The sequence below is a fragment of the Uloborus diversus genome, unplaced genomic scaffold (genome assembly GCF_026930045.1).
Source record: "Uloborus diversus isolate 005 unplaced genomic scaffold, Udiv.v.3.1 scaffold_178, whole genome shotgun sequence".
Taxonomy (NCBI): domain Eukaryota; kingdom Metazoa; phylum Arthropoda; class Arachnida; order Araneae; family Uloboridae; genus Uloborus; species Uloborus diversus.
In genome coordinates this window covers 85,275-157,363 of record NW_026558327.1, presented here as the reverse complement: position 1 = coordinate 157,363, position 72,089 = coordinate 85,275, and the positions used below count along the sequence as shown (strand labels likewise).

Here is a 72,089-nt window from a genome sequence, read left to right as displayed (position 1 = left end):
CATATACAAATACAACGAACTTAGAGAAAATATGAACTCAATGACAACTTAAACAATATACTTTAATGAACTGTTGCCCGAATGGGAGGTTTGAAATTTTTTCGTTCTGAATGGGAGGTCTTAAAGGGTTAAACCCGTTCCATTGGAGCAATAATTAAACAAACAAATATAGCTTTACTTTAATTTAGATTGAAATAAGTTACACCGTATCATGAGCGCCCATATGCAAAGTTGCAAGGGGGGGGGGGGCTCAAATATTTTCCCCGTGGAAACTGATTTCAGGACAAATTAGAGTCGTTAAAATTTGACATTTTTTATAACTTATTCACTAATGGGTGGAGAAGAAATGTTTTTACATTTTTGCAAATAAAAAAGTACTAAAAGCAAGGAAGTTCTAATTTCAAAGGGGGGGTCCAGCCCCCTTGCCCTCCTATATGGGCGCACCTGCTACATGTTTCTGAAATATATCTTACCCCTTTGTAGCTGAATAAAATTAAGCTGTAGAAATTCAATAGTGAAAGATCAGTTGAATCAATCTGGCAAAACTAATCTAGAGTACTATTTGTATTTCTTTTATGTAAAATATTACCACCTGAATTAAGAGTAAATAGCTTTACTTTTAATTTAGGTGGTAAATAAGCAGTTGCTGCGCGTTTTCTGAACAATTTCTTCACAGCTAAATAAAATTTTAGCTAGAGAAGTTCAATGTTGAAAGACTGGTTGAAGATCATATTGATCTAGCAAAGCAAAACATCTTACTTTTTTTTTCTCGTGTAAGGAGGTTTTCGATGAATTTTGCCTTATTGCTACACTGTAGTAGTAAAATGTAGCGAGAATAAAGGCCGAGAAAAGTATTCAGGACCATCATTTAGGGGGGAAGGGAGCTCAGGAGAGGGCAATAGCCTAGCCCGTCACCCATGATTTTGAAAAAAAAATGATGTATATTTACATATAAGTAGGCATGATTTTTGTGATTTCTCGATAAATTTGTATTATATATGCATTCTTTGACATCCCTGGAAAATTCAAAATTTCAGGCCTATGACTTCATTTTTAAGGAATTCCCGTATATTCAATTGAGTGTGATTTTTATTGAATAAACATTACTGCAATACACAAAACGATGTTTGTTCACTTCTTTCAAAATGCTAAATTGTGCAGAAAATAAAAAGCTTTGCTAAAGGAAGTCATCTGCGATATTAGTGCATGTTTTCGTCGTCAATGTTTTATCAAACATTTTTTAAATTTATTTTTGTTTCATTTCTTTATTAATGCTCATTTATTCATTTATTTTTTTTTAAAATACAATTTTTAGTTTTTTTACATTATCACCAGGGTTGGAAATTTCTTTAGAACTTATTCTTTGGAATTTTCTAAGGAATCCTAGTTTTGGGTCTGATTGCAAAAAAGGAAAGTAGAAATGATGTTTTTTTAAAAATTGTTATTACGTAATTGTCTAAAAACTGAGTACACATTTTAAAATAGAAATAATGTCGTGACCCACAGGTTGGGAACTGCTGTTTTAATTCAAGCTACGTATCTTTATATTCTTTAATTTTACCAAAACTTTTTTGCAGAAACAGGATTAATTTTCATTTCTATTCTCATTAGCGAACGCATTGCTTCCTAGGCACCGTACCGCCATGCTGTTTATAAAATCAAGTACTCCATAAGGAGGATAGAAGGTACTCCATTGCTTGAACAAGATACAAAACACATTTTTGTAGTCAGATTTCAATGAAATATTTTTATTATATAAGTATGAAGAAATAAAATGTCCTTACTCTAAAATTAAACCCTGGTTATTTTTATTCATTAATGTTATAAACACATCAAAATCTATTGATGGAATTTGTTATTAATAGTGAAATAAACCCGTTAGATTTTGTCGTTTTTTCTTCTCCATTTGCAAAAAAATGAGCAAGTTTGGGGGTGGGAACATAGCAGTTTCTTGTTAAGGACACTCAAGCCATGTCAAATACAAAAAAATTGCATAGTTACAGGATATGGTAAACGATTTGACATCATACAGGTTTCGTCCCGCGGTCTACTATGCAAATGGATATTTCATTACTCTTTGTTTACGTATGCAAAGGAAAAACATTTTTTGCGCTGGCATTGGAAACAAAAAAAAAATGATGCCAATGGATAAAAATCGCCAATTATTCAATTTCCGAAATCTTTTTCGAAATCCTGTTTGAAATGAAGCATCAAAACTCAGTTTATATGTAAAACTTCTGTGTGAACAATATTACTTATAAAACTTCTACCATTACTGAGTAAGTTGCTTCTTCGTCAGTAGAAATATAAATTTTCCAAGTATCAAATGGACGAACTCCACTCGTGGCAATATATAACGCAATAGTACAATTTAATAAAAAAGATCGTCTTTGAGATTTGTTTATGGTTAAGGGCGGTGCATAACTGATGTCACACTTTTCAACCCTCTCCCCCCTTTGCCACAATGTTTTGCACTTCACCATACCCCCTCCTCTTTTTGTCACATGTCATGCTGTTTTTCATAAACGTTCCTATCAGAAAAAGGGCATGTTGTCACATTCTCCCCATTGTATGTCCCTCTTATTTCTCTCCTCTTCCTTGTCACAATTTGTTACCATTTCGTGAACCGCAACTTAAAGCGGGACTCCATTCGTGGACAGCTCCTGTTTTGTGGTAACCGTATGCAAATATACATGTATATTGACCTACTACATTATTGACCGTTAGTCCTAGATGCATAATTCTAATTGCAAAAATGTTCAAAATCAGATTCGGAGTACAGATATTGAAAGTTTTAAGCAAAAACAAAAATGAGTCAGAAAATAAAAGATATAACTTTTTATATGGAATCCCAGAACCACTAACTTATATTTAGAAAAATAATATCTATTAAAAACTATTACTGAGACAAAAAAACGTGACATTTGTGCGACTAAAATTCAAGGAGAACGACAAATTTGGTGATTTAAAAAAATTTTTTTTTTCTTTAAATCTGGTTTCAATTAGGCCACTGTTGGCGATATTCAGAGAGTAATCTATTGAAACATATTAAAACTTCCAATAATGAGAAAATGACATTAAATTGGAGTAAAAGGAAGTCATGCGATGCACACATCAGCTCGTTTTACTTTTGTAGAGAGGTTTCTGCGATTTTTGAGTAATTTTTTTTTTAAGTAATAAAAACTTTTGTTTAAAAAAGGAGAATTTCTTTCATCCCTGCTCCCTTTCCCCCCAAACCCGATGCACAAAATGCAGGAACTTTTTACCCCTTCTTGTTGGAAGGGTAAGGAGTAATTTGCAACAGATTCAAACTTTTTTTTGTTGTTGAATGTTTGGGTTTTGCGTTTTTTCGCTAAGTTTTATGGAGGGGGGGGGGGGATACAAACAGAGACAGCTTCTTCTTTATCTGTAAGGTTGTTTAATCAATAGAGTAAAAGGAAATCTGTGTAAAATAAACAACCTTACAGGCACAAGAGCCGTTTTTTTTTAAAAAAACTGTAAGTTGATGTTGAATAGTTTTAACTTAGAAGTAAAAAAAAAAGCACAGATAATCGGCGTATCAACAATTTTGCACTTTCATAACAGAATCTGTGGATAAGGTGCAGGAAATTACTGTAGTCTCGGTAAAAAGGCAGAAGCAAGATTATGCATTGCAATAAAATAGGAATAAATTGGAAAAAACAGGAAAATTTTCAAAATTAAAAAAAAAAAAGGAAACTAGAAAAAAATATGAGGTCCGCGGACCCTGCTTCTGTATAAACAATATTCTTTGTAAAAGTAGGCATGATCTTTGCTGTTAAATATATAATTTCCAACTGTCATATGAATGAACTCTACTTGTGGGAACATATATTTGTCCATGCAAAAGCATTGGATGTCGTAATGATACGCCAATTTTAATACAAGTTTCACCTTAAGATTTGTTGCTGGCAATAGCAAATGCAGGTATTATTGTGAGAAGAAGGTAATTATATCGAAACGGAAAGTGAGGGAGGAAAGTCCTCCCTCACTCCATAAAACAATTTTTTCACATGTTAAAATCAGGAAAACGTAATCAAAATACTTTGCATGCCCGTAGTTACCCAAAAAGCCTCAATAATGAAAAGAAACGTAAGAATTTCATTTCTTTACTCATGCGGGAAATGGCAACTCATAATATTATCCAGAAATTATTTCACGCTATGTCACGTGAGAAAGCAAATTTTACTAGTCAATTTAGTGGGTTTAAATTTTCCCATTCCAAAACGTCTTTCAAAGTATTCTTTGCGAGCTTTCCAACCATACCAAGCTTAAAGCATTAAAATGCATTTTTCGTGTAGAAAGAGAGGTTTAAAAGAATCAATTAAAACTTAATGTTTCATGCTTCCAACAATGAAAGAGTCAAAATTAATATTTTTGAGTCTCGCTGGATTTAGGTTATTGGACCTTGAGTACTCTGATAATAATTTCGTTTGGAGTATTTTTTAAAAACCTTTCCAACCATATCAAAATCGAAAAAATTGGACCATCCATTCGCGTAGAAAGAGCCATTTAGGACGAAAATGCGTTTTTAAATAAGATCTCCATTAATTAATGTCCGATTAAAAAAAAATTTATTGATGACACTAAAACTCGACAATAGCTACTGAACAAAATAAGAACAAAGAAAATCGGTTCCCAAACAGAGGAGAAAATTGTACTGAAATAGCCTGACAAAAACATGTTCAAATTTTAAGCTGTTGTTCAGTAATAAATGTCAAAAATTTTGTGTCGGACAAATACGTCAATCCATCAGTTTTTAACCTCCTTTTCCGTACTAAACTATTAGAGCTATATATGGATACACATGAAGCAAAGAGATAAGTTTGGAGTGAAATACGTTTGAAAATAACGTCCTAGGCAAGCTTCCATTAAAATTTTTTCCTAAATCATGCCGTATAACAGCATCTGCCACGGCTACCAGTACTAAATATTAAATGAAACACAAAATATTGCAAAAATGAAATTTATTCAAAATACAGAACTGGAACATTTTATAATATTTTATTTAATCATTAAACTAAGATAGATGAATGAAATATCTCAAACTGATAAGGATATGTACACATAACAACTTCAGACAATACAAAGGTAGAAAAACATTAAACTAAGATAGATGAATGAAAATGAAATATCTCAAACTGATAAAACTATGTACACATAACTTCAAACACAAAGGAAGAAAAAATAAGTTCATGAATAATTTTTTTGAACATTTTAAAGATATTACTGTTAATTTTAACTTACAGCAATAAAGGAAAAATTTCACATCTATAAGAGAGAGACCCCACCCCCCTTTACAGTTTTAAATTAAGACCCATTCATTAAAATAATTATTTGTCCTTACGCTTATATAAATATTCTTATGCCTTCTGTAAATTATCTTACAGTATCAAAATGAAATTTGAAAGAAGTCTGAAGAAAATGTATGTTGCTTTCTGATATTTGGGTGTCAATATTTAGATAGCCATGACCAGAGCCCAAACAAGCTATAGTGGGGCCCATGGCCCAGAGTTCAAGGCCCTCTCCACTAACTGCACCACATACCATCATTCCCATAATAGATAGTACATCATCATAGTATTTTAAGAAGTTCTTGTGCTTTAGTATGCATAATTACACAAACCCATAAACACCAATTCACATCAATACTCAACTTGGATTTTTCAAATTGCACTTTATTTGCATTCATACCAATTTTTGAGCAGTAGATTAATTTTTAAAGGTTAAAATTGAAAACTCTAAATATTTAAATATTAGTGGTATGAATACATTTAAAAGGGCTTCTTGTTTAGATGCAGTATTTACTATACTTGTACAAACTACACCATAATGTCAGTGTAATATCATAAGAAGATTTGTCAAGGAAATATATAAAATGTTTGATTTAAACCAGAAATAATAGAATTATCAAAGAAAAATACTTATTAAGGAAAAATATTTTCACACATATTTTGGTTTAGTTTAAATTGAAAGCCTAATAAATGCAAATTTTATTACTTATGATATAACTTGGAAAAAAAAAACCCCATAATCCTTAGGGGTCCAGTTGGCTAATGCATTAATCAGGGCCTGGCCATGACACAATTCCAGAGCAGATTTTAAAAAGAAAATAAATGATAAGATGAAGATAAAACACACTATTCCATTGATACATCTTCTCCAGCATGGTTTTCAAACATGCCAACAAATTTTGCCATTAAATCTATAAACATATCTCCCTGTTTTTCAAAAGTAGAGTGCATTGCTTCGAGCAGTCGATTTCCTTCCTCCACAGCATTGACAAATCTTTCATCCAGTTCATCCCTTTTACTACTCCTGTTTGATTGATGCCCAGTAAAATTATCACCATCTGATGCATGACCGTTTGCAACTGAAAACTGTACATTCGTAATCTCATCTCCATTTCCTGACGATAATATAAATGGATCTTCATAAGTTTCGAGTTTACTGACAACTGATTGCATTTGATTGTAATGAGGCCAGCCAAGCTCTTCATTGCATGTTCCATCAGATAATTTACGTTCCACTTCCTGTGTGCAAAAGAAGAGAGCACTTTACATATATATACATATATATATATATATATACGGTATACTCCCGATTATCCGTGTGCGGATTACCCATGCATCATTTCGGAATCACACTTTTCTAAAGCTTCGATGATGTTATCGATAATATCGATAACATCATTGAGGAAGTTAAAGAAATCTAAGGTTTCGAATCAGTTGACGCTGAAAATGTCGAAGAGTGATTTAAAAGCGACGAATGTGAATCAGGATTTTAATGTCTAACTGACGAAAATATAAATGAACTTGTTACTGAATCAAACGTAAGTGATGATACTGAAAACGAAGATGAAGAACATGAAGAAAATACAATTTCACATTCTACTGCTTTACAATCTGTGGAACATTTATTGGATTACATGAATGAAAGAAGTTACGATTAAGGAGAAATAATTGCAGTAAGAAAAATTCGTAGGGACATACGCAACAATTTAAACAAACAAAGAAAATAAAAATGTATCACCGATTTTTTTTAAGCAATACATTTCGAAGAAAAGTTCCTGGTTTGTGTGAGTATATATAGTTTTTTCTAATTTCCCCTTAAATAGTTACCCTGCATATTCCTTAAATGATTTTTTGGATTATTCGTGTTTTTCGATTATCCGTGCTACGCCCGGTGATTAGCACGAATAATCGGAAGTATACTGTATATATATATATATATATATATATATATATATATATATATATATATATATAAACATACTGTACATGGGAAAAAACGTTTTTCATCGTATCTTTCGCAGCACACCCCTAAAGTTTGTAAATGGACTAAAAAATGTGATTTGCAAAGTTTTAAGTCATTTTAATAACATTAACTTGTGCCTCAAATAGGTTTAAGTTACGGAAAAAAGTCATTTCTAGCAAAACATTGTAGTTTTCATATTTAAAACCCAAACTATTCATTCCAGAAACTTTGTTTTGGTCTCATTTTATAGCAAATTTTTTTCTCTTTAAGTCTACTTCATCTAAATATTTGTAAAAAATTATTGAGCTTTATTTAGAATTTTTCAAGTCCGGTAGTAGCGAATATCCAGAAAATTGCATTAAAAGAAGAAATCATTATAATGTAAATTGTATTTGTTGTTCTAGTTAATGGTTGAAATCCCCTTATTGGTGCAAAAACAGCAATATTATCAGGAATATACAGTGCTGCATAATAAGTAATGCGACTCATTTTTTCCTAACGCGACTACTTCTCAAGTGTGCACTAACTGGTTAGGTCTGCGGTGGGGGTTACCGGTGGGACATACCCTGGTCCGCAGTCGTCTGGGAGTCTTTGTTCGGGCAGCATCGTCGTTATAGTGTACCCCTGTTCCGATCGTTGGTTCCAGCTCCAAAACGCATAACATATGAGTAGCGTTACAAGATTAAGTTTTGTGTGGAACTTAGTAAATCAGCCTCAGAGACTTTAAAGATGTGTAAGCAAGTGTTCGGAGATAATTGTCTGTTAAAGGCGCATGTGTTTTGGTGGTAAAATTGTTCCAAAGATGACTGGGAGAGCTTTGAGAATGGATCTCAAATGTGTGTCAACCAGCAGAATGTACGCTAATGTGGAACGTGTGCGTGTTGGGCCAAATTTGAACCGCCAGTTAAGTGTGAGAATGATTGCAGGTGAAGTTGGACTTGATAAAATGACAGTATCTCTACGCTTCCCCAACCTGCCTACAGCCACCATTTAGCTTCAGCAGACTTCTTTCTATTTCTGAAGATGAAAAAAACACTAAAAGGGCATCACCATGAAACTCTGGATGCCGTGAAAGCGCTAGTAGAAGACTTTTGAAGGACATTCTGGAAGCAGACTACAAAGCAGCCTTTGAAGCTTAGAAGATTCGCTGGGATAAGTGTATGCTAGGTCAAGGGTTTTATTTTGAAGAATTTTAGGCGTGAGTATTAATATCTGCAATAAATTCTTAGAACGCAGCTTAGTCTCATTACTTTTTATACAGACCCTGTATACTGTACCTGTCTTTAAAACTCAAAGCAAAAACAAATAACTGTGTGTAAAACTTTAGAATGTTGCTACCACATTTTAAAAGTTGTTTTTATTTGCGAAATGGGTATGTCCACTAGTCCTTCACCAGATATGTTTCAAAAATTTCCGGCTGAATGGTCTCAGATAGATAAGAAGCATTATGATTGAAAATTATGCAGATGAAAATTTTAGAAATACAAAGAGCTCTCCTGATGAAATTTCAAGCCTTTTTTTTACCAGCAATTAAAAAAGCGGTAGTCTAATAATAACTGCAAATAATTCATTCAACTTTGCTTTAATTGAGGAGTGTTTCTCCAAACAACGTTTCTTTTGGGCCATTCCATGTAAGGAAATGGGGCATTTGTAGTAGCTTTACCACTAGATTTTGTTCCATTAATGCAAATAATTCAAGCTAGAAATTTTCTTTTTGATAGAAACAAAATGCTTTGCCATAAGAATTCCGTAGACAGTCATTAAACTAAATTTGCCTCATCGAAGAGTTTGTCTCAGTTAAAATTCGGCTTTTAGAAAAAAAAAAATTTCATTAAGTTAGAAGGGAATAAATATTCACTTCGGCTAATCAACATGTGTTATATACTGCAGACTTTCTTTTAAACAATTCAAAGTGTAATAGTTAGGAAGCATATGCATTGCAGATAATAGTTAGGAAAGCATGGTAAGAAGACTAATTAGGGCTAATACAAAATATCCTTACCTTGAATTTTGCTACAAGATAAGACCATTGTTCACTGCATTCATCAGCTGTTATTTGATTCTCCAAATGTAAATCAAGGACTATTTTCCTAAATTGAATTAAAATATTATCATTTTTATATTTGATCAATAAAAATTAAAAAACTAAAAAAAAGAAAAAGAAAAAAATGTTGGAGATAAAAATATACAAACATTATGCTGTTCTATAACTAAAATGTCTATATTAACTTCTACTTATATACTAGAAATAATTTTTATAAAAACAAGCAAGAATGTTAAATTCCAATTCAAGATATATGATGTTATAGATATCGAACTGCAACATAATCTCATAAAATTGGAATATGAATTTACTGTGGCAAGCCTTTGCAAAAACAGTAAGTCAGTTTATTAGTCTCCAAAGAAGATCAATGGCCCTCTTAAAGTTACCCACCCTTTTGCACATTACCACATCTTCCGGTAAGCTATTCCAAGTGCTCAAAACTAATGTAGTAATTTTTCCTAATTTTCAGGATAGTCTGAGATATAAATATCTAAAAACAATGACCCTTGTCGTGCTTTCCCAGCAAAAATTTAACCCATTAATATCTTTCATTTAGATAAATAAATAACTTGCAATGAAAATAGTTCTAAGAGAAAGCACACTTGGGAACTTTCTGACATGGGCACCAGTAAAACTTTTACGCACACCTCTATCTCAACTGATTGGAAGTTCTCAAATTAAATTAGGAGACCACAAAAATGAGAATGATGTATTTAAAGACAAATGAAAAGAAGTTAATAATGTCTAATATTAACTTCATTCAGTCAACTAATATACCGTCCCTTTAAGTTCAAGTAAGTTTTTAAAATATTGAAATAAAAAACCTGAATTAAGAGAAACCTGGGGGGGAAAAAAAGAGTCATTTTTGTTGAGCAATTTCATTTTCAAATATTTAACATTTTGGGTTTGATAAAGATTTTAGAACAACTTAGACATGTGAAAATTTCAGAAAATGAATAAAATGGTAAAAATTAACTCAAATTTTTATAAAAGTAGTATTCTACTGAATTAACTTAGATGCTACTAGATTGAAATTTACAAGTGGTTTCAGCAAAACGACTAGCGTGCTAGTCCTTTATCACAGAATATAAAATTTATGATGACTTAGTTAGAAATAAATATGAAATATTTGTTATACAGTGAAACCTGTGTATAACGATACTGTCTATAACAATAAACCCGTCTATAAAGATATTTTCTTTGGTCCCAGCAAAATGTCAGCATGAATAATCAAACCCTCTATAATGATAACCTGTCTATTAGGATACTTTTTTTAGGTCCCAACAGTACCGTTATAGACAGGTTTTACTGTATAAGAGTTAAAATGGTAAATATGAAAAAAGTGATGTCCAAGAACTAAAATCACACAGTAAATAAAAAATTAGCGAGTTTAAGGGATGGATGAGTAAAAGCATACAAACTGTCAAAAACGAGCACATTTTGCACCTATTATATAACAGTTGGCAAGTATGGCGAAGAAATTTTTAATTGTCATTGGGCATGCTACTTTTAGCTACTAAAGCGTGAAATAAAATTAACAAAATGTACTTACAACCAGGCATCCTTTGATCTTCTGCCAGCTGTTCTGAAATCTTCCCGTCTCTCATACCTCAGCTGAATCAATTTTGAAATAGCTTCATCAGTCCCTTAAAAAATGAATTCAGATTATTTGTAAGATAACAGAAATGTAATAGCTATTTTAAAGATACAAATGCATAAACCAGATTGTTTCAGTAAAAATCTTCAATTCTTCAATTCAATTCCAAAAAAAGCTTGCAAAATTTAAATATATTACTAGTAAAAAAAAAAGCACATCTATTGAAAAATTATAATTTCTACATTTGAAAACAAAATATACTTTGGACAGGCTATCGCATACCAATCAGGGAACACTATATGAAAGTAACATTACTATTTTTCATGTCAGAACTCACACAAAATTCATTAGAATATCCTTTGCTAAAATTAAATACCAGCAACAAAAACAACACAATTCAAAATTTAAGAAAAATGTTCTAGCTACTGATTCTAAATCTAAATTTAATGCTCTGTCTTAGAACAATATTAAAAATATATACTGAAACATAATTAAATGTTCATAATTTAGAAGAAATATTTTCGAACCTTAAGTAGATGCATTAGTAATTTAGACAGGAAAAACTAACCAGTAAACATCACATCATAATTTTTTTACGCGCATCGTGATATTTGAGATGAAATCATTAAAATCTAGTATTGTGTAAAATGATTTTGAAAGTTCTTTTAAGGAGTAACTGAAATTTGGGCCAGTGGTGCCCAACTAGAAAGGTTCATAGCGCAGACTGCGGCATTAACATTTTCAGTTTTTTTTTTTTTTTTTGAGTCTATATTTTCTTTTATTTTGAAGGGGCTCTATCTTAGGGCGTTTTGGTGTCATTTAAGGGGGGGGGGGACCCTGCCCCCTTTAAGTTAACATTCAATGGACCCTTTTGTTTCTTAGAAGGCAAAAAACTTCCATCACCAGCAGCAGTTGATTCAGATGTAAATCGTGTTTGCTTTGCAGCTCCTTCACAAAATTTCATATTTTAAAATTAGACCTTTTAAAAAATTTCATTTAGAAAAACTATTCTTTCATCACTTTTATGCTCAATCAATTTGTTTGCAAAACAAGTGAAAAAAACTACAGCTTCCAAAACATTCCCAGTAAAGTTCTTTAGACCAAAGGGATTTGTAATAGCGTAACATGCTGTATGCGACGTGGAAGGATTTTTTTCCAAAAAAATATACAAAAGAAAAATTACCAAAAAATTTTTTTTTAATCAATAAAATTATTTTTTAATTCACAAAAATCTTTTTTTTTCAAAATGTGGACCTAAAAATAACGACCTGGATCCACCCCCGATCACGAAAGCAAACTTTTTTTTCCCAAAGGAACAGATTTGCACAAGCCTACCCTTGAAACATCACTCCCCTCGTTTCAATTCTTTGCCACTATAATCTGATTAGAATATAAACCTGAATGTTGTTATCATTATTTTAAAAACTACACATAAAAAAACTCTTAATCACTCAAAAAATAATCATTGTTGAAAAATACTTGGATTTTGTATGTTTCTAGTATCGAAAAATAAAAAAAGCAAACCTTTTCTATTATGTACAAAATTTCCACTAAAACGTGCCCTCTTAATTGAATTAAAGTACTCTACTCTATTTTGGTCTCGGGGAATGAGAAACACAACTTACAATGGCAAGCAAAAGCGAACCAACGGAAAAATAAAACAAGGCTGAAAAAGATTCATTCTCAGTTAGTTTATAAATACAAATGTGAGGACCAGCAACAGGCTCTGGGCCCAGCTAGGCTGGTCCTAGTCAATTAATTAGTCCCCAATGAAGATCAATGGCCCTCTTAAAGCTATCCACCCCCTTGCTCATTACCGCCTCTTCCGGTAAGCTATTCCAAGTGCCCACAACCCTGCTAAAGTAGTAGTTTTTCCTATTTTCCGAGTTAGCCTGAGATTTAAATAGCTTAAAACAATGACCCCTGGTTCGGCTTTCCCCGCAAAAATTTAATCCATTTACATCTTTCATTTTGATAAATTTAAATAACTGAATCATGTCCCCTCTGATTCTCCTTTGCTCCAGGCTATACATGTTAAGCCTATTAAGTCTGGTATCATAATCTAAATCTGAGAGTCCCCTTACTAATTTTGTTACCTTTCTTTGAACCCTTTCCAATACAAAAATATCTTTCTTCAGATAAGATGACCAAAACTGAACAGCATACTCCAAATGAGGTCTTACTAAACTCCTATATAAAGGCAGAAGAACCTTCTTTGATTTGTTTGAAATAGATCTATTTAAAAACCCAAGCATTTTGTTGGCTTTGTTACTAGCAATACTGCACTGTTGACTAAACTTGAAGTCCTGATTTATTAAGCTACCCATACGGTAGAGTAAGCATATGCACAAAGCATAGAAATTGTCTTGGGGTAGAAAAAGCTCGAAAACTCGAGTTAAAATTCAGCGATTTCAGAAGAAAAGTATGAAAGACAATGAAACACAAGAATGATGAATCTCAGATTTTATAGTTTCTACGATTACACACAGTTTAGGCCGAGTCATTTCTCAAGTGATAAAATGTACTGTTCTTTTTTAATTATTTTCTTCTTTTTGCACTTAACTGTAATAAATTTCATTTTGTTATGCAAAACTACAGTAGAACCTCAAACTGTCTAAATGCCTTTATACTGAGTTCCAGCTTAATCAAGACATTTTTTTGAATTTTATGTTGCCTGTTTTTCTATTTCTTTTACATAGAGTTAGAAATATTAAACTTTTTTGCAAAATAATAACGGTGCTGTTCACCCTATTCCGTTTTCTATGCAACCGTTTGTAAATCCTGTTCAATTTCTAAAAATATCTCTTATTTATTCGAGTTTTGAGGCATGTGTTGGTTTGCAGAAAATAATTCACACGAAAGCTTTTTGACTAGAGACGTACCGAGTAGCACTTTGCCCTTTCACTACTCGGCCAAGTACTGAATTACCGAGTACTCGGCCTTTCACTACTCGGCAGAGTTACCAAGTACCAATTATGTAACCTTGAACACACATGTGATGAATTTTGAGCTTTTTGGAATAGTAGTATAGACCTCCTTGTCCATATAATAGTTTTTAAAACTAAATTCCTGCTGAAATTCAATTGCGCGTTACATAAACAATTTTGTTTGTGTCAAAAATTTTGCAAAAAAATTATTTTTAAAATTAAAAATAAATAAATTAAAGGTATGATTAATCACGTTGGAATTAAAACAAATTACAGTAAAATCCCTCAAATGGAGACACTAACAGGACAATTTTTTTGTCCGCAATAGCGAGGTGTTCGCAGGATAGTGGTTTAATAATGTTATTTGTATTGGAACTGGGGATTTAAAATTTGTCCGCATAAGAGGGGTGTCCGTCAGGAGGGGTTTCACTGTATACCAATCAATTATAGTTTTAGTCCGCCAAACAAAAATAATTTTTTAAATACAACAAATGTGCAGGAACACTGCAGACACGTGTTTCTGCCCCCCCCCCCCCCGTTACAAGGAACATTTTTTTCAGTACATAACATGAGCTACAGAATGTAAAGACATTCGAAAAAAAATCAGACTTTTGTCGGATGCCTTTAAATCCACGAGCTCCCATTTTGTGCATTGAAAAAGGAATTCTTTGTAACGCCAAAACACATGTCTGCAGTGTTCCTGCACTGTACTTTTAACGTTGTTTTATTTCCTTTTATTTTTCTCGCCAAAGTGTATTTATGCAATAGTATCGCAATCTTTCAACATCTGTTTTGGGAAACCGTTTTTCTCATAATTTCCTATATTGTACACAGTACATAGCCCATTAAGATGAAATTACGATGATATTTTTCGTACTTCTTAGATTTTTAGCTCCCCCTCCCCAAAAAACGAAACCTGTTAAAAATAATACTAGATGACCTTTACACGTTTCAAACTAAAATTTCACTCGTTCTACTTCTCTTTTACAAAAATTAGCATGCCTCTAAAATTAAAAAAAAAAAAAAAAATGCTGATAAGAAAAACTTTTACAAAAATAGAATGATGCAATACTTTCACAAAAATAGGTAGCGAGAAAAAAATCCTGGATTGGCCCCTGGCAGTTAAATTTGACTAAAATTATAGTTTACAATGCAAGTTAAAATTGTAAAGTATTTAAACTAATTAATTTTATTAAAACTTCTTAGAAATTTTAAAAACCCAAAAGTGGGTAAATTATGGGTTTCGTTTTTTAAACAGGCGTTTTCAAAAAAACCCGCTCGGTCCAATTCGGACAACCCCCTTTAGCCTGTGATTCGCAATTCTTTTTCTTCAATTACTATTCAACTTATGATTCTTTATTTTACAACTTCTTTAATCATCAGCTTGACTTAGCGGGGGCACTGCCGTGACCCCCAGATAGTGTTCAAAGTGCACTGAAGATTTGCTTTGTTTCATTCTTGATTTTACGCTGAAAGTCATTTTTATGCATTTTAGATTGTAAAAAATCATATTTTATAGCTTTTCCTGTAAAAAAATTTATTCAATCAACTTTTTTTTTTTAAATTAAGAAATAAATTTCTTTTTACATATGTAATGCACATGATTTTGGATACTAGCATAAAACTTGATCATTTTTTTAGTAGTTTCTCTAACGGTAACAAAAGTGCTTTGTTTCGATTTAGTTTAGTGAAACATTTTTGAAACTGCACCAAGTGATTCACGTTATGATAATTCCCCCAAATAAATGATGAAGATTATAATCAGAGTATTTTAAAAACAATCTTGGATGATGAGAAAGAATGAAATAACTTTGCTGTACCAAATCAGAAATCATTGGTTTTTGATGGAATGAAGAATGGAAAAACTACCAAGAGTTCTTGCTACGGTTATTGAAGAATAACAACTGTATACTAAATAACATAACCCCCCCCCCCTCCAAAAAAAAAAAAAAATGTATGAAAAAGAGATGAACGTAAACATGCTTTCAGTACTTTCAGTTAACCCAATCAGAGATCGCGATGGGTAACTGAGGTACCCCAATCAGTTTTATCGAATTTTTTTTGTAAATCATCATTTTCTATCTTTTCAGAATCTGCAAATTTAGGTTTTCACGCCAGTATTCAGAGCGCAAAGCAATATAAATGCAAAAAGAGGGATAGAGAACACAAAACTATGCTGCTATTAGAATGGGAAATTTAGAAGCTATAACAGTTGCGTGGGGAGTGAGTTATCCCATTAACACGTGAATTCCAAGAAATGATTGCTTCACGCGCAGAAAGAAAAGTAAAAATGTCACTTCACCTATACCAAGGAGACTGTTAGACAGGAGGATACTGAAAGGGTGATTGACTACAAATAAAAATTTACCCTGCGACAGGTGTTTGGATAAGAATGGGTTGACTGTGTGCCCCGAGTGATTTCTCTCGGGTTTAAGAGCTAAAAATTCATCATTAAAAATTACATTTGTAGCAAGCTTGATCCAATGATTCACTCATTTGGAGCTGTTTATATTGAACAACCAATATTTTCACCAACAAATTAGAAGTTCACAAAGAAATTCTTTAGTATACAATTTAAATGCAATTAAATTTACAAGCTTTGCGGACGGGACGGAGCATAAACCATAACCGAAATTCAAGTTTCTATTTCTATTTCTATTCAAGAGTCACAACTGACTTCAACTGTATTTTATATCGAGGGCTGCATACTAGTGCCTTGCCTCCATTATTTTATATACCGATAGATGGCAGCACCATCACCGGATCGAACAGTTAATGAGAATTTAGAACTAGTCCAAGAGCTAATAGCTACCTGGTACTAGCACCCCCAGAGGTATCGTTTCACTTGGAGGACATTGAGACCACGAGCATATTTAACGTCGCCCAGTCCCCTTTAATGACGACGGTGGGTCTTCGACCAGCGGGGATCGAACCCGAGCCCCTCCGGCCCGAAATTCAAGTTCTTCGTTCTATTCAAATTCGGAAAAACGGTTACAGTTGCTGTGGTTCTAATTAATTTTTATTCATTCATTAAATACACAAATATCAGTGAAAGAAATATGAATATAAAAAGACATTTGAGACAAAAAAGCATTCCAGCTTCATTATTCCCTGCTTATTTAAGTTAATTTTTTTGGTCGCAGAAGTATGGACCTTGATCTATTGATTTGAAGTGAAGTAAATTTCCTATCCAAAAACGCGAAAAAATTTTTGCACTAAAGCAGATTTTGAACTAAAGTTTCTCCGTAAGTTAACCGCTATTCATTTTAAATTATTATTTTTATTCAAAACGATTAAAAAATCTAATCATCTAACTATTTTCTACCAACATTTAGTAAACAGTGTAGAAACTGGAGTTCAAGTAAAATCCGAGAAAAATATGGACAACGGCAAGTGGCAAGACTCAATGGAAAAAGATCAACGAGACAGACGGTAAGTTCATTGTGACAAGAAGTAAATTTATCTGAATGAGATTTTTTAAAGACCTAGTAACTGTTTTCTAAGTAAACGTAATCTAGCAACAGTAATATTATAGAGGTTAATCTTTTAAGTATTTGCCTGGTAAAAATGGCAAAAGTAGAGATGTTAGAACATATTGGATGTCAGTTCATTACAAATGATCATTTAACTAAAGCTCATTACTATGAAAAATTATCATTGATTCTAGAAATGCTGCAATTTTTTCGAGGTGTTTTAAAAATGTTTTTCACTGAACATCAAGTTAGAAGTAATTGTTTTTATAATTCAGTATTTATTTTACTGATATACTAGCCGCCTGCGGCAACCAGGGGATTCGCCTTTCTATGCCAGCAGCCACCTGCAGCAGCTGTATGGCTAACTCATCATCAATCTTTTTACTTCAAGTTTGTCTCCTTTGGCGGCTGTATAATAAATTTGCTAGCGGTATTAATCAATCCATTTCCATATTTTTCAATATTAATTTGAATCAAATGTTTTCTATATCTATAGTTGCGTTTTGTGCCATTTACTACCTTTTTACGCCAAGAGAGATTGCCGCCTTCAGCGACTTTTTTCTATACGATCAATCTCTTATTTATTTTACTAGAGACGTACCGAGTAGCACTTTGGCCGAGTACCGAGTTACCGAGTACTCGGCCGAGTTCCAAGTACCAATTATGTTTTAAGAAGAACCACCGACACACATGTGATGAATTTTGAACTTATTGGAATAGTAGTATAAACCTCCTTGTCCATATAATTGTTTTTAAAACTAAATTCCTGCTGAAATTTAATTACGCATTATATATATATACAATTTTGTTTGTGGGCAGTTCTCAAAAGGTGGGAACAAAAAAGTTAACTTTGAGCAATTTCAAAAATTTTAAAATTTGACATCAATTTTGATCTTATTCTATAGTATGCATACCTAGAACACAATATATGAACATGAAAAGACAGCAGGTATTTGTAAAAATTGTTAATTAGCAAATTAAATCAGCAATCTGTAGGTAACAGATTTTGGACATTGCTTTCCTGTAGGTAACGGATTTTGGACATCATCATAACGTAAGTTTCATCATTTTTGACAATTGTTAATCTGATTTTTAACTTTTCCAATGAAAATTTTATTTTTTACTTTTTAAATTTTGCAATTTAATAATAAAGAGGATATTAATGAAATACTTGAATGGCTATACATGCTGCTCCTTACATTTAATAAAGTTTTGGAATGATTTTGAAGAAATTGATGCAAAGTTTAAAAAAAGCTTCAAATTAAAAATAATACAATTGTAAAAAGTGACATCAGTTTTAATAATGAATATTTTTTCTAATGTCATAAGAATTAAAATGATGTCTAAAAAAATTATTGAAGAAAGAAATTCGTATTTCTATTTGGAGATCGTTAAATTATGTTTCCAAAAGAAAGAAGAGAAAAAAAATTCTAAAATAATAAAAGCGGAAAAAAAAAAAAAAATTGCTAGCGCAGGTGATAAATTCGCCAAAAGTGGTACAGCTGACGATAAACTACATTTGTCAGACTGGAATTCCCCTCTGGTAACCTTTAGCGTATCGTATACTGTGTTGTCGCCAATGTCGCTAGCGGAAGTTTGCTTGGCGATGTTAGCGCAAAATGGCTTTCGTTCGATCATAGAAAGCCATGTTACTACTGTAATTTATGCATTGTTCAATGTGTAACGTATTAATTATGCAAAATACCAATGGATTAAAAAAGATAACATTATAATAACCTTTTTTATTGAGGTTAGAAGACAGTGGATCATCAAAAATTATGAATAAACGGACAGAATTATCGGCATCAAGATCGTAACGCCATTTGGACATCTCACATACGTATGTTTAAGAAAAATCATTTTTCTTCTAAGATACTGCATAAAAGCTTATGAAAACACTTTTAAACAATTAAAAATTGATTCTGAGGATCGATAAATACCTTTAAAACAAAAACATCATATACTTAGTTCTCAAATAATAGCATTTTAAAGATCGCAACTTTTGGACATACATCAAATTTCAAAGTTACGTTTTTTTTAAATCGTTTACAAAGTAAATAATCTATCTTTATTTTTGTTATCTGTGTAAAATATTAACAAAAAGTTATTCAGTGTAAGATTCATACCTTTAATTTTTTTTGAAACGTATGGAAATAATTAAAAAAAATTTTTTTTTAATGGTACATTTGCTCAGTTAACGTTTTGGTATGTCCAAAATTGTGCCTTTTAGCAAAGAAAATATTTTTCTAAGGGCATTTGAAGAGCATTTTTTCCATAATTTATGTCAATTCTTGTCTCTATACAGTATTATAGTTTAACTCAAAAATTTTTGAGTTAATTAAAATGAAAGTTATTTGGTGTTGAAGCTTCAAAGTTGAGGTCTGTGTTTGTTCCCACCTTTTGAGAACTGCCCTTGTGTCAAAATTTTTACAAAAGAATAATTTTTTAAATTAAAAATAAATAAATAAAAGGTATGATTAATCAAGTTGGAATTAAAACAAATTACAGTAAAATCCCTCTAATGCGGACACTAACAGGACAAATTTTTTTTCTGCAATATAGAGGTGTCCGCAGGACAGGGGTTTAATAATGTTATTTACATTGGAACTGGGGAATTAAAAATTGTCTGCATAAGAGGGGTGTCCGTTATGAGGGGTTTCACTGTATACCAATCAATTATAGTTCTAATCTGCCAAACATAAATGATTTTTAAAAGCAGATAAAACAAATGTGCAGGAACACTCCAGACACGTGTTTCTGCCTCCCCCCCCCCCCCGTTACAAGGAACGTCTTTTTCAGTGCATAACATGTGAGCTAAAGAATGTAAAGACATTCAACAAAAAAATACGACTTTTGTCGGATGCCTTTAAATCTAAGAGCCCCCATTTTGTGCATTGAAAAAGGAATTCCTTGTAATGCCAAAACACGTTTCTGCAGAGTTTCTGCACTGTACTTTTAAGGTTGTTTTATTTTTTAAGCAAAGGTATTTTTACATTTTTTATAACTAATTTTTGTTTGTAGCAAAAATCCATTTTTAATATAAAAATTCCATATTTTCTATATTTACATTTTTTGCGTAATTTTTAATAAATAAGTTTTATTAACTTTGGGGACATTAAAATAAAGATTTATTCCATTGAAGCATTACAAACTTCATTATTCTCAAAATTTAAATTTGACTTATAAATTTTAATTGTAAATGATTGCAGAATATTATGCTTGCTCTTTTTTTAATAAATTTTAGTATCTGTCTTGGACAATATTCAATTTTTTGCAACTGCTCGGTATTGGCCGAGTACCGAGTACTCGGCAAATTGGCCGAGTAGGCCGAGTACCGAGTAGTTACCGAGTACTCGGTACGTCTCTAATTTTAACCTTCCGCCCATTCCCTAATGAAAACAAAGATCACTCAGAAAACCAATTTTTTATTTTAGTAGCACAAAAAAAAAAAAAAAAAAAAACCTAGTGTGCAAAAAGTACCGTTTGCAACAGGGTTGGCAAGGTTTTGGACACTAGGGTAAAAACCCTGGTTTTTACCGTCCTGTCCAAAACCCCTGTGTCCAAAACTGTCCGAAAGTGTCCAAAACTATATTTTTTGAAAAATTGTGTTCTGTGAGAAAACATCAAAAACAGAATAAAATGTATCAAAGTAATGTTTTATATTGAACATTTATTCAATGGAGAACATTCAACTTTTTTATGCAGCTGATTTTAATCTGGTCACATACAAGTTGAATTCTTGATTAAAATTTCAATTTGTATGCATTAGTTTAGTATTATTATTATTATTTTTTTATTTTTTTTTATAATAGTAACCAAATTTCCCTATGTTTATGCATGTGTGAAAATGAAAGCAGGGTTGGCAAGGTTTTTACCATTCTGTTCAAAACCCTTAAGTCCAAAAGTGTCCAAAACTATTTTTTGAGAAACTATATTTTGTAGAAAACAATCAAAAACAGAACAAAATATGTAAAAATTATTATTTTTTTATTTTATTTATTTTTTTTGACTATTTAATATTTATTCAATGTGAACATTCAAGTATAAATATATATGTAACTTATTTATGCAGCGGATTTTAATCTAGTTACATAGAAATTAAATAGTTATTGCCAATTTTTTAAATAAAAATATTTTTTAATGACAAATATTAGAGAAAAATATAATCAAATACTCATCCTCAATAATGGCAGTATTTATGCATTACAAGCATTGCAGTAAATACGAATTGATTAGATTACACCCTTTTAGCTCTAGCCTAGTTTTGGACAGTTTCCCACAGTTTTGGACGGTAAAAACCACCTGTCCTGTCCTAAACCAGTTTTGGACAGTCCAAAACCCAACCCTGGTTTGCAAAAGAGAAAAAAAAAACTGTTTTTATTAAATTACATGCGCACAACTATAAATGTAATGTAATATAGACACAGCAAAAGTTCCGGGGGGGGGGGAATTGGAGAAAGAAATAAATGCAATACCTAAATAAAATAAAAAAAAAAGGAAAGAAAAAAAGCAAGCTCTGCCAGAAGAACACATGGTGATGACGTCATAAAATATAGAAGTAAGCAATAGTAAAAAAAATATATATGATTCAATATCAAATCGAAATAAAGGGCGTGATGTCACCAGATAAGAGAAGGTTTTTTTCGACCGATGCGTGTAGGTATGCAATGATGTTGCTCTGCACGTCTGCATTAAAAAAATTATTTTAAAAGCATTTTTGAAAAATTTTTTCCTGAAGAGGGTAAAACATTTTTACTGTTACATGCTTAAATTTTAGAAAGGAATCTTTTTTACTTTTTGTGGGATGAGTTTAGAAAAAAATTAAACCCAGAAAAAAAATGCAAAATAAAAGTTTTTCCAAAAATTCATAAAGAATGTAAAAATTAGGCTATCTTAAATGTTTTCGGTCATCACATTTAAAATTTTCTACACTGTAGTACAAAAATTTTTTCTTGCCCAAATCGTTTGGGGTTTATGAGGTAAAAACTGCTAAAAATCGCAAACATTAAATCACTTTCTTTCTAATAAAAATATCAAAAATCAAAACCCAAGGTGAACGCCATCGGCAAAAATTACACTTGTATACCAAATTTCATCTCTCTAGGCCTTACCGGTTTCTCGGGATACGTACCACAAACACACACAAACATCTTCTTTTATTATATGTATAGATAGATAGCCTATTTAAGAAGGAAAAAATATCCCATACGAACAGTTGTCTATTCACATGTGTAAAATGTCACTAGTGCAATAAAAATTGTTTGCAATTATATTTATTCTTCACACTGAAATTGCTCATGTAGGTCCCTAATGTAAATTTTGTGGTTGGGGGGTGATTATGTAGTGTGTTACAGGTAAACATTTAAAATACGAAAATGTGGTTATAAGATCTACAAACATTTGTGTACGGTCAGATGGGGTAAAATGGGTATAAAATAGCCTACTTTTGGATTTTGACTTGAATATTTTTGTCAAAATATTTTGTTTCTAATTTTTTTTTGTTTTATGTATACATTACATATGTTGAGAATGAGAGTAGAATTACATGATTTTCACACATAATTTGATACAAATTTATTTTTGAGAGGAGTGTTTATGATTATATGTTTTCTATACCCATTTTATCCCAATGGGTAGCCTGTGGGTTAAAATGGGTGTTGAAGTCTAAGAAGTGATAAAAAAGTATACTATTTGGGAATTGATGTGATATACCCCTCCCTTGGCGACTTTTTCCTGTTGGCGCCAAGAAAGAATCGTCAAGAAAACGATGTATGACGACATATGTCATACATCGTTCTTAGAGATGCTTTTTTAGCGCCAACAGGAAAAAAATCAGATAAAAAAACATGATCAAAGCACTTCAGAACACAATATATATATAAAAACAACATAAAACCACAACAAAAAACATCACGAATATAAGCTTCAAAAATACCAGAAACTAGAAAGTTTTTGTACACAAAGAACAATTACTAGAAAGTATTTAAAATGCTTAAATTAACCAATTACTATAACAGCTCACCAATGAAATATGTACCAATAGAAATAAAAGCTATTTTCCAACATGCATTTCATCCAACAAAAACTTTTCTCATGCTCTGCTAAAAAAGAGCAAAGCGATTCAAATTGCGATGTTTAAAGCCGAAAACATGCCCAAAATCAATAACTATTTTGGCCAAAAAGCGCTTAGTTACTCAAATTACGATGTATGAAAAGTAGAAATGTCTCAACAGAACATCCTAAACATAAACAATACAGAAATACCATACATTTATTTGCTATCCCAGACATGCTTTTAAAATACCTATTATATTTTACATAAAAAAACACCTTTATATATTTATGAAATGCTGGAGTAAACTTATTTTCAGAAATTCAGTACCTAAAAGAGGCACGTTAATAGAATGTCTAAATAATTCGTGGCATCGATAAGAATTAACTTTTAGAACAAAATAACCGTACTGTTTTTGTAAAATTAATTTACATACAGTAAAAATAAAGTTAAAAACTACAAGAACCCCTAAAGGATTTGTAAAAACAAAGATTTTCGGAAGTGAGATTTTTTTTTTGAATTCTAAAATAAAGAACTTACCTTTTTATATGGTATAAACAGAGTTGGGCAAATTTTAATTGCATGGACAATTAAAGATTAACAATTGATCAATTGTAATTGTGAAAAATTACAATTAACAATTGATCAATTGTAATTATGAAAAATTACAATTAACAATTAGAGACGTACCGAGTACTCGGTAACTACTCGGTACTCGGCCTATTTGCTGAGTACTCGGTACTCGGCCAAATTCTGATCAGATACTCGGCCAATACCGAGTAGTTGCAAAAAATTGAATATTGTCCAAGACATATACTAAAATTTATTTAAAAAAAAAGAGCAAGCATAATATTCTGCAATCATTTACAATTAAAATTTATAAGTCAAATTTAAATTTTGAGAATAATGAAGTTTGTAATGCTTCAATGGAATAAATCTTTATTTTAATGTCCCCAAAGTTAATAAAACTTATTTATTAAAAATTACGCAAAAAAGGTAAGTCTAGAAAATATGGAATTTTTATATTAAAAATGGATTTTTGCTACAAACAAAAATTAGTTATAAAAAATGTAAAAATACCTTTGCTTAAAAAATAAAAGGAAATAAAGCAACATTTAAAGTACAGTGCAGAAACTCTGCAGACACATGTTTTGGCGTTACAAGGAATTCCTCTTTCAATGCACAAAATGGGAGCTCGTAGATTTAAAGGCATCCAACAAAAGTCAGCATTTTTTGTTGAATGTCTTTACATTCTTTAGCTCACATGTTATGCACTGAAAAAGACATTCCTTGTAACTGGGGGGGGGGGGGGGGGCAGAAACACGTGTCTGCAGTGTTCCTGCACATTTGTTTTATCTGCTTTTAAAAATTATTTATGTTTGGCGGACGAGAACTATAATTGATTGGTAGACAGTGAAACCCCTCCTAACGGACACCCCTCTTATGCGGACAATTTTTAATTCCTCAGTTCCAATGCAAATAACATTATTAAACCCCTGTCCTGCGGACACCTCTATATTGCGGACAAAAAAATTTGTCCCGTTAGTGTCCGCATTAGAGGGATTTTACTGTAATTTGTTTTAATTCCAACTTGATTAATCATACCTTTTATTTTATTTATTTTTAATTTTAAAAATAATTTTTTGTAAATTTTTTGACACAAACAAAGTTGTATACATAATGCGCAATTAAATTTCTGCAGGAATTTAGTTTTAAAAACTATTATAAGGACAAGGAGGCAGGGCCGTCGACAGGATTTATGGGCCCCTATGCAACTTTCTTCAGGGCCCCTAACTTTTTACTTGAATGTCCTCCTTCTTCACTCTGCTTTTACATAAATATTGTCAATGGGTCTAGGTTTAATAAAAAGGTTTTTTTGTTCTTTTTTTTAACTGAAAGTTATTTTTTTCTCAATTAAAATTGCTTTGCTGTGCTTCTTCGTAATCAAACTTTGTAATGTTATTAAAAAGAGATTCTTGTATACAGCTGGATTTTGACTTAGTGGGCCCTAGGCTAGTTTAAGTATGGGGGACCTTTTTCGTAGCATGGACAACATTATATTAGTAGCAAAACAGGCTATTTTTTAAGTTTTTTTCCCAACTATGTGTCTTTTCCTCTGGCACATATAGCGATATAGCCGTGAATGTGTTTTTAAAAAATGTTTTGTTATACTGTCTTTTTATTTATTTATTTATTTTTTTTACCTTGGACGAGGAGGGTTTTCAGGACAGTTATACAGGGACCTCCTTTGAGTTGAAGGTAGAACACCTCAAATTTGAGGGGGTCCGGTCGTTTCTCCCCCGTAAATGTTTTTGAAAAATGCATTAAAAATTTCTGCATTTTGAGGTTTTTTAAGAGGTAATTCGAACTACAAAAACATCAGCAAAAACAAGAGAACAAAATACAGAAATGTTTTAAACTTATGCACTCTTTTGCAAATTAAGGCAATACAAAAGAAAAATTGCCCTTGGTTCAACAAATCAATGATATTTATTGACAGAGAGGAAAAGCGAGAGAGAAGAAACGATATGACACAAAGTCTATCACTTGCTCACATCGACTTTTGGTTACATATTTTATTTTTCGACCCCGTTAGTTTTGATTATCCCTTTTACCCACCGACAAACACAACACTGAATCAATTGAAAAATTATCTAGATTAAACAATGCATAAAATTCTTTAAAAGAAATGGTGGAAATATTTAAAAAATAGATACTAATGAGAAAGTAACACCTCTTACCATTCAGAAAGTTCACCTAAAGCTATAGCTTGTTTAGCTTATTGGTAAATTCAACACTGATTCTAATTAATACAGTGACACAGGGGAGCCCCCCCCCCCAAGAGAAAAGGCACCCCCTCCCCAAAAGAAATTTAATGGCCCTGCTCCCCCCCCCCTAGGTGGGCACCCTTGAGTGACATAACAGTGCCCCTTTCCTTTTTAGACATTTGATGAGAAGTGCTTCGTCCAAAATGTTTTCCCAAATTAGGCAACCGTTTTTACTTTTGAAACAACGCTAGAATTAGTTTCATTTTGTATCACTGAATTTAAAACTCAAATCAATACATATTTTAAAATATTTCATCAAACTGAGTTGTTTGCCAATGTTTTGAGTCTCGAAAGCTAAAAATGCAAGCGCTTTTTTTTTTTCATTTTTTACTCCTTGTCTATTTCAGTACAATCCTGGTAATCTTTCAGAAATAAGCGTTTTTTTTTTTTTTTTTTTTTTTTTTTTTTTTAGCCTTGTAATTTACACAAAAGAAAAAAAATCATATTTATTTTTGGTTGATAGAGTCGATAGTGGGCTCTGAAGGTAAGGACAAAAAAAAAAATTCTCACTTCGAACTTGCAAGCTTGAAAACTTGTAATCTCTAGGAGAAAGAGTTTCTTCAAACTAAAAAGCTTTTTCTTTTCTTTTCTTTTTTAAAGAAAGGAAAAAGTGGTGGGAGGGATTTTTTCTTTTTCAAAGGCCCGCTTCGCGGGCCCCCAAATCTCTCACGGGCCCCTATGCAATGCATAGGCTTGCCCCCCCTTCTCGACGGCCCTGCAAGGAGGTCTATACTACTATTCCAATAAGTTCAAAATTCATCACATGTGTGTCGGTGGTTCTTCTCAAAGCATAATTGGTACTTGATAACTCTGCCGAGTAGTGAAAGGCCGAGTACTCGGTAACTCGGTACTCGGCCGAGTAGTGAAAGACCGAGTACTCGGCTACTCGGCCAAAGTGCTACTCGGTACGTCTCTATTAACAATTAATTAATTGTTAATTGTAATTGTAGTTTACTACAATTTTCATTTTTTTGTGAATTTTAATTAAAACTAACTTTTAAAAAAATTACTGGTTTTGTATCATATATATATATATATATTCTTTTTCTTTTGTGACCTTGAACACCTCCCTTGCTTATCAGCATCTTTTTGTAAGAGCTTCTAGTGTAAATTTCAATTGCATTCTTTAGGCTGTGAGACCTCACCTCCCCATTCAGTGCTACAATTTCCGGCAGTGGTAAACATGGCTTTTAACGTTGGGATGCGGAATAGATGCAAAATGTTCTAGATAAGGTTGAGAGTTGTTCGAAAAGTTTGCACAAAAGTTACGCAATGAATGTTCTAAGGACATTTAGGCCGAATGTTTTCCGGAATTACGACGCTATACACTACAAGTTAAGATGCTGTCAAAATTTTCCCTTAATGTGATATAATCAATTGTTGTTGCCGTGAGCCAGTTAAGTTGGCAATTTTGGATGCGCTGCTTCACTTTTTCAAAGTCCGACTTCCAGTATACACATGCAGGGCCTAATTACGTAAAAGAAATTTTCAGAGGCCCTAACATGACTGAAAATATATGCTTAACAATACCAGCTTCTGCGTTTTTAACAGCAGTATTAAAGAGATTGCTAACATCAGAGCTTGCCAAATAAAAATCTTTGGAAGAATGATATAATTAAAAAAGATATATATTTAATTTCATACATTTAAAGACACATTTAATAAAATGTGGCCACAAGTTAAATTTTCAAATGTGGAATTTGGTTCAACTCTGTTTCAATGTATATTTATGCCACTTAGTTTCTTTTGTGAAGTGTTAAATTTGATTCAATTTCTTACTGCCCTTATTCGGCGAGAATTGCAGTACAACAACTGGGGGGGGGGGGGGCGAAATGAGACCGACTCCTAATTTCAAAGGTTAACCGAGCCCTGCATACATGCCATAACGACCCGTTTAGAGGGTAGGCAACCATTTACAGAACAGAAACACATTCACACAAAGAAAGGACAAGAGAGAGAAAGTACATCCATGCCCAAGCCGAGATTCAAACCCGGGGCTTTCCAGTCGCAGTCAGACTCCTTTGACCACTAGACAGGACAGGCGACGGTAATATCAGTTTTCTAGAATTAAAATGTTCTGTATACATTAAATACCTAAAATAAAATAGTTAATATACAATAGGTTCGGCTTTATTACGAGAAATAAATTATTTACTGCAGCATATGACTTTTCTGAAAAAATCTTATGGCTCCAGCAAAATTTCCTCAGAAAAGGTATAATTCAATTAAAAATTAAAAAAAAAATTTCCGTACTAATAAAACGCCAAAGAACATCTGACAGAAGTTACAGAAATGTATTTTAATTACATGATTTTTAAAAAAATGTAAAACAAAGCGGTCTCTGTGACCTCACGTCCCATGATATGTCCTTCTTTCTCACCTCTTCTGATACAGGTTAAACTAAAACAACGATTTTTACAAACTTAAAACATTTAATTAAAACACTAACATTTACGTGTGGAAAAAGCTTGCCAAGACGAGACTAGTTCACGCGGCGAGCGAGCAATCAGCACTGAACAAAAATATGAAATTGAATAATACTTGGGATTCTGTACGCTGCGCTGCACTGTACTTATTGATACATAAAGTTAATTGTTAGTTTTAATTGTTTCATAAAACAATTAAAAAAAACCAATTGCAATTATTTTAATTGTGAAAAACGATTAACGTACATTAATTCAATTAAATTAATTGCAAAGTGCACTTAATAGTTTAATTGCAATTAAATGAATTGCAATTAATTTAATTGCAATTACTTTTTAATCAATTAAATAGGCAATTGAAAAAATAATTGATTAATGCCTAACACTGGGTATAAATCCTCACACTCAGTCTAAAACACTACATCATATGACAATGGCACGTTAACACACCACGTTGGAGTTAACTTTTAATTAACGTTCCAGTTTGAAGAAAGTGGCATTTTCTAATGTTTTTACTTCAAAACACTATTACTGATTTTAAACTAACAACAAAATAAGCTTTCCTGTAAGGTATATTGCACAAAACAACAAGTATCTCTCCTGCGTGAAACCGAGTAAACAACCCAAGTAAACAAGTTTGAACAGATTTTAAGATTGCCAAACACAGGTTAGTTTCGCAAGGGATGCCATGCTTAAAAAATTATCGCCTCATTGGCGAGAAAAATATTTCAATTTTGTGCAAAAAATGGGATGTCGTCAATGGGGGGGGGGGGGGGGGTATATCACATCTGTACCACTATTTGTTCAATGCAGTGTGATAATATAGACTTAAGAGTCAGTTAACAAAATTTAACTATTTAATTAAAAACAAAGTGCAAACAGTAAATTTGACAAAATATTAATAAGGTTTCTTTCAATGCATGATATCCATACTTGTCATTATTAAAAAAAAAAAGGTAATGGACTCGATTGTTAAATTGTGGCTCATTAATTTTTTTTATTATTTGATGTTTTTCAATAAACATCGTCTAATCAAGAAAAATATAAAAAATCCCCCATCTTGGATTTTTTAAAAATATTTCATCCCATAATATTTTCCTCAACAGCCATATATTTGCCAATTATTTCTTGCTTGTTCCCTCTAAGTATATTTATACCCAGTGCACCTGTGGTAAAACTGCTTCAGAAGCATATATTTAGCAGTTTCTATTCCAGATACTTCCTCTGAATGAAAACTTTCTTTTTCCACTATTTTTTATTTTCTTGTTTTTTAATTCATTAATTTTTTCACTTTAAACTCTTAGCCTTTCTAAAAACATCTTTGTCAATAATTTCTGTATTTGCCAGCACACATTTTCGTTGTTTTAAATAACTCATGCAAGTAGTCTGAAGTTCTTGTTGAAATTGCAGAGAATATTGCAGTTTTCAAATCTTTATAAGGTGACGAAATCGTGCTTTGTGACATATATTTTTTGGATTAAAACGAGGACGTGTTCTGGGAATTTAAAGGTACATTAGAGAAATTGATAGCATTTGCAATCAAAGACAAATGTGACGACGACCAGGAACAGGCTGGGCCCAGCATATTCTGAGGAAATTGTTATTTTGTGCGCAAGTGCACACGAACTCTAGAATAAGTATACCGCTGGCTTCTTATTATTTATTATGATAGAGCGAAGTTTATTTTATAAAGTCATGGCATTGGCATACTTTTATGTTTCAATCATTTTAAATTAACCACAAACGAATTAATATTCTTTTAAAGGAAAATATACTGTATCTTTTAAAACAACTTGTTGGAATGATAAGCCTAACCATATACCCATTTTACCCCATTTTCAAAATATGAGATTACAAATAGAAAAAAATCTTATTTTTTTTCCCTGTAAGTTGAAGCAGTAACAAAAATGTCCAACTAAAGATATTATGACATAGTAATAATATTTTTTTTTAAAATTAGGAGCTGGAGATAGAAGTTTAAGCAGACAACATGTGGCTTGAATTTATCTACTTCAATTTAAAGTGTTTCCTCTCACTAAAAAATAATCTATTGAAAAAATATATTTTGTTAGAATTCAGATTAGCCAAGTATAATGTTCTGCTCAAAAAAATGCAAATTTAATTTAAAATAATTTGTTTTTAAAACATATATTTTGACTACCCATTCTACCCCACCTGACCCTATATACTGTGGCCTGCCAACTTTCTGGATTTAGCCCGCTACGCGGGGTTTTTGCCGTATCTTCCGGGTATCTAGATTGTTGTGATTTTTTTCCCCGAATCCCACTCATTGAAAGAACATGGACAGGTTTGGATTTGCTTCCATAATGGACCGCAATCTACCTTTACTTATCATGAGTCAGCAATTTGTTAGTCCTTTGAAAGATTGCTATTCAACATGATGCCATAGATTGCTCTGTGGCAGCTCCAAATGCAATGCTTTTCCCTGTTGGCGACTCCAAATCTTTGAGCAGGTTGATTTGAGAAATTCGTTGTAGGCGAGGGCAAAATTCTACATTCACTAAGCTGTCTGGCATCATGCCGAGTAATGTGTTCGCTCAAGCTTACATTAGCTATCGCAGAAGCAATGGATATTCAGAATTTTGTTTGGTGCATATATGAGCAAGTGTGATATGCGTTTGATTAAATTTTTTGAATGTGTATGCTTTTGTCGTAAGTTTTTTTATTTCATTACAACAAGAATTTGGTTTTTCCTTAATGTTCCATGCAATTTTGTTGTAATATATGTTGGTTAGAATTTTTTAGTATTCAGAGTTAGATATTATTGCGATTTTGATAAGTTGAAAAAATAGTTGCAGGATTTTCTCATACAAACTGCAGGATTTTTCATTTTTCTAGGTTGGCAGGTCTGTATACTTAAATTTGATTCAATTCTGTAATGTATAAGTAGGCAACATTACTTTTGAAAGTATGGTAGCCCCTTGTTATTTCCACTTGTTGGGAGACTATAAAAAGGAGCTATATACACACCCCGATAATATTAGCCAGGCTGAACTGCAAAGATCCCACGAGGCAGAATTCCGGTCACTGATCACCTGGCTGGCCGCAGTTTAAAAAAGTTGAACAATAACCTCTTACCTCTTATACAATAACAACGGGGTTGTTTCCAAAATTTTAAAAGCATTTTTTCTGAAAGAGCATGCTTAAAAACATATGATCTGACCACTTTTTAAATAATTTGACTAAGTTTAATATTTTTAAAAAATTACTTTAATCGATGCGCTTTCATTGTTTAATGCTTCTGCCGATGACATCACAAACGATAAAATGCCATTCACTGTTGCCATTCAGAAGAGCACAATATTTAATTCACATCTTTACTCACGTGTATTCGCAACAATATGGTTGATAGCAAGCATAGAGCGCAATATTTGATTCGCTTGTTGATTATCATAATGTGGAACGTGGTAGAAAGATGTGCTAAAAGCCATCATTTGTGACAAAAAAAAAAAAAATAACTGTTGGGAAAATGAAAATATTTTCTGGGTCTATGTTATTTTTTTTGCTCATTCTATCAATTTCAAAGACTAAAAGTAGTACTTTTGACTGAAGGAAACAGCCTCTTTAATAGTGGAAACAATTTACTTACATTTTAATTGGAAAACTGAGGCCGATCCACCTTCTTTACTAGGACAGGAATTTCAACATCAATGTTTGTCGTTGCCAGCCGAAGAAGGTCTAACCATGAACTGTTGGAGAGAGAGATCTCCTGTGATGATTCTTGATCAAGTTCATTGCCGAAAAAGCACTTTTGCATAAATCTGTGCTCCTGAACATGGAAGATATTTCTAGTCCAAAGTAACGCAGATTTGGAAACCGTTCGATTGGAAGCAACTTTAAGAACTCGGGCCCCCTCTCTGTTGTTGTTTGAAAGGATGGGCCTCTCTTCCCTCCCTGTCTCCCCCCGCCAACACAAGACAATACTATTTCTTGGAATTCATTTGAACACCAGCGTGCAGGGTAGGACCGCTTGACCTTTGTCTCTCAATACAATAAAAGGAGTAAAGAACGATCAAAAGGAAATTTCAGGGATCCCGGCTTGACCAAGAATGGTAGTCTCGGATGCTTCTTGATACCATAAAATGTCGAAAAAAGAAATATGCTGAATAATAAGTTGGCGGGCCGCCAGTTGGACAGCCCTGATATAGACGAACATAAGAACGCCGTTCACAGAAAATTTTCAATGTTTGCAGAAAACTTTGATATTTTTTAAATAAATATCTGAAATATTACTTTTTTTTTGATGAGTAACAAATATTGATTGCCAATTTTTAGGTGTCCCCAATTAATATTATTAAGAAAGGAGTAAATAAAATTGAAGAAACATTCTAGTAACTTAGAAGTACTCATTCTCAACTTTAAATTTTTTCTCTTGATTGCAGTATAAGACTCAGGAGGAGTACCATATTTTTTGACAGAAAATTTTAAAGAACTCATTTGAGTTTGCAGACAGTTTTAAATTTTATCTAGGCCTGATGATCAATCCGAAAATAAGATATAACCTAGGTCATAACCGAGGACACAAATGATTGAACTTGCATTCAAGCTACTGATATGTGAGTCTGCAATAAATATAGCATGCTTGCCAACTCTACTGTTTTTAACGAGAGACTCCCGTTTTTTGCTTCCATCTCCCGATTTCCCGTTTTTGCAATTTTTTTTCAGTCAATCATCAAAAAGTTTCACTTCTTTCTCAATAGATGGCGCCCTTTTCTAGTCTACCTACTAATGTCAGGGAATAAGATTTTTTCCAATTAATAGCTCATTTAGTAAAAAGTAATTTTTTGGAAGCTTTCCACATTGCATGTTCAACAAAGCACACGCTTCGCTAAAAATTGAGCAGATTTCAATCTTTTTGCATCTTGAAAATATTTCAATTATTTTGAAAGTTTGATGTTATTTAAACATGTGCTACTTGATACCTACATATTTAATATTTTTTTTTCATTGTATATTGATTTTTTTCCCGGATTTTAGTAGTTAAATTTTTGTAGCTACTTTTTTGGTAGAGACTGGAGAATCTACAAAACTTTAAGCCAATTCATACCTTATTATTTAGTTTTTCCCTTGCTGTATATTTTTCTTGCTGCCACCAATTTGCTTACATCTGCAAAAAATTCCCATTTCACTCTATATTTAGTATTCATGTTATTTAAAAGCATAATTGAATAATTCTGTTGTGAATATATGTTGCTGATGAATCACCTCTATATCTCTAGTGGAATCTCCTGTTTTTTTTCCTTCAAAGGTCGGCATGTATGATATAGTTAATGTTCTTATATTAGGACGAACTTTTGAATAAAAGCAACAAAAGCAAAAAAAAAAAAGCTTACTATTTGCTTTTTTTTAATAGTATCAGAAATAAATTGAATATTCCAATGTTTTTTCGGTAAAAGATTTAAAATCATTACAAAAGGTGTATGTAAGTCAAAAAAGAAGTGTGTCCCCATTCTATTTGTAAGCTATGAATAAAATGTAAAGAATTTTCCTGGGAAATTTTTTTCTGGTTTTATACTGTACATTCAGTGGCGTAGCTAGGGAGGGGCGGAGAGGGCGGTCCGCCCCAAGCAACACTTTTTGGGGGCGGCAATTTCACACATTTGATGCGAAAAATTCAATGTATTTTTGCAATAAGGAAATCACTTTTATCTATTACCAGAGGCAAAAAAAAAAAGTCTGAATTATAAAATTTTGGTACGACTATGATAATGAAATTTCTCTAATACAAAACGTATGTTTTTCTTGTGGACTTCTCAGCACGATTCTTTGTCTCCCCCCCCCCCCTTCGTCTTGCTCTACAGACTGAGGGAAGCTGCAGTGTAAACTCAAGGAACCTAAGGTTTTTTTCTTTATCGTTAAGGTTTACTATAGGGAAGGAAACAGTAAATTTCATAACCTTTCGTTTTTGAGGAATCTACCATTTAATTTTAAGAAAGTTCCTTAGAAATTACCATATTAAAAAAAAAACCACTAATTTTTTTTAAAATGGATAGTGACAACAAGAGTAAGAGAAGAAAAGTCTCAAATGGAGGGCAATTTATTGCTCAACTTCGGGATAACATTATCTATTTCAACAATTGCTTTCATAGGTCCTTGATTACAAAATTTTCATTAAGACAGAATTAATTTTATGTACACTTATTCACAACTCAAATACCAATATTTACTGTTAATATTTATTCCTTTAAACAATGAGTTTCACATTTAGTCATTCATTATAATGAACACCGTTTGATCAAGAAAATGTCTAGACAAAGCCTTTTACATTTATATCAAAAGTAATGAAACTGATTTTCGATGCACAGCTTTTCCTTCTGATGAATCACAGTATGGTTAATCAAACGCAAAGGGTCTCTTTATCTTATCAGGGGTCTGTCCAGGATTTTTCACAGGGTCCGTTTTTTGTGAAAAATCAAATAATTTTGTGAAAAATGAAATTTTGTAAATAATCAAAAAAAAAAAAAAAAAAATTTGTCAAAACAAAATTTTAGAATTTAGAGATGGTACAAACGGCATCAATTAAACTTAAAGTTGAGTGTTTTCCTCTTCTACGTCGAGAAAATCATTCTGGATTTTTTTCTGATATTTGGCGGGGGGGGGGGGGGCATCGCTCTTTCAAGTATCAATATTTATCTACCATTCTACATTATGTTAAATTATACTAGATATATTTCTGTACAGTACTTAAAATAATTGTAACAAAAATATAAATAAATAAAATTCAGAATAGGGTTCAGCATTCAACTTTTTGTCCCAAGACACTCTCTAAACGCACAGAATTTCGTTTAAAACTTATAAATTCCGTGATTTTAACAAAAATAAAAAGATATTTCAATTGTTTACCTCTTAACAAAGCGTAATAATCATCAAAATTTCGTAAAATCGGATTCCCATAGCGGATGCAAAGAGATAGCAATTCTCCAAGTGAAGGCATCAAAAGTATAAAAACGGCTTGTAAAAGAAATGTTTTTGATAAAATTATTTTAAAATTGCATTTTAGAGTCCTATGATAAACATACCATTAATATCTGTTGACACAGTTGACCCAAAAAGTAAAATAAAATAAACTATCTATTCAGCAATTTAATTTTTGACTCATAACAGAAAATTGAATTTTGCTTTAAAAACTTGAAATGAGAGTTCTAACAGAAATAAAGAGACTTTTCATTTATTTGAATCCTAATAAAGCGAAGTTAGCTTGAAAAAGGAACAAAATATGATTCTCATATCGGAACGGAGACGGTAATTAAAAGAGTTAATTTAAAATTAATCATCCTTGCGTGTTAGCATCGAAAAATCAAAAACCATATAATTTTCTCCCAAATTAACAATTAAACATCGCACTGCACCGTAAAAACGAAAATATTAACAAGCCGGCAAAATGAGGAGAATATTTTCTAATGAAGTTATTATAAAGGTTCAACGCCAGACGCTACGCGGTGATAATTTTGAAATTGGTAACCCTATCTGAAGCGATCATATTTTTTCTGCATCCTTACTATTCCTTTGCAGTTCTAAGTTCATTTCGCAGATATATATTATTATTGTTTATTAAATCATGAGCGGAGAAAAGTGCTTACCAATGCCTTTTCGGAAAAGTTTACAACAGCGCCGCTGATTAGCTGTGATAAAACAAACAACCATTATATTTATTTGGCAGTAGCAATTATTTATCGCTTGCAGGAGCATCGCAAGAGTGCCGATTTTTTTTTTTTTTTTCAAAATTAGCCGATTTTGTATAAGCTGATTCCTCTAATTTGACTTAAAAAAAGGTTCCAAAAATTATCGGTTTATACACAGAAATATGCGTTATTTTACTTTCAGATTTGCTCTTTCAATAAACAATTTGTGACAGATCCGATCTTGTTTATCAGAATTTTGTGAAGGGTCCGTTTTGTTTGATCGGGATTTTGTGAAAGGTCCGTTTTGGTTGATAGGATTTTTGTGAAGGGTCCGTTAACGGACCCAAATATCCTCTGGCCAGACCCCTGCTTATTGTCCTCTATCAGTAAGAGAATCATCCAAACTTGGTAAGCAGTACCGGACCTTAGTAAGTATTGCTCGTAACCTAGACGGCAACTTTTGAGTTTTTCAACATTAAGTGATTCGCTCAAGCACGGATTCAAAAAGAAGTCATAACTCCCTTTGAGAAATCAGACCCTAAAATTGTGTCTCTAAATCTTCAAATTATTAAAATTTCCATGGAGGAACCATGACTTTAATGTTCCTTCCAACTGTTATAAAGCTTCAAAAGCATTTTCCAAGATTTCAGTTTTGAAAATTTCTGGAGGAGACCCACTTATTTGCCCTTTTTCTCTTAACTTGGCCAAATATACCCTAAAACAGCATTTTTAAGGGCTCTATTTTCTAACCCTCCCACCCCTTGTCCCAAAGATAGTTTTAAAATGTGCTCCCAGCTCAAAATTGCGTTGTTTAAGCCTCAATAAATGTCACATTTTCCGGGAAGAGAGCAACCAAACTCTCCTATTTCTTAACGTTACCAAACAGCTCAAAAATGTAGTTTTAGGTCTTCTATCTCAAAACATCCGTTTAAAACTTCAATATCAACAAATTCCTCAAGGCAGTCGAATTCTGACCGACCTTACCCTTCCTGTAACGTGATTAAAGGTAGTGAAAAATGTGTGTTTAGGACATATAACCTTTAAACTTTAAAACCCCCTTTTCCTCTAATGTCTTCAAAAAGCGCATCAAGATGGGTATTTGAAACTTCAACTTCAGAAAAATTCTAAGGAAGAGGCTCCAAATGTCCACGTAGTCACCTAACATCACAAGCTGGCTCAATATTTCGTTTTCAGAAATTTCTGAAGGAAGTCAGCAAAACCTTTTTTTCCCTCAATGATTGACTGAAATGAACAATTATTTCCAGAACGATTTCGGGTGGGAAACCCCCATCCGACCTCTCTCTCTCATAACGTTGTGTGTCAAACAAGGTTAAAATCGCGTTTTTAAGACGTCATTTTCAAAACATTACCAGGGGAAATGGAAGAGTCATTTGATTTTCCCAACATTTCTAGAAACATTCAGCCACTCCCACCAAAGATACGATTGCATTTTTGAAACTTCGGCTTCGAAAAATTTCCAGAGAGCTCTTCGAAAGTTCTGTACTCTCTTTAGCGTCATCAAAGATAGCGAAAAATAGATTTTAATATGGAAAATATTTCGGGGGGAAAATCCAGTGGGAAACTCTTATACCACTAAATACAGCCAACGCATTTGTGTTTTTCAGTCTAGTCAAAACACTTTCCTGGCAGCGTTCCGGAACCGTCCTCAATCTCTTCACGCATCCAAAGATATCCTAAATTGCTTTTTTAACACTTCAGCTTCAGAAAATTTCCTTGAAAAATCCCCCCCCCCCCCCTGCGTTACTAAAATTGCAAATTTTTACTTAACTTTTGGAAAGTTTTAGTGGGGCACTAAATTTTTTTTCTCCTGCAAAAAAAAAAAAAAAAAAAAAAATCCTTTTCTTTTTTTAATTAAGTTCTTATATTGTACTTTAAATACTTTTGACTCTTTAATGTATTAGCAAAATTTCTCAGCAAAAGGGCAGCAAATTGAGGAATCGCCCCGAGTGCAGAAAGTGTAGCTACGCCGCTGTGTACATTCCATTACAATAAACTATAATGCTCTTGACAAGTAACTTATTTAAGTGCTTTTGCTTTAATTTTTTCGGTAAAAATTTAAAATCCGAGTCATTTTAACAATACTTTTCTTTGATGAATATTCTTTTTATGCAGGGTCTGCAAAAACCCGGATTTTTTTAAAAAACCCATGGACCCAGGGTTTTTTGGGTTTTTTTTAAATAAAACCAAAAAAAAACCAACTAAAGCTGGGTTTTTTAAAAGAAATGAGGGTTTTCTTGTCTTTTTTTAGGGAAAATGTGGAGTACTTGTAACATATTGTAGCATAAGTATATGGACAAAATGCAAAAATTGTCTTGGGGTAAAAAAAGCTGGAAAACTAGTTAAAATTCAGAGTTTTTTGAAGAAAAGTAAAAGACGACAAAACTCAAGAATGGTAAAGTTTCAGATTTTTTAGTCTCCATGATTACCAACAGTTAAGTCAAAGTTACTTCTCGCGTGATAAAATCTATTGTTCGTTTTTAATTACTACAATATTTTTTTTTTTTGCATTTTACTTTATTCTATTTCATTTTGTTATGCAAAACTACTGTAGAACCTCAAGTAGTTTAAAAATCCCTTTTTAGTGAATTCCAGCTTAATCAAGACATTTCTTTGAACTTTATGTTGCCTATTTTTCTATTTCTGTGTAGAGTAAGAAATATTAAACTTTTTCGTAAGATAATGAAAATACTGTACATCCTATTTTGTTTTCTGTCTGACCGTTTGAGAAACCTGTTGATTTCTAAAAAATATACCTTGTTTATTTGAGATTTGTGACGTGTTGGTTTGCAAAAAATAATTCACATGAAAGCCTTTTAGCTAGAGTAGTTTCCTCTGTACAATCTACAAATATTGAAAAAATCAGACAGGACAGGACTCAATCAAGATAATTTGAGTTATTTATTGTCCAGTTAAAGAAAAAAGTTTAATATATTTATTTAAAATCTTTGAAGTATTTTTTTTTAATGCCGTCATGAGTTAAGAAATACTATTAAAGTTCAAAATTCATTTTTTATGTACATTGCCTGTGGTAAAGAACAACGAAAAAATAAGATTAAATTGTGAAAGTATTTAAATTAATAAATTTTTTAAAAAATTTCTCAGAAAATTTAAAAAACCCAAAAGTGGGTAAAATAATGGGTTTTTTTAAATGGGTTTTTTCAAAAAAAAACATCGGGTCCAATCCGGCCAACCCTGTTTTTATGGGATGTAATTTTTCAAGTACATCTTTTTCATTATTATTTAATTTTGTTCATTAAATGAATTTTTTTCATTATATTAGAAATGAAGGAATATTTGAAAATTTTTATTTTAACTCTGATCATTTATTATTTGTTTTAGGTCTAGATCTAGGTCACCTCTAGAGAAAAATAACAAATCAAATAGAAGTAGAGAATCAAGTACAAATAGAAATTCTCGACAATCTAAGGGAAACAGAGATCGCTCACCAAGAGGAAGACGCACAAGAGCTCCTACAAATAGACGCATATATGTTGCAAATATACCATATGATTGCAAGTGGACTATAATAAAGGACCTATTTAGAGAAAAAGGTACAGTTCAATTCAAAATAATATGCATCTACGAGGGTCAATCCAAAAGTTAAGTTCCCAACAATTTTACAAATATCCAGCAACATTCTTGACAACTCGACTGTTTTTAACAGGAGACTCCCGTTTTTTGCATCCATCTCCCGATTTCCCGTTTTTTACCATTTTCTCCCGTTTTTGCAGTTTTTCCCACCATTTATCAAATAGTTTAACTTTTTTGTCAATGGATGGTGCCCATTTCTAGTCATCCACTAATGCCAAATGCCAGGGGAATGTAGAACTGAATTGTAGTGCATAAGAATTTGAACTATAACCAACTTTCTTTCCAGGGATAGGAATTTTATAAATTTAGGCTAGAGAGCTTCAAAATAAGTTTCCTGCACCAACTAGCAACAAAGCTACATTCATGGGCTAGTCAAACACAGTTTTTTCCTTAGCAAGAAAAGTAGGTATGGGTATGTTACGAAAGAGTAGCTGCTAATCATACCAGTTTCCCACCTACTTTATTTGTGTGCTGCAAAAATTCAATTTTCCCCCCTGAAAAATGGGACTGTTTCCGCTGTTTTTTTCCTTGTTTCAAATTGGCGTCAAATTCAGTCTGCTGAAGGAATAGATTTGTTCTTGAGTTCTACTGTAAAAAAAAAGTTTCAGTTAATAACTCATTTAGTTATTTGCAGCTTTCATCATTGCTTGTTCAACCAAGCATGTGCTTTGGCAAAAATGCAGTTTTCAATCCTTTTGCGTCTTGAAAATATTTCATTATTTTGAAAGTTGGAAGTTGTTTCAACATATGCTATCTTACACCTACTTATTTTGTACTTTATGTCAATAATTTATTTACATTTTTTTTCGGATTTTAAAAATTTAATTTTTGTACCTACTGTTTTGGTGGAGATTGAGGAAACGAAATTTTAAGAGATTGCACTCCATATTGTTTGATTTTTCATTTGCAGTATTTTGCATTTTCTTGCTGCTACCAATTAGCTAACATCTGAAAAAATCCCTATTTCCTTTTAAATTAATATTCATGGCATTTAATGGTGTTATATAATAGTTTTGATGTGAAGTTTGTTGCTAGTGAATCTCCTGTTTTTTTCCTTTGCGGGTTGGCAGTTTATCGTAATCATTTTTTTGAAATTCTGGAAACATGTAAAAGAACTGTCGGAGACTTATTGGAGAAAAAGAAAAAATGTTTATGAATCGAAAAACTGTTACATAATCCATTTGCTATTGTTATTGAAAGTTCATTTTGAAAGGAAAATTCATGCTTTCAAATGTATTTTCATATAAACTTGAATTTATGAAGGATTGTTGAAGGTCAGAGATGGTGATTAGGACTAGGGCGGGGGGGGGGGGGGGGAGAGCAAAAAAAAAAGGAAAAACTAAAACCCATAGAATTTTTAGGGTCAGCAAAAAAGAGAGAAATTTTGCTAGGGCTGATTTTGAGAGCAGATGAGTGGTAATTAACGTAAATCTAACAACTTAACTCTAGTTTTTATTAAGATTTTGCAGAATTTTGTGCACAATAACTTTGTCTGAAGAAACACTTATTCATTTATTAGAATTACATTGTTTATCCAGGGATGTCCCCCCCCCCCCCCGTAAAAACAAGGGTGCCCCGCCTAAATATCGCAAAGACCCCCTCAAAGGCAAGAGCTCCTCCCCCCAAAAAAATTAAATACCCCTCAAATCAACTCTTCCCCTTAAAAATTTTAATTGCTGTCGTTTGTCCCACAAGCCCCCCTAGGTGGGCACCTCTGATTTACCCCAAAGTATTTTGAGATGTCACAACACTGGGTAATAATTTCATTGAACAAGTATGACTAGTTTAAGGAAAACAATTACAATTTACTAATGTCTAAACAGTGAATACATAAACTAAAAGTTGTGCTAAATATTTTTTTGTAAACAAATATACAAAGGAAAACAAATAATTATGTTATTTGCTGAAAATTTTGACATTTCTGCTTTTTTATAAAAGCCCCTGCCCCCGAATCTCGAATTGCTGCCACTGATGAAGGTAAGACCTCATTCAACCACCACCATCAACTCTGCCTGTCTCTCAGGATGGCAGTTTAACAAGGTACGAATGTTATAGTTTGAGACAGATTTTTTTGACAGCTGTGTAAAAAAGGGGCTTTGACCTAATGGTAAAAACCGGATAAAACCACCAACTGTCAAAAACTTGCCAACCCTGGGTATTCGGTATTCAGTCCGAATTTCAATGAAGCATCTAGTATTTGCCAAAATGTGGTGTTCCTTGCATCCTTAGAGTTAATTAAATTTGATAAAGGACCTAAACAAGAAATATTTCAAAACATATAAAATGTTAGCATTTATTAGCAATATAAAATTTTTCGACTCAAATAGTAATCATAGCGATACTCCAACTGTTCATTATGGTGCTCAGAAACTTGTTAGGAATCATCAGTCTGTAACAGCTATAACAAAGTTGAAGGTAGTGAAACTCTTAAAAGGTGAGACTACCATCACTCTGGTAGCTAAATTTAAATTTATCATACTAGCAAGGCGGCTCCATCTAGGAAAGTAAAGGAGTGTAATTGTGAGCAACTTACACTCCTTTACTTTCACTCCTTTAATTGTGAGCATACAATGAAACAGTTATCAAGCAGCTTTTTACGGCATTCACTCTTGGTTGGGGATCATCTATCTTGAATGGCCATCACACAACTTGAGGTAGGTAATTTCTCATAAGCTGCATTCACATAGTATTTTTGTAACCTGTTCATGGAGCGGCTATTCTTTGCATTTCTGTACCTGTAGAAATGTACCTGTGATTACAGATCTATTTACCTCCTACTTGAGACTGGAGTTTTTGCTGTTTTTTTTTAAAAACTCAGAATGCAATTCAGGAACTTGTTTCTGTTGCTAGGTAAAACCACTTTCCAGGTACAGCCTTTTTTCACATGAGGACTTTTTCTTTCTTGCAAATTCTTTTTCCCATAGCTAATGGGGGGATTAGCAAGACATAAAAGTGCCTTCTAAATGGGGCTATTGAAGCTGAAATAACCTTCAGACTGATAGCTAAATGAAAAACGGCAGAAAGCTGTAAGTGATCTGGAATTGTTTTGAATTATAAAAAATATCATTGATGTGAAAATTATGAGCAAGTAGTAGCTGGATCTTGTTTGAAATATTGCTTATTAGTTTATTACTTTTTCCTTGTTTTTGAAAACACTAAAACTGAAAATATTTTTTTTTTAGTTGGTGATGTATCCTATGTTGAACTTTTTGAGGATGAGAGTGGAAAATTCAGAGGTTGTGGGTAAGATATTTTTTATGCATTTGAAAATTTCGAATATTATTATTAAAATAAAATAAATTGGTTGAAAAATTAAGCTTTGTTATTATACACAAAGCTGCCAACTGCTACAAAAAAAATCATAGTTTCTACGAAATAGAGCTTTAAACTATGATGCAATGAAAGTGTCCAAAACTTAAGATTTTCTGTTTTTTTTAAACTGTAATCCCAAGAAAAAAACTGAATGCACCCCCCCCCCCTCCCATAAACTGCATGCAAACTAGACCATTAAGTTCAAAAAATAACTTCTACACATGCGTTGACAATCTCTGCGCATTAAATGTAAGGCCAGCCAGCGAATCCCGAAGAAGCAAACTATCCGTTTTAGCTATGTCTCTTCCTGCATTCATCATGCCTATAACAAATGAACAGGCAGCACATGCGTGGAAACGAATTTGCAACTACATACCGATGGATCTCTAGCCAATAACGCCCATCTGCTTTTAAACTGAAGTGAAGACAATGTTTACACCTCGTTTCATCTCATGGTAACTAACACGCATCGCTCTATCAAAGTCGCATGGTGGTTTTGATTTATGCTGTATTTTGGTGGAAAGCAAGGGTTTACTGTATTTAATTCTTTGAGTGGTTTGCGTTTTCCCTTCCTGTATATCTGCTGTTACTTTGACTTTCTATTGAATAAAATTGAAGAAGGGCCTTGTAAAAAAAATTTAAGCCGCAGAAAATTCTTGAAACTTGATTAGTATGGCGCTGAAATCATCCAACTAATGCCAAACAGAAGTGATGTCATAAGTAGTTGCATCATTGAAGACCTGCCTGGATATATGTTACTCAATTACTTAGATTTCTTATTCAGTGAGTATGAAATTTAGAAAAGTGTCTTTGTATGCAGGATAACTTTATATCAAGGTCTGACTGTGTTTGACATTCTGGTTCATAGCACGTATGTTAGTATTATGACAAAGTAGATGCTATTAATCTGATAGATAAACCACAACCCCAGCTATAGATAGAATTATTTAAAGTTTTTGATCTACAAAGATAACTTTACAATATGTTAAATCCTGTTAATTGAGAACTGAATTCTCTTTTCAATTTTAAAATTAATAATCATAAAACTCATAGCATAGCTGTGTTATTTATTCTTCAGCAACCAATCCTTAATTGCAAAACTTTTTTTGGTCAAAACGATTCTAATTTTTTCTTTTTTTACTTTAGGATTGTTGAATTTAAAGAAGCATCATCTGTGCAGAAAGCTGTGGATCTTTTACATAGATATGAGTTTAAGTCACGTCAGCTTGTTGTCAAAGAAGTAAATCCCTTTAATAATGTTAATTATTAAGTTATACACTAAATGCTAAAAAGTATCCAGTTTCTTCCTTGTATGTTCAGTCGTGTTTCAAATTTGCATTAAAACATTTATGAATTTATTAAAAACCGAGGCTTTGCTTGATTTTTAAATATTTTGTTTGGCTAAGATGATAGAGTATTTAAAATTTTTTATTTTTTTAAACCTTCAGGATTTTGATGTGGATCGTGACAAGACTGGTAAACCATTAGGACGTAGCCGTGGTGGTGGAGGAGGAGGAGGAATGAATAACATGGATCGAGATCGTGATGATTTTGGTGGACTTGGAGGCATGGGAAATCTTGGAAACAATAACACACCCCAGTACACTACCTATGGCTTAAGTCCCCAGTTTTTAGATGCACTAGGCATCAAAGGACCTTTGACGTGTCGAGTTTTTGTTGCTAATGTAAGATGAATAAAATTATCAATTGAATTGACAGTTATGAACGTATATTTGAAATAGTTAATAGATTGTGTTGATATTTTGATTATGATTATTTTTTGCTTCTTAGATTTGACTGAATGAAAATACATTTTTGAGATTTTAAAATTATTAATTTTGAATTATGACATAGATGTCTGATCATAAATAGGCATGTGATGTTTATTTAGCATGGTAATTTTTATCTCTGCAGTTAATGTGTTCTCTTGCTTTCAGCTGGACTATAAGGTTACTACACAGAAATTAGAAGAAGTTTTTAAATTAGCTGGAAGAGTTGTGAAGATTGATTTGAAAAGAGATGAAGATGGTAACAGTAAAGGTCATGGAACTATTGAAATGGGACATCCTGTTGAAGCTGTTCAAGCAATTTGTATCCTTTTGTTTTTTTAATCTATTTATAATTATTTTTTCAAAAAGTCTTCTGTTTAGCACTTACTTGCCATTAATAAATCTTAAGTTATGTTTTTATAATAAATAATGTATAACTGTCTTCCATGGTTTCTAAAGTATGAAATTTGTTTTTAATTCGATATCAAAATCTGATAGCATCTGCCTCTATAAAACTTGCTGTTTTTTGTTTACTATGTTTCTATCACTTGAACATTAATATTCTCCTTCTGTTTAAGTCAAAGAAATGTTAGGTGTTACACTTTTTTTTTTTTTTTCATTTTTTGTATGTAGCTTTTCCTAAAATTTTAGTTATCATATTAATATTATGTAAGTTAATTATTAATTTTAAAGGTAACTTTTTCAAATAACTGAGATTTCAATCGTTTTGCATCCTGCTTATATTTCAATCATTTGAAAGAGTGAAAGTTGTTTTGATATATGCAGGTTTAAAATGACTAGTTTTGTTATTTATTCTGAGAATTTATTTTTTGTTAATTCAATTTTAGAATAATAAGCACTTAATTGCTAAATTCTTTTATTAGTTTTTAATATAAAATGATTTTGAAGTCTCTAAATAATAATAATAAAAAAAACCTCTAAAAACCTTATGATTCCTTCTTTGCCATCAAACATAATATCATTATTGACAAAATTTGAAGATTCTTTTGTTCTGGAAATCCATTTTAGAGTAAATACTTTTATTCAGTATTTTTTGTGATTAAAAGAGTATTATTGTGTATCATATTGGAAATTTTCCCGAGGAAAAAAACGTTGCATATATTTATCTTTACCTAATATTTTTTTAAGCCGGAAAAAAAATTTGAATTCACCGTAATTTCTTTTTTATAAAAATAAAGAAAATTCGCTAAAAATATTTCGCTTTTTCATAAAATGCAGACTTAAAAAATAAAACCTGAATTGATTCCTGCTGTTTATTGTTGCCTTTTTTGTTATTACTCTTCAAAATATCCTTGCCTGTGGAATGAAATTTCTTTAATCTGATCAAAGCTATGTTTAATGGGCAGAAGTTTTATAACAGAACAATGAGTGTGAGAATGGTAAGTTTTGTTTTTTTCATTGTATTTGTTTAATTTCCTTTTTATAAATCCTATTTGTGGGTATATTTATATTTTCTATTTTTTAGGATAAAAAGCACAAAGATGATGGGGAGGATAAGCGGTTGCCTGGTAAATAAATATATATTTTAACTTTGTATTTATACATGCTTAGTATTTATTTTAATACATTTATGCATATTTTTAGAGGGTTTGCAAAGTGTTGGCAAAGGACTGGGTGCTAATGGTCTTCCACTTCATTTATCAAGTAAGTTATCAATAAAGTTATTGATCTTCATGTAATTGTCTATCTTGTAGGCAAAAAAAAAGTTGACATTTTTGTGACTACGCTGCCACTGTATGCTTAAATGAGTATTTGCTACTTTTTTGGTTAGGCAACTTTTTATAGCAACTTTCGTTAATGTGACTTTTGCTGACGTAATAGAAAAAAACTGAAAATCTCGTACAAAATATATTTAGTTATTTTTTTTCTGTCTTTACATATGTAGTAAATAATGTTGTTAATGTTAATTCAAATGTTATTTTTTAAAAATTAGTGAAACTTATTCTTGATTTCATTTAAATTATAAAGTCATAAAAATGTATGTAGATTTTGTTAAAGAATCAAAAATTTTCAATTTCAGATTCTTCTGCTGTAAATAACATGGCAACCAGTGGGTTGACACCTGTGGGTGGTCTTGGAGGCGTTGGAGCTGGCAGTCTTGGTCTCATGCCAAATCAAATGACATCAAGTGTCGTTGGTGCCAGTGCTACTGGCATTCCCGGCCTTGCTGGTATTGGTATGGGAATTCAAGAAAGGAACTTCTCCAATCTTAATGCCGGTGTTGGTGTAGGTGGTGTTGGTCAAAGTTTAGGTCTGGGAAGTACAGGAGCTGCTGGCCTTGGCAATCCAAGCTTGCTACCTGGAGGACTAGGTACTATGTCTAACACTCCAGGTGGTCTTGGAGCTGGTGGTCTTGGTGGAGGACTTGGAACGTCTCTTACTGGAGGACTTGGAGGGACTGGATTATCTCTAGGAGCCACTGCTGTTGGTGGTGCTGCTGGACTTGGATATAGTGATTATGATAGATCATTTGACAGAGCTGATGATGGTTATCGCAATAGTCGAAGTTCGGATACCATTGTTGTGAGAAATGTAAGCTTTATTTATTATTGTCCTTTTTATGTCACTAGTTGGTATATAGAATGTTTCTGTTAAAAGCTCAGTAGAATACTATAGTATCTTAATATTTTCTTAAGATTTATTAAAAAGATGCCTGTAATGTTAAATCTCTGTTTAGTTTTCAAAACAAACTTCAGTGTTTTAAAAATTATTTTTTGTATTTAATATTTTAAGCTACTGCGAATTTTAAAATGCTTACCTTGGATTAGGCTGGTGCAGTTAAATGGTCGTACAACAAAGAAAAGGCTATAGCTTTGAAATGAGTGTTGAAACTGGCAGAAATATATTTATTCTAGCTTTCTATTAAATTTGCATTGACAAAATGACATCAAAGATAAATGCTTTAATTGAAAAAAGCAGCCAATTAGTTTTTTTTTTTATTTTTTTTTTTGCAGCAATAAATTTTTAAAGTATCAGGGATGCAGAAAAATTTTCCTCTTTTTTTGCCTCATGCAAGTCTCAGCAATACTATTTTTCTTAGAATATGTCCAATTTTTCTTAATTGTCCTCTACCATTTTCTTTTTCTTTCTATTTTCCCTTCTTAGATTTCATCCACCACGAATTCTACAAAAAACTTATGTTTGGAAAAATTCTAATGCCAAACACATGCTTTTCCCAAAATTACATGTCTTGTTTGAGATTTAAATCATTTTGCATTCCAAAAAAATTTCAAATACTTAAAGAGGGTTTTTTAACGTATGTTGCCGTGTGTCTGCTTATTTTATTCATTATTATATATTATTTCTTAAATTTTTGTCAAAAAGATTTATTAAACTTGCTACATAAATCATTGTTTAAAACTAACGGTTGAATGATGATAAGAATAATGTCCGTGTTTCGAACAAAGAAAGGTACTAGTTAATTTTGAAGTATGTTTAAATACTTGATGCATATTTCTGTTATATGGATTGCAATTAATTTTGTTATATTTCGTGTGTTTTATGTTTCCTAAAAAATGTAACTTTTGAAAAAAGACATTTTTTTCCAACTTTTTCGAAAAAAAAAACTGGTTTTCATCTATCGCCTCACAAATAATACTAATGTACTCCACTCAAAAGAATTTGGGGAACAATGGAAAAAATGAAGTAAATTATTGCAATTTTCCATGCTTTTTTTTTCTGGTCATGAACGTTGAGTTATTATGAAGTTTTTATTTTCTTTCTACTGCTCTTCAATTTTCGAATGCTTAATTTTATGAATGCTAAGCATTTGTATAAATAGATTAAAACCATACGTACACCACTAATTTTTTTGAGTAGTATTTTCATGCTTTAGATTTGTTTCACTATTAGATTGCTTTACTTCTCCCTGTAAATGCTTTTAATTTAACTTAGGATTTTTTAAATTCTCAAGTATTTTATTTTTAGCTCCCGATGACTTACACATGGCAAAATCTTCGTGACAGGTTTCGTGAAATAGGTAAGTTTTTATTTAACTGTAACTTACCGTAGTTTATCATTATTGCATGAAGTTTTTTATTTGTTTTACTGCAAATTGCAATATTTAAATTTATAGCATCATTTTTTCAAAGTAATTAATTTTTTTTTTTTTTTTGAAATTTAATAGATTTTTGTTCAAATTTAAAAAGGTAAGTTACAGCGTATTATAATCTGATTTAGAGCTGAGAGCTAGTGATGTTCTATTACCAGGCTTGCCACAATCCATATTGTTTTGCAAGTATTCAACCACTATATTACGTGTCAAGTAATGACTAATTTTTTGTTGCAGGTGACATTCGTTACACTGAAATGAAAGGACGTGGCACTGCAATTGTGCGTTTCACATCAGAACGAGATGCACAGCGTGCAGTTGGTATCCTTTTTAAAAAACAAGTATAATATATATATGTGATTAAAAAATAGTTTTTAATATTTTTGAATTTTGCTGTTTTAAGTATATGTATTTTATTTTATTTATTTTTTTTTAAAGTTGTGTTACTATAATAAGTTTAGCATTAAATTTTTTATTTTAACTGGGTTTCATTTGGTTTTAGGCATTATTTTTTCTCTAGAAAATTTATTAAAAGTTAATGTATTTTTAAATGCATTAAGCCATTTATTATTGATTGTTTAATTTTCTCATTGAATCATACCTAAATTCTCTTTGTTATCTATCCATTGTTAACACCCCTATTGTGTTCACACAATTAAAAGGAATTGTATTTTACAACCAGTAAAATAAACTTATAAACTCCTATTGTCTTTCTTGACGTAGGCTGCCTGCAGCCCTAGTGCCCATTACATTTTTATTCTCTTTTATTATACTTACTCTGTTGGTGGGTGGGTAAGCAACACTTTTCAATAGTTGCCAAAAACAAAAAAAACCGGTAAACATAACATTATTTTTGTTAATGATGTTAACCAAGGAATTTTAATGCTGAACCTAAGCTAGTCTAGATTTAGATTTTTTTATTTCTTATTTATATTGTTTTTTTAGGGCCCTGGAGCTCTAATAAGATGTACTATTAACTATTATAGGCTTTATTAACTATTATTGGAGTCAAAACTCCAGTATTCATGTTTTTCTACCGTTAACCATTATTAGATTTATTTTTAACCTGTCCGGTATTTGCCACTCTATCATATTAATATTTCAGACAGTAGTCTAAATATTTCAAATTTAATTTAGTTTTATGCCACTTATTAATAGATCTTTCACGTTGGTGCTTGTTTTAGAGAACTTTTAAAGGTTAAATATAGTCATTATTAGTCATATTTGAATACTGTGCCAACTCGAAACCCTTACCATCAGCTGCTTATAATCTGCCATGATTTTTGATTTGAAATCACAAAGTAGTGGATACAATTTAAGATTAATTTCAAAATCTACTGGACTTTTAACCCTTTCAAGCATACAAAAAACTTCCAAAAGTGTTTCATTTTTATTTTTTTTTATTTGCAGTGAAAGTAACAAAAATGAAACAAACATAATATGTTAATCATAGTATATAATTCAATTAAACACTATAATAGAATTTATTTACTATAAATTATTATTTTTGATAAAGTTATTACTTGCAGCATGGTATTCTGAAACAAGTTTAAATTCTTCCTAAAAACAAATGTCAGTGGATCCAATGTGTTATTATGTATTTCTCGAACTGTAATTTCCTGCTCGATGCCAAATCCATTCTCTGATGCAATTTTTGCTTGAAATACTATCTGTGCCATATTTTAGGGTCTTTATAAAATAAAAGTTTAAAAAATCTTACAAAGAATTTCTAACCATCCTCATGAGAGTAGTGTTCTTTGGAAGTTCTGTTTTTAAGTGTGTGGTTAAAACTTATTAGGGCCTTATTATCCCAATGTTTGAGAGAATTTCTAAATCCCTAAATAACTTGCAAAAGTTGTAATTGGAGAAAGATGCTTCACAAAAATTGTTAGAAAAAGGAATTAATTTACAAAATTATAAATTTGAAGCATGAATGCATTTCTTAAATGCTTGATTTTCATCACTAAGCTTAAGCTCCTATATTATCTATGTAGAATTATTTCCTCAAAATTTTCCGACTTAGTTTATTTTTCTAGGGTTCTCTTTTATAAAAATGTTTTTTGAAAAAGCTTCTGGACAAACCTTCTTGTAATATTTCTTTTTTTTTTTTTCCTTTACTTGAGTCCTGTACATATCAATAAGAAGAATGTATATATTAATACTTATTTTATGTGAAGATTTTTGTATAATGTATGGTTTTGTATAATTTTTAATATGCATATGTATGATCCTTGATTAATGTTCAGATCATATGAGGGGAGCTCGCATTGAAGGACGTGTTCTTGATGTTTCATTGTATTGAGATTTCTACTTCCATTTGCTTGATGACCATTTTGATTCCTTATTTCAACTTTTATATTCTTCTTCGTTTGCTCTTAATATTTTGAAGAAGTTTCTTTACGTTTCAAGACTCGCTTCTTTCACAAGTGAACTTTGTTTTAAATCATATATTTAAAAATAGACTGCTCATCTTCCATGTTGGTTGCTGCATCTTTTCAAGCTTTTACTGGAAGTTTTCGAGAACTGTTAATCTATGCAAAATTTTATTTACTGAGTTCTTTGTTTTGTGAAAAATTACAATTTTCATATTTTTAAATATTCTTGTTATCCGTGTAGTTATTCTATCGAAGTTGTATGGAATGCAAATAGATTGCTCTACCTCGTCTCTTTAGTTAATCGTAATTCATTCGCACATTAAATAATTGAGGGTCTCTTTTTCTTAATAAATGGTGGGTTGCATCATTCCATGTAGTTCTAGACATGTACTAGACCATTTGTATTTTAAATTTTTTGTGAAATAAAGTACTCATTCATCTGTCTGTTCATGCTTGCATTTTTTTTTTTTAAATTCAAGTCGACATAATCATTTCAAACGAAAGAAAGGCTTTTGTGCTTTTTCTTCATTTTTTAAACTAGAACCTTTCGAAACTCAATTTTTTATTTGGTTTTTTGGAAGGAAAAAAAATGCAAACTTTGATTTGTTAAAGCATATTTGAAACATATGGCATCTGCTTTTGATTTGGTGATTATGAAATGAATGGATGTTTGGTTGGCATGATTATATGTTGGATGCCTTAAAAGTAATTTTAAGAATCCCGTGTTTCAAATTTTTATTCTCATTTATATTATTATTTAGGGTTATGCTTCTATTTACTCAGTTAGTATTTTTAACAAAGATATTTTAAATGTTGGTATTTTTCTAAATTTTGTTTCCAAAGAGTTTCAAACTTAGCAATGCTGATCAGCTTCAAGAGCTGTCCAAGGTGTATGTTTGACCAATAAAGGCATAATGATTACCAGAAAATGAGATTTTCTTAGTGCTTAAATTATTAATTTCAGTTTATCACTCTTAGCTAAATCTAGTGTTTTTGTAATTCACAGTCAAATGAAATTTATATTTTTGTTTTCGATTAAAATTTCTCTGCTGTTCAATTATTCACTTCAGGTCAATTATATTTGGAGATAATGCGTAAATAAAGTTGCATTTCAGTATCTTAATCTATACTCATTATCATATTGAAATAGTGCAGTTTTCAGTACATTTTATTCATTCTCAAAAAGTGAAGCAACATTTTCATGATCAGTTCTCTTAATAGCCATTCAATTAGGTAGTTTCAGTGCTTTCATTCAAATTTAGATATTTGATGTGAAAGTAGGATTTGATTTTTATTACAAATTTTCCAGCTTATCTGAAGTCAAGCAATAGTTAAAAAGTTGTAATTGTAATCATTTTAAAGTTGGGAATATTTTCATTCTTTAAAGTCAATTGCTCTTAGTTTGCCCAAATGTGGGAAGAAAATATGAAGGTTCATTTTTAGAAGCATGTCATTTATTTACATCACCCTGAACTGGAATTTGAAAAGCCTTACAAGGAAGTATTTCGTTATAAATCTGTGTCCTATGAATTTTCAGTTTTGTGAAGATCAAAAGCTATTTAATAAGCTGAAGATTGACTTCCATACTTTAAACTTTAAAGACAAAAGTTGAAATTTCCGTGCAAGTAAAACTCCATTTTAATTCCAAAATATGTTTTCAAATATGTCTAATTTCTTGTCAAAAGTTATTCAGCCAATATTGTTTAATGAAATGATTTTATAAAAAATAGGCAATTTGGATTTACAAGTACTAAAGGATTTTTCTTGATTGATATTTATTTTTTAAATGATTCCATTATTCTTCTGGGAAATACAAGATTTGGAGAATGTTTTTCAACCTTTCCTCTAAGTTTAGAAGTCAGTCTCCAGCATTTTCCATTGTTCAAGAAATCCATAATTTGCTATTCTAGGTTTTCAATTTTATAGTTGCATTGCTTTTTTAAAGTTTAATCTTTTATTTTTCATTTGTACTATCAACTGATAAAATAAAATCAGTATGAACTATCATTTATTTGTTGGTTTTTAAACATTTTTATTTTTTGGTGGGTTTTAATGTTTTCTTGAGCATCAGATGTGTATTAAGGTGTAACAATTTAGTTTCTATTACCTTTTGTATGCCTCCAAAGATAAGTTTTCTCAGGGTAATTTTCTTCAAATGAGCAGTTTAGAATTTAAGGGTTATCTGCATATTTATGGATTTGTAGAATTTGTTATCTAAGAAATGGTTATCTTTTTGAAGATCAAGCTGTTCCAGAAACATTCCTCTCCAGTTTTAATTTTTCAAATGATATTTTCTTCAAAATACAAAATTAAGTGTTGTCTACTTATTCTACCTTCAAATTCATGCATTCCTATTTTGTTCAAAATATGAATCTGCTCATCTGGAGATGTGGGGCTTGAACATTACATGGTAAGTGCTTTTAATGCTTATCAACTGAAGGTGATATAATTTCATGTTATAAGATATTTAGCTGCTCAAAAAAAAAAAAAAAAGAGTAAGAACCAAAAATAAGAAATAAAACACAATTTTGTTGCTGAAAATAGATTGTCACAAACAACACCTATTGCATACACGTCTTTCTCAGTTAGAAGGCACACCTTTCTCAGTGGCTTACACATTGAAAAAGGTTTGACATCTTGTAACTCTAAAACAAATGTATCCAATACTTTGCATTTTTTATGGTTTTGTTAACATTGGTTTTATAAATATGAAGCAAAATTATTCTGCATTTAAAATTAGTATGGAAAAATTTAATTTGCACTCATGTTTACAGTAGTGGCAAGTTTTTTTTTTTTTTTTTTTTTTCAATCTTAAACAGGATATCTACTAATCTGCTGATCCAAAATTTCAGTACATTTTCTGCATTTCCAATATGACATTAAAAAATTTCCTATATCATATAACAAAAAAATTGTCTCTTTGTCATAACAATGTAAAAAAAAAGAATTTTTTTTTTTAATTCTAAAGAATATTTCTGTAAGCTTGGTTCACACTAAAAAGCTTCCTCATAGTTTCCAAAAGTTTCACTGTTTTCAGGAAATTTTACCTGAGCCTACTATCTCCCCTGGGTCTTCCTTTACCTACAACCGTTTAACTAAAAAGAACATAGAATGATTGCTGCCAATCCCACCCACTTATGTTAAAGTTGCAAGCCTGTTTTGAAATTGGTTTCAAGAAATCGAAAGCAGCATGGATGGCAAAACATCGTCTATCATATTGGAACTATCCTAAGTGTTGGATATTTTCATTTTTTCATGAGAATAAGTTTTAAGTTGATACTAATTGAGTATTTTTTTGAGCAAAGTTTTGCCTAAAATATCTTTGATAAAAGGAACGAGAAATGGCCGATAACATTTTCTATTGTGAATACCACTACTCATAATTTGTTTGACTCAAGTGTTCATGCATAAAAATCAATTTCACTACTAAAGTGCATGTTACACATTTTCATTTTATTTTAGAACATTAATATAAGCACATAAAATATAAATGTAGCACATAAATCATCAGCTGCTCATTATTTAATATATTGGAACGTGGAAGAAAAAAAATCGTAACTTTTCATTAAAATAAGGACAGCTTTGCGCAAACTGTATAAGGGTCATTTTACAAAAAACACGCTTTTTTAGGTCCAGGGTATTAGTTTCAAAAATATTTATTTTTAAACACTTTTTTTATGATGTTTAGAAAAGAATAACAAATTTTTAAAATGATCAATACAAATTAATGTTTTAATATTTTTTAAATGTTTTTTTTTTTGCCTCTGTGACGCGTCTCAACACATTTCTTCCCATGTACTTTTTTATTTATTTACTCAATACAAAAAAATATATAGCATTAATAATCTTTTGAATCACTGTCATAGTATTTCTTGTATCCTCCGTTCAGGATTTAATTAAGTCATAGAATTTCCTATAGACGGCAGTACTGGCAGCTCATTACAGAGGTGTAGAATCACAACCTTTCAACTCTCCTTTTCATCCTTTTCAACTCTGGGTCTTCATAGTGAAGCTAAATAACTTAGTATGAAAGAATTTCAGCGTTATTCTCTTTGAAAACAAATAGGTCCTTAATTTTGTTTATCCTCCATTCTTGATTAAAAAAAGAAAGAATTGTTTGTGTACAAAAAAAAAAAAAAAAGTTAAAATTGAATCGCTTTTTTTAAAGTAAATTCTAAATAACATGTTGCGTTAACCCTAAATCAACACAATGTGCACAGAAAAACATAAGTATTTGTATCCTCCGTTACAGTATAGATGTAACGGAGGATATACCATCAGAGAGAAAATGGAGCATACAACTTTTTTAAAACCCATTTTTAGAAAGATGTGTACATTTTAATCAGTTCAAATCGTATTCCTCATACAAGATGCAAGTTTATTTGGATAAAAAGTTTAAAAATAACATTTATAAAATATATATTTAATATCCGTTACCCTCGGTTCACATCCAAACTTTTAACTACAAAAGAAAGTTACATAATAACCAATAAAGAATGTGACTTACTATGTGAGAGTAAAACGGTGCCTAAAAGGAACAGTGTAAAGTAACTTTTAAAAAAATTGAAGATTTTTTTTTCTCATGAATTCCAACTTCAAAAACCTACATTTTTTGTATAATGCCCCATAAATACTATATTTTTAACCCCAACATACAATGGAAGGGGGTTATAAGTTTAGCGTATCTATCGTGTCTGTCTGTGGCACTCTAGCGCCTAAACGGATGGGCCGATTTTGAAAAAAAAAATTGTTCGGAAGGAAAGTTGATCGAGAGAGTGTTCTTAGCTAGGTTGCATCTTTGGATGACATCAGTTAAAGAAGATATTAATTAAAAACCTCTAAAAGGTTTTTTGCGATTTTTGCAGTGAAAACACTTTAAAAATTTTAAAACTTAATACCAAAATAAAGAGATTATTTTTCCGTGTCTGATAGAATGTGTTTGGAACTTCCATGTTTCATAGAATTCAAATCATTACAATTTTTTTAAAGCAGATTTTAATAACTGCTAAACCTTTATTCACGCGATTGATAACTGAATTCATTGTTGGCCGACAAGGAAATAAAACGCTATGATTTAACATTTTTATCTGTTGCTAATTTTTATTTAATAGCAAATAAAATACTTGAAATTGATTTTTAATAATTTAAGGCTTTTAAAAGGATCTTCAATTTTCCCTCTTGATTCTACAGTTACAAATCTGTCGGTTTTTTTTTTATTTTAGATTTATCGTTGCTTGTAAGCTATATTAAGACGAGTGATGGTGCAGGAACATTAAAAATGTTGATCCAGGAATCAGCGTTTGTACGGGTCATGGAAATTCTGGAAAGTCATGGGGAAAAAATAAGTGAATTTCAAAACTGGAAAAGTCATGGAAAATTGAAAATTTCATTCCAAGTCATGGAAATTTATTTAAAGTCACGGAAAAACGTCCTTGGCAAAGAGAAAGTAACAGTAGCTAAAAGATTATTAGAAATATTGAGTGATTTAACAGTATTGCACATAAAAGCTATTAAAACTGGATAATTGAGCAATCCCAAAAACAAATCTGAATTTTTAAATCTCAGTTCATCCACTTCCAGAGCTATGTCCAAGGGGAGGGATTTAGGGGTTTGACCCCTCCCCATTGGGGTATAAAAATATATGTCAAATAAAGAATGATTGACTTAAATTAACTTGAATTTGAAATTCTTGGTTTATCATTTTTTTTATTTTTTCCTTTCTCTCTCTGAAGTTTTTCTGTAACGTAACTCAGTAATTCTGTAATTATTTTCTCTAATTCATCTCAGTTGGACCTAAACGCTTGCATTTCTTTCTTTTTTAACTTAAAAAGTTTAACATGACATTCAAATGTTACCCGAGTAGCATCAACTCATCGGCCGATGATCGGCCGTTCATCGAAATCCGATCAAACTTTGATCGGTCGATGATCGGCCGATGATCGGATTCCGATGAGTTTTCATCGGAAATTGCTCCAATATGTCTCATCGGCAATAGTAGAATCCGATCATCGGATTTCGATGAATTTTGCTCCCTATACCGATGAGATTTGGAGCAATATACGAGCAGTGCTGTTCCGAGGCGATGAATTTTGGATAAAAATACGATGAGATTTGGAGCAATATACGAGCAGTGCTGTTCCGAGGCGATGAATTTTGGATGAAAATACGATGAAATTTGGAGCAATATACGAGCAGTGCTGTCGTTCCGAGGCGATGAATTTAGGATGAAAATACGATGAGAAGTAGTAACAACTACGATATAGGGACAAGCAAGGAGGGAAAAAAATAACAGTGGGAAGAGAACTTGCAGGAGGGGTATTTTCGAATGACGTCATTTGGGAATTACTTATTATATATTATTTTTTTAATAACTTGTTTAATTAATTTCTAATTTAACAACTTTTGATGAGCGTGATTCATGAGTTCAATTTTAATCGCTCTAGCCGGGAATCGAACCCTAGTCCTCTGGAATACGAGATTCATACGCTAACCACTAGACAAGTTATGCTCGCTCCATGGCGGAAAATAATGTATTAAATGGAAAATCATTTGTGGCGCCATCTATCGGGTGGTAAGGCCATGACAGATTTCTGAACGGAAAGTGAGAATTTTATTCAGTGAATATACTTATGGCGCCAGCTAGTGAAGAGTCGGAGTCGGTAATTTTGGGAGTCAGGAGTGGAATTGTTTTGGAGATAGAGAGAAATCATTCAAGAGTCGGAGTCTCATTTTGTTCGCAATTCCAGTGAGGTAATCGGCGTTTGAATCGTGGAGTTAAAGTTGAATTGATTTTGCAGCAAATTGAAGTAAACCCTTCCAAAATCCAGGAGTCGGATTCGGAGTCAAAGTCTCAGTCATTTTTAATCCGATTCTCAAACTTGAATGTTGATCCGTATAGCCTTACGTTTGATCAATAGTCGGATATTCAAATAATAAATTTTATCCTATTTTAACAGTTGGGAGATTTCCAAAAAATTTAGATTGGGAAAATTTTTATCGGAAAATTTAAACGACCTACTTTTTTTAAGATGAAATGTAACTCGGCAAATTTTCATCTGAAAATTTGATCGTTACGATCTCTTTTTCCGATGAAATGTAGCTCGGCAAATTTTCATCGGAAAATTTGATCGTTAAGATCTCTTTTTCCGATGAAATGTAGCTTAGCAAATTTTCATCGGAAAACTTGATCGTTACGATTTCGTTTTTCGATGAAATTTCGCTCGGAAAATTTTCATCGGAAAATTTGATCGTTACGATCTCTTTTTCCGATGAAATGCAGCTCGGCAAATTTTCATCGGAAAATTTTCATCGGAAAATTTGATCGTTACGATCTCTTTTTCCGATGAAATGCAGCTCGACAAATTTTCATCGGAAAATTTGATCGTTACGATCTCTTTTTCCGATGAAATGTAGCTCGGCAAATTTTCATCGGAAATTTTGATCGTTACGATCTCTTTTTCCGATGAAATGTCGCTCGGCAAATTTTCATCAGAAAATTTGATCGTAACGATATAGTTTTCCGATAAAAAACAGCTCATCGAAAACCGTTCTCGGATTCTGATCGCAACGATATCAACGTGCATTACGCGATGAGTTTAGGAGGAGTCGATGATCGGCCGAGCAAAATCCGATGAGTTAATGCTACCTGGGTACGTATTTTACTATTGTTGAAGCTTTACCGACTGAAAAAATATTTTGGAAAAACGGTGGTGGTGAAACCGCTGAATGATTTACCAATACAAAGCATCAATATTGCTTATTGTAAGGAGGTAATGATGAATTTTGCATTTGTTGCAGCTATGAAGATGTATTAGTGATTGTGTTTAGTCATGTAATTGGCATCTAAAATAAGCTCGTTCTTGTTTATTTTACGAGTAATTACGTATTAAGCATTATTTCAGAACATAAAATTTTATATCTACATAATATAAAATTAAGTCTCCAAAAAGCATCTGTTTGAACGCGCAAAACTCAAGAACTACCTGGCCGATTTCGCTGAAAATTTCACATTATCTTTCTTTTAGCACCAGAAAGGTTTACAGACCAGTTCGGAAAAAATTCGACAGTAGTTCTTTTTTTATTCCAATTTAGTTTTCACATAAATTCCCGAATATAAGGGTGAAAAATTACTTACACATATTAATGTTACATAGAGTTGGAAAGGGCAGAGTTTTATGTGTTCTATGCAATCTGTTTCAATGCTCTAACTTCATTACAGCAGGAATTATTTGTTTTTAGCTCGAATTTTTTTAGGCTTAGCTGAAATTCAGGCACTAATTATTTCATTACATCTATCAATAAAAAGTGAAGGAATTGTCCCACAGTTTTCTTTTTGACATCATTGAAAAAAGAGATATTTTTTACTCCAGATCCATCTTGACCTATGGTCGAAAAACGAAGCTTCTATCTCGAAAGGAAAAATATTTACAAGCCTTTTTATGTCTATTCAAATTGTTAATTTCTTAAAAGTATTTTAATATCTGTCGTTTTTGTTTGGGAGGGAAATTTTGCATGATGTTTTTTTTTATTGATTTAGTTAAGCCTGATTGTTGAATATACGTCACTTGATGCAATTTTTATTTTCGAAGTAGACCGGGCAACACAGCTAGTACATTCTATGTTATAAATGAATTTGTGGAGAGTTTTTAATACATGTTGCAATAAACCGCATAGTAAACAGATTTAATTAAAAAACAAAAAACAAGGTTTGATTACAGTGAACTTGTGAAATGAAGGAATACTTTGATCACGTGTGCAGCCAGAATTATCCTTTCTAGGGAAAGAAGGGGGGGGGGGGGGGTACAGCAGTACTTACAGGTGCTAAACGCCATACTGGGATCGACAATTTGTTGTAAAACTAAAGGTTGTGAGGGGTTGAATCCCCCCCCTCCACAGGCAAGATTAAAACCCCTCCCTTTATGAAATTCTGGACCTGGGCCTGTCCACTTCTGCTGCAGCCTCTCGTCTTTTTTTTTTTACAATGTGATTTTATTGCTTGCACTTCACTCATTTTGAATTTACCATTATTTTCAACACTTCTTATATTTTATATTCTGTTGTAGCGAACTTGCATATTCTTGATTTTGCCACACCCACTCAAAAAATGCAAATAATTGCATCCGAGTTCATTTCTATCCTTGTAAAGACTTTATTATTAAATTTATCAGTGTTAATCTTAATTTTTTGAAGGTTTTAGAAAAGAAAGATGTTTAGTAAGACGATAGCTAGCGTAATACCGAAATAAGGAATTTCTAATGCTCTAAAACAGTAGTGCCTGACATACGGCCCGCGAAACTCAATGTCAGGAATCAAACACTATGTTCTGAAATTTCTGAACCTAATTTATATGCATTTGAAAATGTGCAGGTAAGTAAACAAGTACATTTAAATCAGAAGATTTATTCACTACAAATTTTTTTTTTTAAATAAATAAATATCTGGTTTAGGAACATGAATTTACTACAGAATGTGACTTTAAAGAACCAAAATAAATACTCTCACGTTATGTGGATGATTAAATGCATTGTTGACACTAAAAGACCACTATTGAAGCAAATTTACTGAAACTTATTAATGATTCATTCCACCTTTTTTCCATTCATTATTATTCTGCTTGTTTATTAAAACAAATTAGACATTAAACATCATTACCTTCCATTCACTGTATTTTTATTTAAATTTATGTGGTGAAGACAAATAAGAATAGCTTAGTTTTTTTTTTTTTTTGGTTTACACTGATATTTTTTCAATCACAAGTAAGTGCTTCGATGAGGTACTGGCATTCATGTAAAAGTTTTGCGAATGCTCATTTCCGAAAATTGGCAAGTTTGATATTAAATTGTACTATTCTCTTCTTGTAATAAGGTCATGAAAATTTTTATGAAGTCATGGAATTTTTTATCCAAATAGAGTATAAACCCTAAGGGATACGCATCCGGATCATTAGTGTCTAGATGCACAGATAAGGACCTCGTTTTTTTTTCACCTGCTTCATTTACCCAAGTATAAAACTTGTCATAGAAGGTATTCCTGTCAAAGTTATAGCACTATTTTTTCAAAAAATTCATGTAAGGCGAACACAATTATGTATGATTTATTCTTTCAAGAAACCTCTTCTAAAATTGAGAGAGAGTTGGGAGAAATAGGACAGCGCTGCATTAATGCTTAAATAAAATGAAACATTATTTTGAGCTTGCTCGATAGATGTAGGAGCAAGGGTAAAAAGCTACTGCTGGACAGGCTAGAAATAACTTTTTACATTTTATTTTTGCACAAATGCAGCACTGATCCATTCCTCCCAACTTGCCCCTTTCGGTGAAATAACACAGCCGAAAACACTTTTAACAGTAAACAGAGAATTTAAAGTTCCCTTTTTTGAAGAATCCCAAGAAAAAACGAAATGAAGAGTAAGAATACGAATCCCAAATCAAGTACTAGCTGCGTCGCTCGGCCTTGCAGGGTCTACCTCGAAAGTAAAAGCTATGTCAAGTGACGCTTGCGTGTTCATCACTCAGTCTTGAAAAAAAAATCAGTAAAATTTTGCTGCAAATTGCGGAAAAATGACCAAAAAGTAAACATTTTAAATCCCCCAATTGCAGGAAAAGCCTTTAAAATGAAAGCAAGAATTTTACATAGTTCATATTCGAGAGAACCACTTCACGCTATAAATTTTAATTAAAGCATTGTTATGGAAAGTTGAGATGAAGCACTGAATAATAATTTGAATGGAGGAAAGCTTTCAAAAAATAGGAAATTTTATGTCAATCTATGTGTCATAATTAATAGTTTTTAATTGATATCTCTGCTAATTATTATCGGAGGGTTATGTTAAATAGCCAAACATAAGGAGGGGAAGATTACAAATCCATCAATACCTGGTTCGATGGTCGGTTCACTGTCTTTCGGGAGAAGTAACGCGGTTATAAATGACTACATACATAGATACATACGCCCAGTTTTTAATTATATAAGATTGAGAAATTAAAAAAAAATCCTGTCTCTATTTGGAAATAATAAAAAAAATTTTGTGCCAGTGTGGATTATTGTAGATAACAGTACGGTCATTTTGCTTCTCAGTCCACAACAATGAGACAGTCTATCCTAAAGTATTTTCTCAGCAGTTCATCAAAAATTCCAATACAAATCTAATCTTTCCAGTATAAGAAAAAAAAGTTCCTGTTCGTTTCCAAAACTTGTTATTTGCTGTATCAGTAGACTAGACACCCTATTAAATTATTCTGCTATCTCTTTTTATAGAGCCCATTTACATAGAATAAAAGCAGGGCCTTGAACAAAAGCAACCCTTAATCTATGCTCTCTGATTTTTTCTTACATATAAAGGAAAATGAAAGGATAATGATTTGTTTTCGCACCTTGTTGCAACTAGGAACTTAGGAGATAGCTATGATTCATTTCCATTGCGAGAAAGTAACCTACTTTTCCATTCTTATAAAAATGTGCCTTAGGTTTGCTTAAACTGGAAATTCTCAAGTTAGGTATGATTTTGAAGATAATCATTCATAAATTACTGAATCTAAGTAAAAGTTTGATAATACTGCAAGATATACAAAAAAATACTTACAAAAAAAATTCAATCCAAAAAAAAAAGCCAAAGGAGTGAGAAATGAACATAATTTGTTTTTATATGCAAAAAAAAACAGACATCTAAATGTATTACAGTTGATGCTCAATATAACAACAACTGTAATCCAAACGAAATCTTTTTTTTTTAATACAGGAATAGTTTTTGCTCCAGAATAGTATTAGCATTTTTTTTTTTTTTAATTAAGAAAAGGCGATATATTTTTTTTCTTTTAAATAATCGAGGTTTCTTGGGGATCCTAAACCTAGACCTTGTACTAAATCTGACTTCATACACATTCAAGGATTATAAAATGATCTTACCTTAGTTCTACTTGCCACAAAGAACAATAGATCATGTGACTTTCAATCCATCACAAAGCTGATGTCAAGCCACACCAAAGTGAAATCCTAAAGGCATTTTGATTTCTTAAATTAAAAAAAATAATGCTGTATTACAAGGATTTGATGCATAATTAACTTTTTCGACTTGCAACACCCTATGAAGATTTAAAATTTTCTCACGGTACCCTAGTCCATCTCTATTATGTAAACAATTAAGAAGTCATTATTTTCAGGGGTTTTGAACCACATATGCGCACAGTTCATGCAGTATATGCAGAACAGGTTCATATCCTCCTCCAAAATACTCCAATTTTATAATATAAGGACAACAGAGGGTTAATAAGGCAAACGATGGTCGTATCGTACTACAATCTAATTTTCTAGGTTATCAAATCTCTGGAAAAAATGACGGCATACAAACAATTTTTCTTTTTGAATTCGTGAACTACATAATTTAGGTTTCAAGAACAGTCAGCAACTTTTTATTCTAGTTTAACTTCAGGGAACCATGTAGTGTGTACTGTAAAAACAAAATTATAAAAAATATAAGGTCTGTTGATTTTGACATCACTCTTCTGCAACAAATTTTTGCTGGTAGCTAAAAATGGCTTTTGATAACACTTATCATCAGTCGGGCTTTTTCATGACGATTTAAGAGGATTTAGTGAATTTTTGTTACACTGTATTAAAAAATGAAGGATTTCCATTCGGATCAACCAGGCATTATTTGGCGCACTCACCTTACTTGTTATAGATTGATACCACGGACATTTTGCAGCACCCCAGACTGCCTTGGCACCAAGTTTGAAAACCCCTGGCATAATTAATATTGCATGGCTAGCCAACTCATAGATGCATAAAATTTGCTCATTTTAGCTATTTTTCTCTTTTATGCATTAATCACTATTTCTTACATATTTCAAAATACAACTGCATCCATCTCTAAAAAACTTGCCATTTTTTATCTATTATGTGTTTTTTCTTCTTGAAAATCATAATTTTATTTTTACCACTATTTTTAACTTCTTACATTTTATAATCTGCAATAAAGGTTTGTATGCTCGTCATTATGCCGCACCCATTCCTAAATTTCAATCTAATAGCATCTGAGTTTTTTTAAGAAAGTAGAATAATTCTTATAATAATTTGAATTAATTTTTACCAGTTTTTCAATTTTTCAAATCTTTATAAATCTAAGATGTTCTAAAATCTTTTTTGATAAACCTTAGAAGTTAGTTTTGAAAATGAAATTAGTCAATAGTACTGACTCAAAATTCTGACTTTATATTTCATTAATTTTAAACCTTTCTTGAATTTAAAGGGATTATATCAGTTGATTGAATAAGTAAATACTAGGCACTATTAACTTCTATCATTTACCTTTATACTTCATTCTTAATTTTTTGGACTACTAATTAAATTTGAGAACTTCCGATCAGTTGAGATAGTGGTGTGGGCATAAAAGTTTTACTGATGCCCATCTTCAAACTAGTATGTTGTGGCCATCATGAAACTCTTGCTTGGCAAGGAAGCAATATTCCCAACAGAGCTAAAATTACGCATACAAAAAACTAGACAACCTTCCTAATTTCCGAATTATTGCAAAAGCGAAGCAAAGAGCAAAATTGAAAGTTATTTTAAAAGCCTTGCTTGAATTAATTACAAATATTTTATTTGTTTACAAACATAACATGGCAACGTTAAGAATTTTAAATCATTGTGATATTATTTTTGATCATTTTCCAACAATTAAAATCAAATGAAATATGCAGACGCAGTCTATTGCAGTTTATCTTTCTTATTTTTGCATTACTTCTTGAGATATAGCACTTGCATTGAAAAAGAAATAATGTTTGATTAAAGCCAAAATAAAATAGAATCGGCTCTTGCACCCTCTACGGGCTACTGGTCCATAAGTTTTTGTTTCATTCCGTTTAATTTTTCTTGAGATACAGCAGTCACAGTGATGACAAAAAATGTTCGATACCTAAGTCCCTATTTGAGCTTTTAACACTAAAATTGAATCAGCACCTGTACCTGTTGGGGCAACATATGGACCAAATTTTGTTCGATTCTGCTTGTTACTTCCAGGGGAATAGTACCCACACATAACTCGAGAAACGTTCTATTGCTCCAAGGAATTCATGCCAAAAACTAATGAGCACAAGTTTGCATAGGGGCTCGTGTCGAATCTCGTTCAATTTCATGAGATTGTTTTTGCTATAGAGCGTACACAAAAAAAAGTTCACCCACATAGAGATACATACACAGACAAAGACATTTTCCAAAAATGGTCGAAATGAACTCGCACAACTCAAAACGTTTGTCTGTTAAGATTAAAGTTCAAAATGTAGTGTAAAATATTACTTCCTGTATGCTCATACTATTCGAAAATAAGTTCTAAAATTTAAGTAAATGAATCTATAACTTTATCTAAGATTAAAGTTTTTTTGTGTATGAATCTTTCTTCAGTCTGTTATGTGTTGGGGATAAAGTTACACTGAGTACTGACATGCTCATAAATAAATGGTTTTGGCAAATGTACATAACTATTTGCATTTTTGGAGGGCTTATCTATGAAAGTTGTAAGCTGAGGCTATATTTGTTTCTGTATAATTTCTTCCGTTCAAATACAATATTCTTCCTTATTACTTTCATCCCTCATATCTACAGATATGGAATGTGTTCAACATTTCCAATTTGAAGTTTTTAATTTTTATTTAAAATGGGACTGGATTGATACTGGCTTTTGATTGTTTTCTTCTATATTCACTTTCATTCAGGATTAGTTGATCAATCCTATCAGATGGCTCAAAATCAAAGTACAATGAAATCCTGTTAAAACGGACTTCAAGGGGCCACAGATTTGTTCTTTGTAACAGGAATTCTGTTGCAATGGAATTCAAGTAATGTGATGAAAATTAAATCAAGAATAAAAATTTATAAAGTTGAAACAGATATTTCGTTGTATTGGTATGCATTGTAATGGGATTTCACTGTATACAGTCGAACCTCGTTATCACGACACCTTTGGGACTATCAACAAAGTGTCGTCATAGCCGGAGCGACGTCATAACCGGAATAGTTCAAAAATTCATAATTAAACATTAGTTAACATTAAATTAGATTTAATAAAGAAATTAATAGTATCTATATACATTTTAAATTAGATTTAACTAATGTAAATTTGAATTATTGGTGGATATAACAAACATTATTTTTTTAAAAATCTTCACTTTTTATTATGATTTTTTTTTGTAACTAAAAATTTTCTAATAAACTTACTTTTCAATAGTATTTTTAACACTCCACCATTCCACAAAAGTATCAGCAAGAAAGAAACCAATTCAAGACTCTTCACTTTTGTCCTCAATTTGATTAGGTTTTGACGTCCAAGCCCCACCTTTCGAATGTGAAAAAACACTTTCTAATTCTTTTATCCACTTTAGAGTTGTGTATTCCTTTTCAATCTAATGAGGAGCTCTTATACCTGCTTTGAATTCCTTTCTATTGTCCCTCTTTTCAAAGTCTGAAACCTGTACCTTTCAGAACTTAACTACTTATCCCTCACAATTCTTGAGGTGTCATGCCTGGTCAAATCTCTTGTCAGACTCCGAAGTTCCTACAACAAACATTTTCAGATGTTTTCATTATTTTAATAAAAATTTAACAATTGCAAAGAAATATTTGATCCAGTCGGCGCAGCTTGAAGTGTCGTCGTAACCGAAAGTGCACCTAAAAGACTCGTAAAATCCGGAGCTACTTAACATTAAAATTATATGGCATAAGTTCGGGACTTTGAAAAAGTGACGTGACATCCAGAGTGTCGTGAAATCCGGGTGTCGCGATATCGAGGTTTGACTGTATTGGTATTGTTTTTAAGCAACAATTCTGTACGTTCTTTTTCATAAAGTTTTCCTTCCAATTACTTTGAAGAAACAAATTTTTCTTTTAGAATAGATTTAAATGAGGAATGGCCAACTCGCGGGAAGGCAGAGTACTTGGGGAGTATTACTAAGAGTGGTGCGAAGACTTACTCGAAAAATGAGAAAACATTGTTGGGTCATTCCATACAGATTCAACGGATGAGTGCGCTCGAGCATTTTTAATTTTTTTGAAACTTATATCCCAAAAAGATGCATATGAATGATGTTTAAAACCACTTTTATTTTTTCTCTAACCTTAACCCTTGATTTTTTAGGGGTCATCAAAAGTGATTTTCGCAGTCAAATACGGGACTTTTAGACCTTTGCATTTTGGCCAAAATCTATTTGAATTACATTTATGGCAGTTAATTTTACGCTTTGATGTTCAAGTGCATAAGATGATAGTCTCACATGCTGAGTTACGTGGCTGTAACTTAATAATTAAAATAATGGCAACAGGTTAAATTTCAAGGTCAAATGTAAAATTTTTGCTCATTTCAAAGGGTCATAACTCGCTTAGGGGACGGAAACACGAAATGAAATATGGCAAAAACTAATCACTGGAGTCACACTAATGAGAAAATATAGCTGTAATTGTGTGTTTGTTTACCCTTTACAAATTACAGCCCCTCAAAGATCAGAAAATTGAGAAAAATGACATTTTTAGACCCCTGTAAACCAAAAGGGGATGGAATTAAAAATAAAATTTCTTGGCCAATTGAATGTTCCATTCAAGTACTATACATGTTATATATGTATTGTTTTGTGTATTTGGTTTGTAAAAAAGATACAGGTCTTTGAAATTGAGCAATTTTGCTAGTTAATTCACGCACTAAAACAGAAATAAAAAGTGTGAAAACTTAATTGCACCTTCTTAAATTACGTATATTGTGCTCTATGTAATATATTATACTAAAAAAAATATTGTAAGTATAAAAATAATTATTTTAATTTGATAACTTAGAAATATTTGGACATAAATGAGTAGTTCATACATGATTGACAGCTTAAGTAGTTAATTTATAGACTATCTACACACACAAATTTTCAATACATACAAATATACGCTCTGTACAATAACTTATGTAACTTGCTTAAATACGTGCAAAAGCATTATCTACATAGTTGAAAGGAAAAAAAATGGTGCGTTTTTCATTTCTTGCTTCAGTGTAGTTTTAAGAAAATGAACTCACACAGTAGTACTTTAGTTCTGGTGGTGACACAGCATGTGGCGTACTGAAATACTTTACTCAAATATGCAACAAAAATAGAAAGAACTTTCTTAATTTATGTAATCACGAAACGGATGTCAACTTGAGAGCTGAATGGCATTTCTATGCAATATCACGCGGTAATAGACATTATAACAAGAATCAGAAGAACCGTAAAAAGAATTGATACTACTAAGACTAGCTTGCAAAGAACTACTAGAAATCACATTTTAATTCCTACAGAAATGTATACCTTCTGCATTTTTGCTGCTAAACATTGCATGTATCCTTGTGAGCATTCAGTATATTAAACAAGCTCAAAAAATGCTGCAAGAAAGGTTTGAGCCTGCAAATAAAATTCCCAATACAACATTTAATCACTGCTTTATGCCACCGTATTTAAATATTATCATTGTAAAATTATTGTCCCCTAGCAATAGGTATGAAGAATAGTGTGTTACTAAAAAGACTATCAAAGAAAAATGCCCATTATTATCAAAAAAGTTATTATATTTCCTGTGTTGATCACTAAATTTAGAACCCCTGTCATTGTCTTGCTCCTAGTACATTTTCAAAGTATCAAATTATGAATGTGCCTTGGTAAAGCATTTTAAAACGCCATATACTTGAGTCACCATTACAAGTATAGGACTACTAGGTGAGTTCATTTTTTCAAAACTACACTCAAACAAGAAATAAAAAACGCACTTTTTAAAATTTAAATTTTGTATATATAATGTTTTTGCATATGTTTAAGGCAATTTAGATATGTTAGTGTACAGAGCATATAATTGTGTGTATTGAAAATTTGTGTGTGTAGATCTATATATATAAAAATGGAGTTTGGTAAATTTGTTCCCTAAGATCTCAGAAACTACCCGGCAGATTTGGCTGAAACTTTCACCGTTTGTTCTTTTTGGCACTGGGGAGGTTTGTAGACCAGTCCGAAAAAAATCCGATTGATAGTTCCTTTTTTATTCTAATTTGTCCAAATTTTCGCATAAATGCCCCAATATGACTGAAAAAATACGTGCACATATTAAAATTATGTGTCCATCGAAAACACTTATTTTTCTGCTGAAGAGGGCATCTGTTAGAAAGTTCTAAGTTGCATGAAAAACGAGTTATGAGCTTTTTTTGTTCCATGTTCGAAGGCTTCCCTCAACCCAATTCATTATTTAGTGTATCATCTCAACTCCGAGTTCATAGTTAGAACTGTTGAATATTTTTGTGTTTCGTCTGACTGTTTGAGGCTTTTCTCAAGTCAAATCTTAAAGTAATGTTTTTTCCCCCAAGATTGGCTAATAATAACTAGATTTGGTTGATTATTTTAAATTTAAACGGAACTTTAGTGTAATTAATGGTGTTTTTTTTATTATTTGTGCTGATTGGATTTTTTAATCATTATCCAATCTAATAGAAGAAACCTCGGCAAAATTTATGCAGAAAGATTTCAGAAGCGGATGCATTTGGCAGTTTTTTCAACTGTCGCGGTTTTTGAAGTCAAAGACTACGTAATAATGTTTGTTAGCTTTCACCATGTAAACAAAATATCGTCAAAGAATCTTTAAAAACTTTTTTTACTGTAAAATAATCCAGCAACTAAATTAGGCAAATCCATAAACAGCACAAAAACTTCCATTAATGTGACTTTGTGCACAAATTCAAACCATCGCCAAATTTTACTTCTTATTTTGGAAACATTTCGGATGAAATTGTTTAGCGCCATTTTATGGTGACCAAAAGTATCTTAGCATATGGCGACAATATCTCTTTAACAAAAATTAGTAACATACCGTTTTACAAAGTAAGGAGGGGGAGCATTATCCAAGGTATCCCAAAACGATTCCAGCAAATTCTGTAGCATTTTAAATCGCACCAAGAACCCACAATAATTGAAATTTTCCAAAATAACTAAAGCAAGTTTAAGGGGATCACGGGCGTGCGGCTACATTTTTTAAACAATTCGTACTTCAATAGACAGACAGAGAAGGTAAGACTCCATGTAAAAAAAAAAAAGTATTAACTGATAAATCTTTTTGAACATGTGAAGTTGAATTTCATATTTCGAAAATTCTTCAAATTTGTATATGCTTAAATTTCGTGTTTTCGTTTCTAAATGAATACTATTTTGCTCTTTCTACTTACTGCTACTTTAGTTTTATCAGTAAGGAAGAAGCTAGATTTTTAATAACGTCAAAAATGTGTGTTTTAAATTCCTCTACTTAAAACAGAAAACAAATGCAGGTAACGATTGTTTCTCATAATTATTACTGACCCAGGCAACGCCGGGTATTTTTGCTAGTAGTCTATAAATTAACTACTTAAGCTGTCAATCAAGTATGAACTACTCATTCATGTCCAAATATTTCTAAGTTATCAAATTGAAATAGTTTTTTTTTATACTTAAAATATGTTTTTTCAGTATAATATATTATATAGGCCATTTAAGAAAGTGCAATGAAGTTTTCACACTTTTTATTTCTGTTTTAGTGCGTAAATTAACAAACAAAATTGCTCAATTTCAAAGACCTGTATCGTTTTTACAAACCAAATACACAAAACAATATATATAACATGTATAGTACTTGAATGGAACATTCAATTGGCCAAGAAATTTCATTTTTAATTCCATCCCCTTTTGGTTTACAGGGGTCTAAAAATGTCATTTTTCTCAATTTTCTGATCTTTGAGGGGCTGTAATTTGTAAAGGGTAAACAAACACACAATTACAGCTATATTTTCTCATTAGTGTGACTCCAGTGATTAGTTTTTGGCATATTTCATTTCGTGTTTCCGTCCCCTAAGGGAATTATGACCCTTTGAAATGAGCAAAAATTTTACATTTGACCTTGAAATTTAACCTGTTGCCATTATTTTAATTATTAAGTTGCAGCCACGTAACTCAGCATGAGAGACTATCATCTTATGCACTTTAACATCAAAGCGTAAAATTAACTGCCATAAATGTAATTCAAATAGATTTTTGGCCAAAATGCAAAGGCCTAAAAGTCCCAGTTTTGACACCGAAAATCACTTTTGATGACCCCTAAAAAATCAAGGGTTAAGGTTAGAGAAAAAATAAAAGTGGTTTTAAACATCATTCGTATGCATCTTTTTGGGATATGAGTTTCAAAAAAATTAGATGATCGAGCGCACTCATCCGTTGAATCTGTATGGAATGACCCTGTTTTGAGGAACTTAGTCATACTCTAAGAACCTTACTCATACTAAAAGTTTCGCAATTATATATCAATATTTAATCTATATAAATAAAACAAAGAATATATATGTGTGTGTCTGTGTATGTGTGTTCCCTATACAAATCCACTGTTTATGTCGGATATCAGCCAAGTTTGGCAGGAAGGTACTTGGGCCCCGAGAAGAAACGTAGGGGGGTTTTCAAATGCCAGAAAAGTACCAAACTGTTCTACTTTTAGTTTTAGGACCCAAAAATGGCATTAAATGGCTCTTTCTACCCGAAATAAAGTTCCGATCAGTTTGATTTTGGCGCCATTCGACAACGCGCAAAAAACACCCATAGAGTTCACGCATTTCCTTCGAATTAAAAAAAAAACTAAAATCACCGGGGAAAAACTAAAAAGCACTGCTAAGCCTAATGGAA

General features: G+C 31.8%; 1 protein-coding gene across 1 annotated transcript; it reads left to right on the top strand.

The window, feature by feature from the left end:
* Positions 1-17,030: 17,030 nt before the first annotated feature.
* Positions 17,031-51,846, top strand: LOC129233120 (myelin expression factor 2-like). Its single transcript, XM_054867180.1, has 14 exons — positions 17,031-17,088; positions 17,179-17,275; positions 39,623-39,834; positions 43,057-43,117; positions 44,333-44,426; positions 44,635-44,871; positions 45,124-45,277; positions 46,306-46,355; positions 46,442-46,484; positions 46,561-46,620; positions 46,997-47,508; positions 48,904-48,955; positions 49,265-49,348; positions 51,274-51,846. The coding sequence occupies exons 2-14, from the start codon at positions 17,223-17,225 to the stop codon at positions 51,327-51,329; spliced, it is 1,668 nt and encodes a 555-aa protein (XP_054723155.1). The 5' UTR covers positions 17,031-17,088; positions 17,179-17,222; the 3' UTR covers positions 51,330-51,846.
* Positions 51,847-72,089: the final 20,243 nt, after the last annotated feature.

Excerpts from the sequence above, each read along its gene's own strand:
- LOC129233120 (XM_054867180.1), top strand. The coding sequence starts at position 17,223 with ATGGACAACGGCAAGTGGCAAGACTCAATGGAAAAAGATCAACGAGAC. Across the intron at positions 39,835-43,056 it reads GGACCTATTTAGAGAAAAAG|TTGGTGATGTATCCTATGTT; the intron begins GTACAGTTCAAT and ends TTTTTTTTTTAG. Across the intron at positions 46,485-46,560 it reads GGAGGATAAGCGGTTGCCTG|AGGGTTTGCAAAGTGTTGGC; the intron begins GTAAATAAATAT and ends GCATATTTTTAG.